At 38.5% G+C, this 72089-nt stretch overlaps 1 long non-coding RNA gene across 1 annotated transcript; it reads left to right on the forward strand.

Moving 5' to 3' along the window:
• The first annotated feature begins 23902 nt into the window (after positions 1-23902).
• LOC123330748 lies at positions 23903-57356 on the forward strand. Its single transcript, XR_006546844.2, has 2 exons — positions 23903-24587; positions 57092-57356. It is a non-coding gene; the product is annotated as an uncharacterized LOC123330748 (long non-coding RNA).
• The last annotated feature ends 14733 nt before the right edge of the window (positions 57357-72089 follow it).

Genomic DNA, 72089 nt, shown 5'->3' on the forward strand with positions numbered 1-72089 from the left:
CCATTTGTTTTTCCTCTTCTGAAAATCCCATTATTCCTTTACATGAAAAAGATTTTTAATGCTTCTCATTTCTGGCCTCCAAATCTCACATTCAAAGCATGTAAGAAGAGATGATATCTGTTGTCCCTGCTCCCACATCACCCATCTTTACTTCCTGTAACACAAATCTGACTCCTGGCCTCTCTTTTTTATTGAAACTGCTTATTTCATGAACCCTGGTGCAAGCCACTACAGTTTCTAGCCTGGAGGGCTTCAGAGTCCTAAAGTATCTCTCACTTCCCATCATGCATCTCTAAAATTCAGTCTCCATAAAGTTGTCAGAGTTATCCTTTTAAAACATAAACTTGATGATGTCACTCATGCTTTAACCCTCCACTGGCTTTACTTCACACTGAAAATAAAATCCCAATACCATACTCTGGTCTGCAATCTTATGGTCTCTGTAAATCTCATCTCCTACAGTTCTCAGGCTCATTCACCGCACTATAGCCACCCTCTGCATCTTTGAACTTAACCAAGTTGTTCCTGCAATAGAATCTTTGTCATAGCATGTCAGCTTTTTATGGCTGGCTCCTCCCAGTAAGTCGGATCACAGCCGTATTACCCCTTCTTCAGAGAGGCCAAACCAATCAAAAATAAAAATATTTTTTGAGTCACTTTCTAGTGGAGCATTCTCTTCAAATTCCTTGATAGCATCTATCATTTCTGATATTTCTTTTATTAGTAGTATTGTCATTTTATTATTTTTTTTTGTCTTTTCCAACTTAATGTAAGTTGTATGAGAGCAGGGATCTTGCTTGTCTCACTCACCTTTGAAACCCAAACTTTAAAAATCTCATGGCACACAGTGTACATTCAATAAAATGTTAGAAAAAACATCAATACATCTCCTACTAATTTTGTCTAATTGCTTTTTATTCATTTTTTCACTAATCAGTTTTCCATATCTTAATGCAAAACTGATACTGTTGACATATCCCTTCTTCAAATTCTCTTGGCCTTTAAATTCTGTTTTATATATTCTGCGTTTTCTTCCTACTTCTTCAGTTCCTTTTCTAGTCCTATAATTAAATGGTTGAGTTTCCCCAGTTTACATAACTGTCCTTCATTTTCTCATTGTCTTTCTTGGGTATTTCAGATACTCCCATGGCTCTGATGGATGTGACAAAGAAAAACTGCAAAACTGTACTGGATAAGTTAAACAGAAAAGGAAGACTTTATTCAAAACCTTTGCAATAGATGAGAGATATTGAACTCAGCTCTGCTGAGACAAAAGGCAAGAGAGCTTAAAGCAGTGGGGTGAGCTTGTGGAAAACTCATAGAAAAGAGTACTAGGGGGAGGTTGATCAATGTGTATAGACCATCTGTGTTTGCTAATTGGTGCTTATTGAAGTTAGGCTCATACCCTCCCATAGAGACTGAGGGATAAAAACACTATCTTTCTTGAAGATTACATTTCAAAGAGATGGCTCCCAGGTCCTTGAACAAGACTTTCCTGGGTTATAAAACTAGCAAGAGGCTGGGAGAAAATTTACCTCTTGATGGGCCAGACCAATAATTTACAATTACACATTTTCTAAAGTAAATGCTCTAAAAAAAATGAAGGCAGAGTATTTAGACTAAAGGAAATCTGTCTAAAGTTTAGTTTGGCTTAGGGGAACATTAAGGTCATCCTGGTTGAATTCACTTATCAGGTTTCCTTTCATATCTATATGTTCAGACCTGATGCCCTGACAAGCTGATATCCTGCATTTTTAGTTGCCTGTTGAATACCTCCAACTATCCCATTTTCACACCCAACTCTTTATGTTTAAAACCAAACCTAACCTTTCTTTTCTTTTTAAAAATTGAGATATAATTGACATATGCTATCATATACCAGTTTTATGTATACAAAGTAATGATTTAATATATGTATATATTGCAAAACGATTATCAAAATAGTTATCATCTATCCCCACACATAGTTAAAATTTTCTTCCTGGGGTTAAAACTTGTAAGATTTACTCTCTTAACAAAGTATACAGTGTACTATCACTAACTATAGTCACTGTGCTATACATTATTTATCCACAGCTTATTTACCTTATAACTGAAAGTTTGTACCTTCTGACCACCTTCATCCACTTTGCCGATTCCCTCATTCCCTTCCCCCATGCCTTTGAACCACTAATCTGTTTTCTGTATCTATTCATTTTTGCTTTTTTGTTCTCCAGTTTTATTGAGAAATAATCAACGCAGGTCACAGTAGAAATTTAAGGCATATAGCTGCTGCTGCTGCTGCTAAGTCGCTTCAGTCGTGTCCGACTCTGTGTGACCCCATAGATGGCAGCCCACCAGGCTCCCCGTCACTGGGATTCTCCAGGCAAGAACACTGGAGTGGGTAGGCATATAGCTAGATGGTCTGATTTACATGTATTCTGAGATGATTATTAGCTAACATCCATCTTTTAAATATAGAAACAGTTTTAAATAAAGCAAAAATGAGAAATTTTCTTGTGATGAGAACTCTTAGGAGTTACTCTCCTAACGTCTCTCGTATATGTCCTCCTGCAACATTAGCTATAATCACCACGTGTCCATTACATCCCTAGTATTTAAGTATCTTATAACTGCAAGTAACTTTTGACCACCTTCCTCCACCCTCTACCTCTAGTAGCCACAAGTCTGATCTCTTCCTATGAGTTAATTTTTTTTTTTATTATTCTTTTCTTTTTTAAGATTCCACACAGAAGTGAGATCGTACAGTATTTATCTTTGTCTGACCTATCACCTAGCATAATGCCTTCAAGGTCCATCCATATCGTTGCAAATAGTAGGATTTCTTTACTTTTTAATGGTTAAATCATATTCAGTTGTAGCTATAAATATACCACGAATTCTTTATTCATCCATTGGTGGATACTGAGAAAGTTTCCATGTCTTGCTCATTAAAAACAATGCTTCTGTGAGCATAGGATTGCAGATATGTTTTTGAGTTAATGTTTTCATTTCCTTCAGATATGCGCCTAGATGTGGAATTGCTAGGTCATATGGTATTTCTATTTTTAATTTTTTAAGGATCCTCCATACTGCTTTCTGTGTGTCTGTGTGCTAAGCTCACTTCAGTCATGTGCAACTCTTTGTGATCCCATGGTCCAACAGGCTCCTCTGTCCATGGGATTTTCCAGGCAAGAATACTGGAGTGGGTCACCATGCCCTCCTCCAGGGGATCTTCCTAACCCCGGAATTGAGCCCACAGTCTCTTGTGGTTCCTGTATTACAGGCAGATTTTGTATCACGGGGCCATCAGGGAAGCTTCTGCTTTCCATAGTGACTGCGCCAATTTATAATCCCACCAACCATATGCAAGGATCTTCTCTCTACTCCACTTCAACATTTGTTATCTTTAATCTTTTTGATAATTGCCATTCTAACAGGTGTGATGTAGCTTTTATTTTCCTTTTGCTTATGACTAGTGATGTTGATTGAGCATGTAACTATTGACCACTCATATATTTTTTTTGGAAAAATGTCTATTCAGCTCGGCTCATTTTTAAATTATTTGTTTATTTGCTATTAAACTGTATGTATATGTATATCAGATTTAAAGTTTACAAATATTTTTTTTCCCATTCCATAGGTTGTCTTTTCACCTTGAAGATGTTTTTCTCTGTTTTTAAGCTTTATAGCTTGATGCAGTTTCACTTTTTTTTTTTATTGTTTATGCTTTAGGTGTCATATCCAAAAGATCATTAACAATACTCATGTCAAGGAGTTTTATTCCAGTGTTTTATACTAAGGGTTTCATGGTTTCAGGTCTTACATTATAGTCTTTGATGCATTTTCAGTTAATTTTTGTGAGTAGTATAAGATGTGGGTCCGGTTTTATTCTTTTACATTTAAATATCCAATTTACTTAGTACCGTATATTAAAAAGTCTATATTTTCTCCACTGAGTGTTTCTTACTTCCCTTGTCAAATGTTAGTTGACCATGTATGCTTAGGTTTATTTCTGGGCTCTTGATTTTCTTCCATTGGTCTATTCGTTTTTATGTTAGCCCCATTCTGTTTTGATGACCGTACCTTTAGAGTATATCCTGAAATCAGGAAGTCTGATATCTCCTGCTCTTTTCTTCTTTCTCAGAATCTCTTTGGCTATTCAGGATCTTTTGTGGTTCCATATAAGTTTGAGGAGTGTTTTTTCTACTTCTATAATAAATATCATTGTAATATTGATATTGCATTGAATCTATAGGTGGCTTTTAGTAGTATTGACATTTTAAAAATATTAAGTGTTCCAATCCATGAATATGAAATACTTTCTCATTTCCTTGTGTCTTCTTTGATTACTTTTACTAATATATTGTAGTGTTTGGAGTAGAGATCGTTCACTTTCTTAGTTAAATTTATTTTTAAGTATTTTATTGTTTTTGATAATATTATAAATGAAATAGATTTCTTTATTTGTTTTTCACAAAATGTATAGTTAGTGTATCAGAAAATCATGAATTTTTATACGTTATTTTGTATCCTGTAAACTTTACTGAATTCATTGATTAAATATAACAGTTTTGGGGGGAGATAATCATTAGGGTTTTCTACATATAAAATTATGTCATCTGCAATAAAGACAGTTTTGCGTCCCTTTTCAATTCTGAATTTCACTTCTTTTTCTTGCCTGATTGCTCTAGCTAGGACTTTTATGTCAAATAGGAATGGTGAGAGTGAGAACCCTTGTCTATTCCTGATCTTAGAGGAAAAGTTTTAACCTTTCACCATTGAATAGGATGTTAACTGTGGCCTTGTAATATATAGTCTTTATTATGTTAATGTATTTTCCTTCTATGCCTAATTTGTAAGTGGTCTTTTTTAAAATTGTGAATGGATGTTAAGTTTTGTCAAATGCTTTTTCTGTATCTATTAAGATTACCATGATCCTTTTCTTTCATTCTGTTAAAGAGATGTGACGTGTCACATCTGTTGATTTGCATATGTTGAAATATGGGGCTTTCCAGGTAGCACTAGTGGTCAAGAACCCACCTGCCAATTCAGGAGACATAAGAGTTGTGGGTTCAATGCCTGGGTCGAAATAGTCCCCTGGAGGAGGCCATAGCAACCCACGTGGAGAGTGAGTTCTTACCTAGAGAATCCCATGGACAGAGGAACCTGGTGGGCTACAGTCCAAGCGGTTGCAACGAGCCAGACAGAACTGAACTGACTTAGCACACACATGTGTTGAAATATCCTTGCACCCCATAGATAGATCTTACTTGATCATGGTGGTTAATCCTTTTACTGTGCTTCAGAATTTGGTTTGCTAGATTTTTATTGAGAACTTTTGTATCTGTACTAATCAGCGGTATTGAGCCATGCTTTTCTTTTCTTGTATCATCCTTTTCTGGTTTTGGTATTAGTATGTGTGTTAGTTGCTCAGTCATGTCTGACTCTTTGTGACCACATGGACTGTGGCCCACCAGGCTCCTCTGTCCATGGGATTCTCCAGGCAAGAATACTGGAGTATGTTGCCATTTCCTTCTCCAGGGGATGTTCCCAATTCAGGCCTCAAACTGGGGTCTCCTGCATTGCAGGCAGATTCTTTACATCTGAGCCACCAGGGAGTCTCTGGTGAAATCAGTATGATCCTGGCCTTCTAAAATAGTTTTAGGAATGTCCCCTTCTCTTTGACATTTTAGAAGAGTTTGAGAAGGACTGGTTTAATTTTTCTTTAAATATTTGATTAAGTTCACCAGTGAAGCCATTTGATCTTGAGTTTTTCTTTGTTGGCAAAGTTTTGATTACTGGTTTAATTTCCTTCCTTGTGTTTAATCTATTCAGATTTACTATTTCTTCCTGATTTAATCTTAGTAAGTTGTATGTTTCTAATTTTTTTTTCCATTTCTTCTAGGTTTTACAGTTTGTTGGCATATAACTGTTCATAGTAGCCTTCTATAATCTTTGAATTTCCATGATATCTGTTGTAATGTCTCCTTTTTCATTTATAATTTTATTCATTTGAGTCCTTTCTCTTTTCTCCTTGGTTAGTTTAGCTTAAAGCTTTGACAATTTTGTTTATCTTTTCAAAGAACCAACCATTAATTTGATTAATTTTTTCTACTGATTTCCTATTCTCTGTTTCATTTATTCCTGTTCTAAACTTTATTTCCTTTCTTCTGGTAACTTTGGTCTCAGTTTCCTTTTTCATTTCATTTGACCCATTGGATGTTCAGCAGAGTGTTGATTAATTTTCATGTTTTTGTGAATGCTCCAATTTACCTCTTGTTATTGATTTCTAGTTTCATGCCATTATGATCAGAAAAGATACTTAGTACAATTTCAATCTTCTAGAATTTGTTAAGACTTGTTTTGTGGCCTACCACAAATGGTCTACCCTAGATTATGTTCCATGCGCACGTGAGAATAATTCTTTGTGGATGAGCTTCTGATATATCTATGAGTATTATATTTTTTTAAGATTCCACAAATAAATGAGATAATATAGTATTTGCCTTTCTCTACCTTATTTTACTTAGCATAATGCCCTCAGGGTTCATTCATGTTGTCTCAAATGGCAAAATTTCCTCCTTTTTATGGCTGAATGATATTCCATTGTGTATATGTAGAGAGACTATATTTTCTTTATCAATTTTTCATAAATGAATACAATGCTGTTTTCATGCCTTGTCTACTTATGTAAATGTGCAATAAACATGGCAGTGCTAGACATCTTTCAAATAGTGATTTTGTATTTTTCAGATAAATACCCAAAAGTGGAATTGTTACATCATATTATAACTCTATTTTTAACTTTTTAGAAAATTTCATACTGTTTTACATAGCTATTGTACCAACTTAAATTCCTACCAACAGTGCACAAGAATTTCCTCTTTTCTACATCCTCACGAACATTTGCTATTTCTTATCCTTTTAATAATAGCCCTTATAACTAGCTATTGAAGAAAGTAGGGAAAACTACTAGGTCATTCAGGTATGACCTAAATCAAGTCCCTTACAATTATAAAGTGGAAATGACAAGTAGATTCAAGGAATTAGATCTGATAGAAACAGTGCCTGAAGAAGTGTGAAGAGAGATTTGTAACATTGTACAGGAGGAAGTGGTCAAAACCATCCCCAATAAAAAGAAATGCAAAAAGGCATAATGGTCTGAGGAGGCCTTACAAATAGCTCAGAAAAGAAGAGAAGCAAAAGGCAAAAGAAAAAGGAAAGATATACCCATCTAAATTCAGAGTCCCAAGGAATAGCATGGAGAGACAAGAAAGCCATCCTAAGTGATCAATGCAAAGAAATAGAGGAAAACAACAGAATGGGAAAGACTAGAGATCTCTTCAAGAAAATTAAAGATACCAAGGGAACATTTCATGCAAAGATAGACCCAATAAAGGAGAGAAACAGTATGGACCTAACAGAAGCAGAAGCAGAAGAAGAGGTGGCAAGAATGCACAGACAAACTATACAAAAATGATGTTAATGACCCAGATAACCACAATGGAGTGATCAGTCACCTAGAGGAGACATCCTGGAGTCTGAAGTCAAGTGGGCCTTAGGAAGCATCACTATGGACACAGCTAGTGGAGGTGATGGAATACCAGTTGAGCAATTTCAAATCCTAAAAGATGATGCTGTGAAAGTGCTGCACTCAATATGCCAGCAAATTTGGAAAACTCAGCAGAGGCCACAGGACTGGAAATGGTCAGTTTTCATTCCAATCCCAAAGAAAGGCAATGCCAAAGAATGTCCAAACTACTGCACAATTGCACTCATCTCACATGCTAGCAAAGTAATGCTCAAAATTCTCCAAGCCAGGTTTCAACAGTACATGAACTGTGAACTCTCAGATGTTTAAGCTGAATTTAGAGAAGGCAGAGGAACCGAAGATCAAATTACCAACATCTGTTGGATCATCAAAAAAGTGAAAGAGTTCCAGAAAAACATCTATTTCTGCTTTATTGACTAGGCCAAAGCCTTAGACTGTGTAGATCACAACAAACTGTGGAACATTCTTCAAGAGATAGGGATACCAGACCACCTTATCTGCCTCCTGAGAAATCTGTATGCAGGTTAAGAAGCAACAGTTAGAACCAGACATGGAACAACAGACTGGTTACAGATTGGGAAAGGAGTGTGTTATGGCTGTATTTTGTCACCCTGCTTATTTAACCTATATACAGAGTACATCGAGTGAAGTCCTGGGCTGGATAAAGCACAAGCTGAAATCAAGATTGCCAGGAGAAATACCAATAACCTCAGATATGCAGATTACACTACCCTTATGGCTGAAAGCCAAGAGGAACTAAAGAGCCTCTTGATGAAAGTGAAAGAAGAGCGTGAAAAAGATGGCTTAAAACTCAACCTTCAAAAAACTAAGATCATGGCATCTGGTCCCATCACTTCATTGCAAATAGATGGGAAAACAGTGGAAACAGGGACAGACTTTATTTTCTTGGGCCCCAGTGTCACTGCAGATGGTGACTGCAGCCATGGAGTTAAAAGACACTTGCTCCTTAGAAGAAAAGCTATAACAAACTTAGACAGCATATTAAAAAGCAGAGACATTACTTTGCTGACAAATATCCATACAGTCAAAGCTGTGGTTTTTCCAGTAGTTGTGTATGGATGTGAGAGTTGTACCATAAAGGAAATGGAGTGCCAAAGAAGTGAAACTTTTGAACTGTGGTGTTGGAGAAGACTCTTGAGAGTCCCTTGGACTGCAAGGAAATCCAACCTGTCAATCCTAAAGGAAATCAATCCTGAATATTCATTGGAAGAACTGATGCTGAAGGTGAAGCTCCAGTACTTTGGCCACCTGATATGAAGAGCTGATTCATTAGAAAGGACCCTGATGCTGGGAAATATTGAAGGCAGGAGAAAGGGATGACAGAAGATGAAATGGTTGGATGGCATCACCAACTCAATGGACATGAGTTTGAGCAAGCTCCAGGAGATGATGAAGGACAGAGAAGCCTGGCTGCAGTCCATGGATGGCAAAGAGTCAGACAAGACTGAGCAACTGGACAACAGCAACAACATTCTAACTAGTGTGAAGTGATATCTTTTGTGGTTTTGATTTGCAGTTACCCTTCTTTTCTTTTGAAGTGTTTCTTACATTTATCATTTCCTTTTCATTTCTAATGTCACTGCTTTTATTAACTAAATGCCATTTTAACCCTTTTCCCAACTTCATTCTTTGGTACTCAGTGGTCCTCTGGTAAGTTCCCTAAAATACTACTCTAAGCACATCCCTGTTGTATAAAATCTTCAATGATTCTCCATTATCTGCCTGGTCCTAAAAGTATCCACTCTAGAACTGGAAATACTCTTTTAACACTCAAGATATCAAGATTTTTTAGTTTTATAAAAGACCCTACTGATTTTAACCACTTAGGGTTACTGGAGAATTCTTAAAATTGTAGTAAGTAAGAAAAATAGTAGTAGGAAGAGAGTGTGTCCCAGATTTATTGGAATGGTGCCTTGACAATGGTGTAAAAAGTGATAGTAAGAAAGACAATGAAAGAATTTAAGAGGGGAAGGCAGTATCTCCATTCATGGTCTTTAAAAATCTTCCATTAGGTCAGATCTTAATGTTTATCTTTTTGTGGTCCCCAGTCCATATGGGCTTATTCATCTTTTAGTGTTTTCTACTACCTAAACCAAAAGCAACTTCTATCAATTTATAGTCATGCAAACAAAACTGGAAGCCATCTTGCGAAGTGACTCCTGGAAATTTATTCATTGGTCAATCCAGTCATATGACTGTGAAATAAAATTACTCACAAACTTGGCTGCATTCCAGAAGAGGTGGTAAAATCAGATACTTAAGCTTCAGTGAAAAGAAAACACTGGGATTACTAATGTTCCTTGCAGGATCAGTTGGAATCACAGATAGCCATGGAAGAGAAAATGCAATTCAGAGAGAAATGTACTTATGTTTTTTAGGCAGAGCCAACTCCTCAGGTATCTTTGTACTTCATTTTCCAGGACACTTTTTCATTTCAATATTAATTTTTATGGTAAAAATCAGGATGAACATGCCATTCTAGGCACTTAGAACACAGATGCCAAGCTTCTCCGTAGGTGTTTATGTATATGCGTTAAGTATTCAAGATTGGCCTATGGATAGTCAGCAAAAGGAAAAGAATTCGCAGAAACTAAATTGGTCAATGTGTAACTAGGTAGCTTCATTTAAGGACTAGAAGGCCACTAGATCAAAAAATATCCCCAGTTCTCTCAGTATAGAAGAGTTATCTTTTCTGAAATACAGGCATAACTTACTTTATTGTGTTTCATTTCACTGCACTTCCCAGATCTTGAGTTTTTTTCAAGTTGAAAATTCATGGCAACTTTGCATTGGGCAAGCCTATCAGCACCATGTGTCCAATAGCATTTACTCATTTTGTGTCTCTGTGTCACATTTTGGTAATTATTATACTATTTCAAATTTTTTTCCTTATTATGGTATTACTGTGGTATTCTGTGATCAGTGATCTTTGATGTTATATGTTGCAAAATGATTATGACTTATTGAATACTCAGATGGCTCATTTTAAGCAATAAAGTATTTTTTATTTAAGGTATATACATTGGTTTTTAGGTGTAATGCTATTGTACACTTAATAAACTATCAGTTCAGTTCAGTTCTGTCGCTTAGTTGTGTCTGACTCTTTGCAACCCCATGAACCTCAGCATGCCACTCCCTGTCCATCACCAACTCCTGGGAGTCTACCCAAACCCATGTCCATTGTGTCAGTGATGCCATCCAACCGTCTCATCGACTGTCATCCCCTTCTCCTCCTGTCCTCAATCTTTCCCAGCATCAGGGTCTTTTCCAATGCGTCAGTTCTTTGTATCAGGTGGCCAAAGTATTGGAGTTTCAGCTTCAACATCAGTCCCTCCAATGAACACCCAGGACTAATCTCCTTTAGGATGGACTGGTTGGAACTCCTTGCAGTCCAAGGGACTCTCAAGAGTCTTCTCCAATACCACAGTTCCAAAGCATAAATTCTTCAGTGCTCAGCTTTCTTTATAGTCCAACTCTCACATCCATACATGACCACTGCAAAAACCATAGCCTTGACTAGATGGACCTTTGTTGGCAAAGTACTCTGCATATAAGTTAAATAAGCAGGGTGACAATATAGTTTAGTATAAACATAAGTTTTATATGCCCCGGGAAATAAAAAAAAATCATATGAATTGCTTTATTGAAGTGGGTGATCTAGAACAAAACCAGTTTCTCTGGGGAATGCCTATAGTGCTATTTTATTGAGTTTTTCTAGATATGGAGTCAACTATAATATCTAAACCATTATACATTTTTAAGCAGTGGTCTATTCTTAGATACATTTAATATAATATTAATTCAGTATTTTTAGTTTCTATGCATTGGTTTGGAGTTTCATTTTTATAACACTCCTCACATTTTCTGTCTAAACAAAAATTCATGCTGTATGACTCTACATCAATTATTAATAAGAGGTGAATTACATGGTAGAACAACATTCACTGCAAAGTCTAATGCTTGTAACAGTCACTTTCAGGATTTAAGTATTTCAAATAAAATATGCTACTTTTAAATACCAAAATACCAGGATGTATCACCAAAAATATCAGAAATGTTTTCCTTTTGTTGTTTAATATTTCACTAGTTAAGATAATGCTTACTACCCCAACAAATAAAGTCTGAGTCTTAGTGACTGAATTCAATAGAAGTTTATTTCTTAATCAAGAAAAGTCTATTTGGCAGAGTGTCTTCTAAGGCAAATCCAGTCATTGATATCTAGCTTGTTGGTGAGAAGAGAGAGAGTGGAGAAGGCACATGTGCTTCCTAAATGTCCTTACCTGGAACTAGCACAAAGCAGTGAGAACTAGACCCATGGTTGCACTGGGTGTCAAGGGATCTGGAAAATGTAGTCCCTGTCCAGGCAGCTGCTGCCCAGCAACAATGCTACAGCATGAAATAGGATCAGAGATCTTTGGTATCCAGTTAGCTATTTCTGCCACATATACCCTTATTTAGGTGTTTAAGCAAAATTTGAAAGCTCAGTTATTTACAGCTTAAAATCAAGATCCATGACTCACCATAACTGTGTAAACGGATACACATTTGCATAGATTAAAAGTTTAGACAGATATATATCTGTATAGCGGAGAAGGCAATGGCACCCCACTCCAGTACTCTTGCCTGGAAAATCCCATGGACAGAGGAGCCTGGTAGGCTGCAGTCCATGGGGTCGCTAGGAGTCAGATACAACTGAGTGACTTCACTTTCACTTTTCACTTTCATGCATTGGAGAAGGAAATGGCAACCCACTCCAGTGTTCTTGCCTGGAGAATCCCAGGGAAGGGGGAGCCTGGTGGGCTGCCGTCTATGGGGTCGCACAGAGTCGGACACAACTGAAGCGACTTAGCAGCAGCAGCAGCATATCTGTATAGCTGTATTACTAAAAGTTTGTTTTGGAAAAATACTTTTCCTGAATTTGAAGCCTTCCAAAACTAGTATGGAAATTGATACCGGTTATTCTGCAATAGAAGTTCCATCTACATGAGATAAAATTGAAGAAAATAAAGAAATCTAATTTTTAAAATAATATGTACAATCCATTATAAGTTTAAAAATATTTTTCAATAAATAGTTCATTCAGGCTCTAAAGTAAGTATAGTGAAGAAAGTGAAAGTGTTAGTTGCTCGATCGTGTCTGATTCTTTGTGACCCGATGGGCTGTAGCTCCCTGGTCTCATCTCTCCATGGAATTCTCCAGGCAAGAATACTGGAGTGGATAGCCATTCCCTTATCTAGGGAATTCCTTATCGAACCTAGGTCTCCTGCATTGCAGGCAGATTCTTTATCATCTGAGCCACCAGGGAAATCCCTGAACTCTAAATAGACACAGACATGAGACAAAAAAAGTTGGGCCAAAAAAATTGAGTCAAAAGAAAATATTTGAAACTAGAGAAAGGGTTGAGAAATTATAGGCAAAATTATAGGAGTCTGGCCCATAGGCTATAATGTAAATAACATTCTTGGAAGAAAGCCATGGCTATTTATTTACATACTGCCTATGGTTGCTTAGCAGAGTTAAGTAGTATGCCCTACAAAGTTGAAAGCATATTCTATCTAGCCCTTAATAGAAAAATTTTACTGCTCTCTGTACTACAGAAATAATTGTCTCTTCACCTTTCTACCAACGCATGTAAAGTCAGGAACAGGTTTATCAGTAGCTAGAAAAATTTGCACAAAAATACTTTTAATTGAATAATTACTTTTGACACAGTTTGTTTTTAATCTTACCATTAAAAAAATCACACATTATTTTATTTTCAGTTTTAATGACTGATCAAATTCCCTTCATTTTAGATAATAATTATCATATTATTAGGGGCTTCCCTGATGGCTAGGTGGTAAAGAATCCGCCTGCTGTGCTGGAGACCTGGGTTCAGTCCCTGGGTCAGGAAGATCCCCTGGAGAAGGAAATGGCAACCCACTCCAGTATTCTTGCCTGTGAAATCTCATGGACAGAGAAGCCTGGTGGACTACAGTCCATGGAGTCACAAAAGGTCGGAAATGACTGAGCAACTAAACCCCTACCACCACTAGTGAGGTACCTTGGAGGGCAGGTTTCAGTTTTTATCATATTATTTGGATAGTGTATTGTTTTATCTGTTAACAATTTGTACTAGAAAGATAATATACTTTAATGTATTATAAATTTATGTTTTAAAATGTGTAATATATATATCCATTTTGTGTTTAAATTGTATTAGATGTGTGGGTTGATAAAATATGTATAAATTCTAGTCAGAGTACATCCTCATTAAGCCTCAGTATTTCAATCACTGGAAAATTCCCACTATTCTATTGATATGGGTGTTCAAGTTAAAGGAAGAGTTAATCAAGCTATACTTTGAAATCACCTATCTATTCATGTACTGCGTCTCTGACAAACATAGAAACCTCCTTTTAAGAAACTTCTGGAAATGGTTAGTAAATAAAATCAGTGGGGACTGAATGAACAGCGAGTCTCTAAAGTCTGTGGATAGAAACTAGAACAGAATTGTCACTTTCCTTCTCAGAGGTGGATATGAGAAAAGCTGATCAGTGGTGGATATTACTCAGTGACTACAGGGACAATTGGAAGTTCAGATTCAGATTTTAATTAGCTTAATCACCTTGGAAAGGTGTTTCAACTCCTCTCAGTGAACTTTCATTGATTCAATTGTTGAAGGAGGAACAGACTAGTGATTTCTCATATACTTTAATATAAGTTTGTATATTTCAGGGCATGCTTGCTCTTATAGATAGATAACATAGATGATAGAGAGACAGATACATAGATAGATCTTCCTTCATAACAGATGACTTTGAGAAAAGGTAATCAGTAGTGAGTGTTATTCATTATTGCTGTAGGGAGAAGTGGAAAGAGAAATGGTGTGAAAGGCTGGGCTTTAGGTTTCCAGAGTACAGATTCTGACTTTGATTTTATGTTTAAATAAATAAGGGGAGAGAGTGAGAGAGAGTGAGAGAGAGCCTTAGAAACCCTTTCCACTCTACAATCTTACAGAACAGAACATAAAATATAAATCGAATGATTGAAGTGGAGGATGAGAGGGCTAGGTGCCCATTTTCTAGTCCATCCATTCTTTTCTGTTGCTCTTGAGACTCTTTTTAGGAATGTCTAATGGAAAGCAACATTTGAAAATGACTTTCAAAAGTAATATCTAACCTTTTACCTTCTACATTGTTTAAAGTCCCTCTTTGTTAGTGAAGCACTTCTTGACCCTTTTATTCTTTTCCATCTTCTTCCTCATCTCCCATTTCTGCAGTACTTCTGTTTAACTCTTTCATATCCTGCATTTTGAAAGCTTGTCTATGATTATACTGATTTCTTGAATTTTTATTTACTTTATTTTATTTTTTTAACATGAAAAACATTTTATATTGGGGTATAGCTGATGAGCAATATTGTGATAGTTTCAGGTGAACAGTGAAGGGACTCAAACATACATATACAGGTATCCATTCTCCCCAACCCCTTCCCATCCAGGCTGGCACATAACATTGAGCAGAGTTCCATGTGTTATGCCATAGGTTTTTGTTGGTTATCCATTTTTAATATAGCACTGTGTACATGACCTTCCCAAAGTCCTTAACTGTCCCACTCCCCTGGCAACCATGAGTTTGTTTTCTAAGTCTGTGAGTCACTTTCTGTTTTGTTAAATAAGTTCATTTGTATCATTTCTTTTAGATTCCACATATAAGGGACGCCATATGATATTTCTCCTTCTCTGTCTGACTTACTTCACTCTGTAGTCCATCCATGTTGCTGCAAATGGCCCTATTTCATTCTTTTTAATGGCTGAATAATATTCCATTATATATATATATATACACACCACATCTTCTTTATCCATTCCTCTGTCGATGGATTTTCACTTTCCATATTGCATTTTACTTTAGTCAGAAAAATGGAAAAATGGAGCTGGCTAATCAGATTGTTTAATACCATGGTACTCTGTACCATTTGCCTCTTGCCTGGTTTTTTCATTATTTTTTTGTGTAGTTATAAGGCTTATGAGAATATTTAACAGTATCCATTGCAGTCAGGCAAATAAAATTCTTGCATCCTGCTACTATAAAGAATTCTGATAATTATCACTCATCCCCGAAAAATGAATTACCCAAAATGGAGTATTCTAGATCTTGAAATTGTAATTTTGCATTACAATAGGATTGTGCTGGAAATGCACTCCAAGCTGATTGTTCAACTAGCATACTGTGTAGCAAAAAATGTTTCCTATTTGGGTATTTGAAATAAATTAACAAGATCACTAAATATAATGGCTACTCAAAACTTGGAAACAGAAACAAATGGGCATGCGTGTATGTGTGTGTTTGTGTGTGTGTGTGTGTTGAAATAATAAATCATATTTATGTCAGAGAAGATAAGTGAACTTCAATCTCAAGATGAACCCAGCTAAGTTACCTAGATACCGTGAAAGGTCTACTAAGCTATCCTGAGTCTTATTTGTACATTACTGTCAGGTAAAGCAAAGAAGAACATATTTCAGCATTTGAAATCCCTCTAGTGACTAAATTGCTTATCTGTAGCTATTTTTCAAAAGCCATAAAATCACTTGACATATTGAAAACAAAATGCTCCATTTTGGTAGTCTGGAAATATTTATAGGGACCTAAAAGTTAAACTGTTGTCTTTATATAAGGTTCTTATCGATGCATATTCAATAATGCAGTAGTACTCTGCATTTTATTTCAGTGATGAAGATACATGATCCATCCATAGCATCTTACTAGTTGTTCCTTAGTATGATAGCCTTTATTTATAAGATAAGTGATGGTGAAGAGAGCTATCATCATTGACTAGAGAATAGGATAAAGCTACCAGGCCCTAATGGTGATAAAATGAACCTTGGCTACTTTAAAAAAATTCTTGTAGTAAGAGTTTTATATTTCTGGCTATGGTGAATTAATTTGTAAAGACTAGCCTTTCTTCCTGTAAGAATAAGTAAGACTGGATAAGATGAAGAGAAGTCCATTTGAATGCACTGGAAATAGTACGAAGTCAGCAAGGACTACAGAGGCTGAGATCTTAGAGAAATACTGGAGAAAATGGAATAACAGAGAGGTGAGCTTAATATTCAGATTTGCTTTTTCCTCCTAGTGTTTATTCATTCATGGAAGTGGCCAAGGAAAAGCTAAGCAAAACTTTATTCAGTGTCCTAGAGCTTGGGAGACAAAAATTGGAGTTCAGTCAGTTCAGTTCAGTTCAGTCGCTCAGTCATGTCCGACTCTTTGTGACCCCATGAATCGCAGCACGCCAGGCCTCCCTGTCCATCACCAACTCCTGGAGTTTACTCAGACTCATGTCCATCGAGTCAGTGACGCCATCCAGCCATCTCATCCTCTGTTGTCCCCTTCTCCTCCTGCCCCCAATCCCTCCCAGCATCAGAGTTTAGGGACTGTCAAAGTGAGATGCCTGGGCTTCTAGTTGGGATTTCTAAAGATACATCTTGTGAGTGTGAGAGTGAGAGAGCTGTGGAATATCTTATGAGAAAGAGCAAATCAGAAAATTGATCAGCCTTCTTGAAACTGAAACCTAGCTTTAATCAGCTCAATCACAGATTGGATTAATATGTTTTCCTCATAGCCTAAAATTGTCAAAAATAAAAACAAAAACTATTGAATCCTTGATAAAAGAGGACAGAATCTTTCAGACTCTCAAAATATGACAGTTTTCACACACAGTGATTATTATTTAGTCAAAAGTTACCATACACAGCAAAAAACAGTGCCAAATGGCAAAAAATTATGGGAATGTAAGTGATAGTAGGAAGACACCCATGAGAGATACAGATTTTGCAATTATTAAACACAGACTTTTAAATAACCATGATAAATATGTCCAGGAATACAGATGACAAGATGGGGAATCTATTAAAAAGAATCAAAGTTATGGAATTGAAAATTATAATAATCGTAACTAAAAACTCAATATATGGATATAATAGAAGATCCAATAAATCTCTTCTTGTCTATTTTTCTATCTTCCACCACTAGCAATATAAGCAGTTTATAGAATATAAGTTTTGTGAGAACTGAGATTTTCTTTGTTTTTCTGCAACATCTTTAACAATACCTAAAAACTGATGGATATTCAACAAATATTTTTTAAATGAAGGAATTAATGATGGCTTGAGTGTGTGTGTGTGTGTGTGTGTGTGTGTGTCTGTGTTATTAGTTGCTCAGTCATGTCTGACTCCTTGCGACTCCATGGGCTGTAACCCACCAGGCTCCTCTGTCCATGGTATTCTCCAGGCAAGAATACTGGAATGGGTAGCCAGTCTCTTCTCCAGGGGATCTTCCTGACCCAAGGATCAAACCCAGGTCTCTGGCATTGCAGGCATATTCTTTTCCATCTGAACCACCAGGGAAGCCCAATGATAGCTTGTTACTGCTAAGTCGCTTCAGTTGTGTCCGACTCTGTGCAACCCCATAGACGGCAGCCCACCAGGATCCCCGTCCCTGGGATTCTCCAGGCAAGAACACTGGAGTGGGTTGCCATTTCCTTCTCCAATGCATGAGAGTGAAAATTGAAAGTGAAGTCGCTCAGTCGTGTCGGACTCTTAGCGACCCCATGGACTGCAGCCCACCAGGCTCCTCCGTCCATGGGATTTTGCAGGCAAGAGTACTGGAGTAGGGTGCCATTGCCTTCTCTGATGATAGCTTGGTAAGAGGCAAATAAAGTGGCCTACCCTTTTTTAAGGCCAGAGTTGTAAGCAAGGAGATGAGAAAGGAAAGACATGGGCATAAATATTTGTTGGCAGAATGGCAGCAAAAGATGAAGATAGGACAAAGTTGCAGATTCATAGACAAGCCTTCACTCAATTTGGTCTCTTATTTGCCACCCTCTAATTCTCTCAACTCCCCCATGATAATGAGACTTTGTTTGGGTATAGAGAGAAATGGTTAAAGACCATCTGTTATTACGCACCTAGTATGCAATCATGGGCTTCCCAGAAGAAACAGTGAGTTACTAACTTGGTTCAAATCTCAATAGGAGAAGATATTAATAGAACCAGTAAATGTCCAGATAAAACTTTCCTCATTCAGATGGTGCTCTTTTCCTAACCTCTCATAGAGGGGTTGCAGGGAAATCCTTAGAATCCTCTACAGCCCAGGGGAACAGGGTTTACATGAACTACTTTTGTTTCAAAGGACACAAGAGGTCTCAACTTAGGTGGCAGTTTGTAATATTTGTGGATTCAAAATTAGATGGTAATTAAAAGGAGCCATAATAATTGGAAAAGAAGGCAGGGGTTAAAAAAGGTGAAGAACACAGGCAGGAACCAAGTAGTCCAGGCAGTTTATAGGCAATGGTTCTAACTTCAGATCCTTCTATTATGGCTTCTCTAAATATCTTCAAATTAACAGTAAGAGGGAAAGAAAAGGATTAGCTTTAGCTACAAAGTAGTTAGACTATAGGAAATGTTGAAAGCAAAAAAATAAAAGGCTAAAGTTAAGTATCTCCAAAGAGCTTTTCCTATCTCCATAGCACACACAGTTTTCTGGGAACTTTCCCCATTGATGTATAGAGATTATTGTTAGATGAGCTCACCAGTCTAGCCTGTCATCAGGTTTCTTTGCTTTAATTTTCAGTTCAGTGTTAGTGGTGTCTCTGTGAGGCTGGTGCAAGCCATCTACTGTGGACCTTAGCTACGTCAAAATGGAGGAGTCTGAATGGGCGCAGTTGAATAACAAATCCAGGTCCAGTGGAAGGAGAAATGTTGGGGGCCAGGGCCAGGAAGCCACTCCTAGAAGAGCCAAGAAGACACACCAGAATCCCAGCAATCAAATACATGAGACACCCTCCCCTTGGCAATTTGGGGTAAAAGCTGACTAGAATGAAAGCTGGTCAGGGGCAGGCACTCAGGTCATACAAGGGCAGTTTAGAGTATTCTCTTTAATTTATAGGGACTAGCATTCTTTGTACGGAGAAGGCAATGGCACCCCACTCCAGTACTCTTGCCTGGAAAATCCCATGGACAGAGGAGCCTGGTGGGCTGCAGTCCATGGGGTCCCTAAGAGTCAGACACGACTGAGTGACTTCACTTTCACTTTTCACTTTCATGCATTGGAGAAGGAAATGGCAACCCACTCCAGTCTTCTTGCCTGGAGAATCCCAGGGACAGGGAGCCTGGTGGGCTGCCATTTATGGGGTCGCCCAGAGTCGGACACGACTGAAGCGACTTAGCAGCAGCAGCAGCAGCATTCTTTGTTAAGGTCTAAGAATGGCCTCTTCAAACTCTGCTTAAAGGAGCAACTTGCCCTTTCACTGTATCTTTTAAAATACAGAAGTCATATTGGGTAGTTGGATCTTCTCTCAATCAGTCCCATTCTCCAAAGCAAAATAGAGCAATTAAAAGAACACTGGAGGTGTGTGAAAATATTAATGCTTTCCAGAGTTTGAGTGATTATTTGTGCTTAGCTTATCTGTGCTTTTGCATAGTCCCAGTCATTAAGAGGTGTTGTTTTAATAGCCGAGAAGAGAGCTCTCTTCATTGAAACATGGCAAAGAAGGAGAGAGAAGTTATAATGACAGTGGCTAGAAGGATTCTGGACAACTCTCTATTAAAATTATGCAAAAGAATACACATACAATGCATACATATAAACACATACACACACAGTGAAATACAAATGATTCTACTGGAGCCCATTAGCGATTTATTTTATTCCTTTAAATCAGTGCCTTGCAATCCAATAACACACTATGAAACTGGGTAAGGGGGCTGTTTTTGTCACTCAGTGTGTCATGGTATAATTTTACCTATCATTATTTCAGCTGAAGGTGGCATTTAGGAGTTCATTAGCAATTAATAGAGCCCGCCATTGCTCAGAGATGATCTCAGATATTTAAGGAAAGCATTTAGTTTAGATTGACAGTTTTTCGACTCTTAGGATGGCTCTAAAACAAACAAACTAAAAAGTTATGTTGAATTCTATTAAGAAAAGTGTATTTCATGTAAATTTGCCATAAGATGAAAGCCTTCATGACAATGAAACATAGCTTTCTCTCTCTCTCTCTCCCAGCAAGCTTCATTTCCCTATCAAAAGAGAGCAGTGCTTGCAAGGTCTGAGTAGAAGACTCCTACCATTTTTCAGCACCGTCACTCTCTTTTTATGTTTTGTTCATAATGGCAACTGTCTGGCTTGATACATTGGTTCTGATGCTTTCACCTGCTTGTTGTCATTCAGGTGCTAAACGAGGAGGATGAATATGTATAATTCTTTCAAGAGTGCATGAGAATGACCCATCTTGGCATATTTTATGACATATCCCACCAGACCCTGATTATTTTGTGAAGTTGGCATTCCAGTTAAACTGGTTGGCTTTAATAGCTTTTGCCAACTTCCTCTGAGCATATGATTAATCAGTACAATAAAATGAGACACTCTAAAATGCAGGATTGATGCATGGGTAAGGATTTTAAAACTTTCATTCCTTTATCAGTCATTTGAGACAGTTTTAGTGGCTCGTTACCGGAAAGTATTTTAGGAAATCTCCCCCTATTTGATCACTGTTGCCAGTATTGTATAGCCTCTCTGGAGAGAGACGAATCTTTTGATTTTGATTAAGTCTCTTTCTTCCAGAATGAGGATGAAGTGTTTTCTTCTTTGGAGCCATGTCAGGTACCTTTGATAGGTAATAGAAACCAATAGCAGCTGGAGAAACTTAGGCCAAATTACTTTAAATGGCCTCCTGAGAAGAAAGTGTGGGCTTAAAATTGGAGAAGCCTCCTCTATATATGCCTATTGCAGGGTACCAGGAAAAACACACTTAAAGTTGGAAACTTGCAATCGCTTTCATTAATTCATTTATTTCATAAATTCTTAGTGAGCTCTGCATGTCAGGGACTAGGATAGAAATGATAACAAGTCAATAGTGAGTCCCTGTCCTTAAAATACTCATAGTTCAGTTGTAGAGGAAGATGAATATATGGAATCTTTCTGAGTTTAATGGGTGGAAGGAAAGTGTTCATAGAAATCAACTGGTAATCATTCAAACCTTAGAAGTGCACTTTCAGTAAATGCCTTAGCAAAGATCATGGCTTCGTATCGATGACTTCAAGAATCAACAAATGCAGACCAGATCAGTTAATACAGAAAGAAAAAAAAAAAAGCATATATTACAGAAAAGAAGAGTCAGGTTGGACTCTTATTCTCTTAGTCACATCATTTAGCTTGGGGCTAGTGCACTGGGACGACCCAGAGGGATGGTATGGGGAGGGAGGAGGGAGGAGGGTTCAGGGTGGGGAACACATGTATACCTGTGGTGGATTCATTTTGATATTTGGCAAAACTAATACAATTATGTAAAGTTTAAAAATAAAATAAAATTAAAAAAAAATTTATGGTCATTTCCTTACTGTGAAGGTTTGGAGTTTCATTTAAGGATACACTATGTATCTTTCATATTTAGTTTTATTTAAGTATGTCTATTGGAGTCTATACACTTTTCTTTAAGATTGTTAAGCCATCTTCATAAAATTATTTTTGTCATCTTCACACAATGCCAAGTTAAAGAATCTTTTGGCTATTGTACATACAATACTGGAACCTGGTGAACAACTTTAATTAGTAAGATCAAAATTGTGGTTCCCAGTGGCACCATTTGCAGAATCCCATCTCACCTGGCCAAATATTGCTAAGGCAGGGACAGAACCACCATGGTTTTCCACTCTTAACAAGGTCTCTTCATGGGAGATAAATGAAAGAGGATTCACAGTAGTGGAGGGAAAGCTAGGAGAAGATTCAAAAATTTCTAAAGTTTTAGGACCATTTATCGTGTTTTGCTGCTTCTCAGCAGAAGTAGAAATACTGATTCACCACAGTGTATGTTGTATGTCTCTTCCAAGATCTCTTTGTGTTCATCTTCATTCCTCCTACTGGCAACAGGAAGGAATTGATGAAATTTGTAGCTCCCTTTATATTCCATCTGTCCACAGAATCACCCCCAATAAGCCTACTATCTTAGTAAAATCAAGTTTGTAGGAAAGTTTCCATTCGTTTCCACTACCTGTCCCTCTCCCTAACTGAATTTGGTCCCTAAATGCCCCATGGATATCCCTGCTTATTACTTTTTTTTTTTTTTTAATCTCCAACCAAAACAATAAATGAGGACTGGATAGGATAAAACATGGGAGCTGGACAGTTACCTGCAAGTCATAGTCCCTCTGTGCTACCTCCCTAACCTCAATGGATTTCATAGGATAATAACAACACGGAGAGCAGCCTGTGAAGGAAAAACAAGTTTCAAAAGACAAAGTTTACAAAAAATAATAGTAGTTAGTGTTTAACACTTACTTGATGCCAGTTGCTGTTCTGTTTGCTTTAGAATATTATAGCACTGAGCCTTAGCTTATTTAATTCACACATGCATTCCCAGTATGTAAAAGAGCTAAGATTTAGGCCTGGGTAGTCTGACCCTTGGAGAAGGCAATGGCAACCCACTCCAGTACTCTTGCCTGGAAAATCCCATGGACAGAGGAGCCTGGTGGGCTGCTGTCTCTGGGGTCGCACAGAGTCAGACACGACTGAAGTGACTTAGCAGCAGCAGCAGCAGCAGTCTGACCCTAAAGTCATGTCCTTATACCTGGAGAGCAAGTTCTTTTTCATCCTACTGTCTACTTTCTCAAGCAACTCAAGGGGGGTGCAGAGTGGCAGCTTTAGTTTTAGATGAGGGGGTGCTTTTGAACCTCTTTCAGGGCTTTGAATCTGAATTAATTGATCATTTGATATTTATGAAGGAGTCAGTGCTGGTGAAAACAGGTTGTGTCTAGGAGATAGAAGGGGTTCTATTTTCTTAGTGCTGTGTTGACTAGATTACAGAGTTAACTATCTAATTGCCAATTTTAGAAAAACCAAAAACTCTGTGACAGTTATGAAGTAGGTTGAAAATATGGAATAAGTCTGTATCCATCTTCACCTTCCCTTCCAGATGCCACTGGATTTAGATGAGCAGCTCCTTGGAGACAGAGACTCACTCCCTGCTTGTCCAGGACCAGTTTATCAACACAAAATTAATTTTCTCTACACCTGTTCATTTCATGGGGAGACTGAGAATAAGAAGATAATCTCTGTAGACTTCCAAAGGTAAGATGCTGCTGAATGCTTGATTTTTTTTCACAGAAAGTAATAAATGGAAGTGCCTAAAATTAATACACAGTTTTCAAAACAGAACCTTGGAGACACCTTTGATAAGCAGACGCTGACTTAACTGAAAACAAATACATGGGGCTTCCAAAGCTGAGAAACAAAAGCCTGGGTTTCTCTGCCCAGTTAAACAGTTACATTTCAAAAGAGGCAACCACAAGTGGTAAAAAAAATTTTTTTCTTTAAATCTATAGGGAAAAGATGTCTGATACTATCCTCAGCTTTTTGGTCTTTTTAGTTCATTTTCCAAATCTATACAAAAAGACAGTGAGAATACAGTAGAAAAATGTGTCCAGGAAGGAAATAAGTGCATTGGGGAATTGAATGAAAATGATAAAAATCACTCACATTTCTTTATTGTAATAATTAAATATGAAGTGGAGTGGAGAGTGGCAGATGAATTCTAATAGTAATTGAATTAGCACTTAGGAGTTATCTTATCTGCATTGCCACAATTCAAAAGTTCCACAGTTGTTTTCTCTCAGTCCGTATTATACTAATTACGCCTCTCATGCATCCTGGTGTTGACCGAAGTAGTTAGTACGCATGGAGAGGCGCCCAGCTCTCCTAAAGAGGTCTGGTCAGTACTGACTCCACATCCTCCTTGAAAATGCCATCTGCTTCTTGCGTACACCGCCATGGGGGACCCTTCCCTCCCGCTTTTGGAAAAAAGAACATATGTTTCTATTTGATATGATAGATGGTCAGGGAGCAGGGGCAGGCCCGGAAGTGCATCAGCATCCCCTTCCGGGACGCGCTCGGCTGCCACCGTCTAACAAGTTTGTCTTGGTTTCTGTGTTTGAGAAAATCCTGAACTTCGGTTCTTGTCAACTCCATCTCCAAAAGTATCTGATTCTCTGAAAGTAAGTTCTCTCTCTTTTGTGTATCTTCGGGGATCCCAACTAGTGCATGTTGTTCGTGCAAGATACACTTGCTGATAACTTATTTGAACGTGGATGTTTGTTATAAAATTATTCCTCCTTTAATATTGTTTTAGTATGCAATATATTCATTTCATGGAGAGGAGAACATTATTAACCCATGTTTTCCAGTCAGTTTTAATTATTCTGCCTCTGATCATCATACTTTGTTTTGGTTGGGAAATATAATGAAAGGTGATTCTGACTATATAGAAGTTCATTCCAATTTGACTATATGGAGAAGTATTTGTTTTGTTTTAGCAGTATCTAGTTGGAAGGCTGAATTTGAGGAGTGGGAATTTTGCTTGCTAGAATCTTTCTCTCTTACTGTTCTGCTGTAATAGTTACAGCAAAAAAAAAAAAAAAAAAAAAAAGAGGGGGTATTAACTACATTTAACCTAAGGCTTCCTCTTAGTATCTTCTGCTTTTGTTAGGTCCATACCATTTCTGTCCTTTATTGTGCCCATCATTGCATGGAATGTTCCCTTGATATCTCTTAATTTCTTGAAGAGATCTCTAGTCTTTCCCATTCTATTGTTTTCCTCTATTTCTTTGCATTGATCACTTAGGAAGGCTTTCTTATCTCTCCTAGCTATTCTTTGGAACTCTGCATTCAAATGGGTATATCTTTCCTTTTCTCCTTTGCCTTTAGGTTCTTTTCTCAGCTATTTGTAAGGCTACCTCAGATGACCATTTTGCCTTTTTGCATTTGTTTTTTCTTGGGTATGGTCCTGATCACTGCCTCCTTTACAATGTTAGGAACCTCCATCCATAGTTCTTCAGGCACTCTGTCTTTGCCAGTGGACCACGTTTTGTCAGAACACTCCACCATTACCCACTGTCTTGGATGGCCCTACACAGCATGGCTCATAGTTTCATTGGATTAGACAAGGCTGTGGTCTAATCAGTTTGATTCAGTTCAGTTCAGTACAGTCACTAAGTCGTGTCTGACTCTTTGCGACCCCATGAACCACAGCACGCCAGGCCTCCCTGTCCATCACCAACTCCCAGAGTTTACCCAAACCCATGTCCATTGCGGAGAAGGCAATGGCAACCCACTTCAGTACTCTTGCCTGGAAAATCCCATGGATGGAGGAGCCTGGTAGGCTGCAGTCCATGGGGTCGCTAAGAGTTGGGCACAACTGAGCGACTTCACTTTGACTTTTCACTTTAATGCTTTGGAGAAGGAAATGGCAACCCACTCCAGTGTTCTTGCCTGGAGAATCCAGGGACGGGGGAGCCTGGTGGGCTGCCGTCTATGGGGTCGCACAGAGTCGGACATGACTGAAGCGACTTTGCAGCAGCAGCAGCATGTCAATTGAGTCGGTGATGCCATCCAACCACCTCATCCTCTGTCGTTCCCTTCTCCTCCTGCCCTCAATCTTTCCCAGCATCAGGGTCTTTTCTGGTTCTAACTGTTGCTTCCTGACCTGCATACAGGTTTCTCAAGAGGCAGGTAAAGTGGTCTTTTATCCCCATCTCTTTCAGAATTTTCCACAGTTTATTGTGATCCACACAGTCAAAGGCTTTGGCATAGTCAATAAAGCAGAAATACATGTTTTTCTGGAACTCTCTTGCTTTTTCCATGATCCAGCAGATGTTGACAATTTGATCTCTGTTCCTCTGCCTTTTCTAAAACCAGCTTGAATATCTGGAAGTTCCTGGTTCATGTATTGTTGAAGCCTGGCTTGGAGAATTTTGAGCATTACTTTACTAGCATGTGAGATGAGTGCAATTGTGCAGTAGTTTGAGCATTCTTTGGCATTGCCTTTCTTAGGAATTGGAATGAAAACTGACCTTTTCCAGTCCTGTGGCCACTGCTGAGTTTTCCAAATTTGCTGACGTATTGAGTGCAGCACTTTAACAGCATCATCTTCCAGGATTTGAAATAGCTTAACTGGAATTCCATCACCTCCACTAGCTTTGTTCGTAGTGATGCTTCCTAAGGCCCACTTGACTTCAGACTCCAGGATGTCTGGCTCTAGGTGAGTGTGAGTGATCACATCATTGTGATTATCTGGGTTGTGAAGATCTTTTTTGTACAGTTCTTCTGTGTATTCTTGCCACCTCTTCTTAGTATCTTCTGCTTCTGTTAGGTCCCTACTGTTTCTGTCCTTTATTGAGCTCATCTTTGCATGAAATGTTGCCTTGGTATCTCTTATTTTCTTGAAGAGATCTCTAATCTTTCCCATTCTATTGTTTTCCTCTCTTTCTTTGCATTGACCACTGAGGAAGGCTTTCTCATCTCTCCTTGCTATTCTTTGGAACTCTGCATTCAGATGGGTATATCTTTCCTTTTCTCCTTTGCTTTTCACTTCTCTTCTTTTCACAGCTATTTGTAAGGCCTCCTCAGACAGCCATTTTGCTTTTTTGCGTTTCTTTTTCTTGGGGATCGTCTTGATTCCTGTCTCCAGTAGAATGTCATGAACCTCTGTCCATAGTTCATCAGGCACTCTGTCTATCAGATCTAGTCCCTTAAATCTATTTCTCACTTCCACTGTATAGTCATAAGGGATTTAATTTAGGTCAGTTTGATTAGTTTTCTGTGATCGTGGTTTTCTTTCTCTCTGTCCTCTGATAAGGGATAAGGATAAGAGGCTTAAGGAGGCTTCCTGATGGCAGAGACTGACTGAGCAGGGAAACTGGGTCTTGTTCTGATGGGTGGGGCCATGCTCCCTAAATCTTTAATCCAAGTGTACTGGAGTGGGTTGCTATTTTCTACTCCAGGGGTTCTTCCAGACCCAGGGATTGAACCCTCATTTTCTGCAGTACTAGGCGGATTCTTTACCCCTGCTCCACTTGGGAAGCCCCGTCTATATCACTGCAACTAGTTTACTCCAAAAGTCATTCTCTGCCATTGTTATTTGACTCATAAATCGTTCTGTCTTGTCTATTACCCTTAGTTTCTGGCCAGACTGAGATTCAATCAAGAATAGATTTTCAGTCTCCATTGAGACCCCAAACTTAATTTTCACATCCTGATCTACCAAAATGTAGACCAGACTGAGAAACGATGCCTACAACCCTGCCATTCAATAAAATGGATATTGGAGATAACAAGACTTTTTAGAATGAGAAGCACTAATTTCAAAGTATACTTACATTTTAATCTTTAAAATATTTCTTGGTATTTTAAAATGGTTCCAAAATAAGATATAAGATGTCAGTTTTGGCAATCTTTGATAGAAGGGCTAACCTGCCATAAAATAAAAATACGATCCTGAATAACTTGATTAGATCATCTGTATTTATCAAATTCATTACTTACTAAATCTACCTTCTTGCCTAGACTTGATGGACGAGGCAGTAAGTGTACAGGCTTCAGAAAGAACAAAACTGTAAATGTTGTAACAGAATGAAAGATTTAACACCAAACAGTGTGATTAACTAATGGAGCTGCATTGCAAATGGCAGTGCAACAGGAAAATCTTTGCAATATTGTGAGAAAAAAAAATATTAAGATGGGTAAAATGTATTAAATTCTACAAATGAGAAGGAAAAAAGTTGCAAGGAAGAAAACTTAAATTCTAGTGCAGGAAAATCAGCTTAGTGAAAATTGAAAATGCATGTAATAAAACTAATTCAAGCAGGATAGTAATCTTGTGTAAAAAAGATAAAAGCATGTTAAAGCCTGATTGTAAAATATTAATGTGCTAAACCATCATAAAACTTCACATATGCCCTTTAGCGATAGTATTGTTCATGATGATAAAAACTTATTTGCAAATTCTTCTTTTATGAAGTCTGGAAACAGAAAATCTGAAAAACGACTAATGTAGACATCTACGGTGTGTAAAAGACAGGAAATGGTGAAGGTTAATGAGGTTCAGGGTAACTAGTCTCTTGACATTTAGTTATGTGACCATATCAAGGACCCTCTGCAGGCTGTGAGTGTGATGATTCCATGTAATAGAGTTTGCACCCTAATAAACTTGGGGTATTCTTAACTCTATTCCTGGTATACTGATGGCCCAGAATGCTCTTGGAATTACATTTACCTTGGTTCACTATAAACTATAAGGCACCTTCATCCCTAGACTTTATCTTTCCACTGAAGCTCTATTTATGGAAAGCAAAGAGAATATGTATCCATCCTTATTTTGCTTTTGTGTTATTTTATTACTGGTTTTAAATTGCAGGGCTAGATTTGCTGAAATTCTGTGATAGCTCAGGGCATTGTTTTTGTGTAATAGAGATAGCATTGTATAGCAGGAAGAACTGAACTAGATGGTGAAATTGGCTTGACCTGTATGTTTATACCACTTACAATAGGATATTGATTAGTTTATCAAACTTCTCTGGGTCATGCATGCTTCATAAGAAAAATGCATAAACACACAAATAGGAATAATAAGTAATAATTGAAGTCACTCAGTTGTGTCTGACTCTTTGTGACCCCATGGACTGTAGCTTGCCAGGCTCCTCTGTCCATGGGGTTTTCCAGGCAAGAGTACTAGAATGGGTTGCCATTTTCTTCTCCAGGGGATCTTCCAGACCCAGGGATTGAACCCAGGTTTCCTGCATTACAACGAGGCTCTTTGCCATCTGAGCTACCAGGGAAGCTGCCTCTAAAATTTCTGTCATGCTTCATGTGCTCAAATGTAATAAAATGTATTGAAATGTTTTCTATTACTAGGGTTTTCTCTGCTTAGAAAGTTCTACTGTCTGACCTCCCACACATTTCAAGATTCATTCATCCATTTTTATGTAACTGGAATATTTCCCTTCTTCCCCTATATTTAAGCAAATTCTGTTTATGTCTTGAGGTCCAGACTACATCCTACTTCCTCTATGAAGCATTTTCTAACTGCTCTATTACACAGTGATCAGTCTCTGGACTATGTTCCTTCTCTGAACTTTTGTTATAATTAATGCCTTTCCTTTTCTGGTTGAATCATGTTTTGTTTCCCCCTTGATAGTGGGAACAATGACTTGTACTTCTCTTGTATCTCACCTTCCTTACAACCCCCTAAAATATTTAGCATGTTACTACAGTCTATACTCTCTTATATATTAATAATTAAGAGATAATCCTTAATAAATCATGGTTAGCATGAATAAGCTTAAGACAAGCTCCTGTGGTCATGTCACACTGAATACTATTTGGATTAAACCACCAATAAATAGAAGCATTTGTAATATATTATTTCTAGATTAGGTGAAGAAGCACCTTGGACATGATAGATCAATAGATAGAAAAAACTCCAGACAATTAAATGAAGTTTACTTTTATCATTTTTAAGACTTTTCAAACACTGTTGACTTTGGGAAAACATAAGCATATATTGGCAGTGATTTAGTTCTCCATTTGACATCATAGATCCATATTCTGTTTCTTCTTATTTAGGATGTATGTTTTCAGATACCATGAAATTTAAATAATCTGATTATGTTTTGCAGACCTCTTTTTTTTTTTTTTTTTAAGGAGTGTTTATTAGCAGAAGGCATTAGGAGCTGCATTAGTGTTCTCCAGAGAAACAAAACCAATAGGATAGATCAGATAAATAATAGATAGGGGATGACAGATAGGCAGATAATTGGTGATAAGAAGAGATTTATTAGAGAATTGACTTACTCAGTTATGGAAGCATAGATGTCCCAAGATCTGCTCTCTGTAAGCTGGAGACCCTGAAAAATTGCTAGTGTAATTCAACCTGCGCCTTAAGGTCCGAGAACCAGAGCAGTCAATGTCCAAGGGCAGGAGCTGTCTCAACTCAGAAGGAGCACATTTACCCTTCTCACGTTTTGGTTCTATTCAAGCCCTTAGTGGATTGTATGATGCCTGCCCACATTGGTGAAGTCCATCTGCTTTATTCAGCCTCTACTACTCAATTTAAATGTTAATCTTTTCTGAAGAAACACTGGAAATAATATTTTACCAGCTATCTGGGTGTTCCTTAGCCCAGTGAAATTGATCCATAAAATTAACCATCACAGTAGCCATGTTGATCACAGGAAGAGACCTTGTAAGTCTGTGACACCAGTTAAAAACATCAGATTTTTGTAGAATGAAGTATATTTAGCACTTGATTGTATGTTGTTTGTATTGGCCGCTAATGTCTTACATGTCTGATCTTCCCAGCCCAGTTGTAAGCACCTCTAGGTGTTTCTTTCACTGTTTCTAACAATGTTTGATGCTTACTGTTGACATATAGTGGAAAATATCAGTTTAGTAATTAGGAGACTGAGTCCTAACCCAACTCTATCTCTTACTAAATCCAGTGAGGCGAGACAAACTACAAATAACACTTAACTTCAGTTTTGTTTTCTATTAAGTGACAATAATTATACTTGCCTTGATTAATTCATAGGCTCATTCTAAGGCTTGAATGAGATAGCAGATCTCAACAGTCCTGTTGAGTTTTAAAGTCCTATACAGAAATTAAGTGCTATTATTCTGATAGCTGACATCCAAAAGTAGTTTTTATTTTGTGTGGTATTATTAAAATGAGATTGGTAGCTAAATATTTGGTTCTCTGAAATAATTTTTTGTTCATGATATGAAAAATAAGCAGTTTCTATATCAGCACCATTTTTCTAGATTCCATATACATGCAGTAATATATGATATTTGTTTTTCTCTTGCTTACTTACTGCATTCTGTATTACAGGCTCTAAATTCATCCACATCAATACAAATGACTCAATTTCATTCCTTTTTAATGGCCAAGTAATATTCTATTGTATATATGTACCACATCTTCTTTATCTGTTCACTTAGTAGTAGACATCTAGGTTGCTTCCATGTAGACATCTAGGTTGCTTCCACGTCCTGGCTATTGTGAATAGAACTGCAGTCAACATTGGGGTACCTGTATCTTTTCGAGTTACAGTTTTCCCACTGTATATGCTCAGTTGTGGGAATGCTGGGTCATATGACAGTTCTATTTTTTAGTTTTTTAAGGGATCTTCATGCTGTTCTCCACAGTGGCTCTATCAGTTTACATTCCCAGGGTAGGAGGGTTGCCTTTTCTCCACACCATCTCCAGCATTTATTGTTTGTAGATCTTTTTGATGATGGCCATTCTGATCGGTGTGAGCAGAGCCAGACTAGAGATGCAGATGTGGAGAACAGATCTGTGGACACAGGAGGGGAAGACCAAAGGATGGGATGAATTGAGAGTGTAGCATTGACAATATACACTACCATGTGTAATATAGATAGCTAGTGGGAAGCAGCTAAATAACACAGGGAGCTCAGCTCAGTGCTCTGTTATGATCTAGGTGGGTGGGATGGGGGCTTGGGAGGAAGGTCCTAGAGGGAGAGGATATATGCATACATATGGCTGATTCATGTTGTACAGCAGAAACTAACATTGTAAAGCAATTATGTTCCAATAAAAATCAGTTTCTAAAATATTTCATGTAATTCTAATTGTAGTTTATAGACCATGAGAATTGAAAATATAATTTTATATATTTCCTCATATTGATGAGATAAAACCCACTTTATCTTCTGAAGAAAATGTTTCTTAAGCAGAATATTTTTCATAATTCCAATATCTAGATTCATGGAATTTCCCATAAAGGTGAGAGATGATATACTAGTTTTTCCCAAATCTCTTTCAACACATATTTTGAAAACCTGAAAAATTCTAATTAAAACCATTAAAATTTCCATTGCTAACATTTTTATTCTCTATTCTTATTTTCTGAGGATTAATAAAATATTATGACTCAATATGGAACTCTACTAAAGAACTTCTTCATTGCCTGTAGGTGAGTGGAGGCAAATTCCAGTGACTATATTGTTGAGTATAGTATAGCCAAAGGAAGGAATATATGTAAGTTTTGATTTTTTTTTTCTCCTAAGAAGTCAGCAGAAGGGTTAATGTAAAAACTTTCCTATTCTTGGTCACTGGATGCCTAATATAAAATTCCAGAACTAGAATTATGCCAAGGCAGTGTGTCAGGCATTTGTTAAAAAAAAAAAAAAGTTCTTCTTTGCCATTACAAGCCAACTCATTCCTATATTAGTGAATCATAAATAAAAGAACACAGAATATATCAGAAACAGAGGAAGGAAGAAATTTTAAAACTTTCTTCTATTTCATGTCTTTATCCTTCCCTTAACAGCCAGACTTCTTAATTACGGAAGAGTACGTTTAATAAGACATTTTTCTTTTCTTGTTTTCTGGTTCCAACGTGAGGCACATGGGATCTTAGTTCCCCAGCCAGAACCAGGGATAGAACCTGTGCCCCATACAATCCACGGAGTCCTAACCACTCTACTGCCAGGAATTCCCAGATGCTTTTCATTATACAAAAAGTTGTCCCAGTCCCATGACACTACTGGAACTTCTTCTACTGAAAGTCATATATGCTTTTTTTTTTTTTTTCCAGTAAAACAAATGGAAACTTCTTAGAACTCAACTTACTTGAAATCTCAGCACCATTGAGCACCATTGATGACCGCCTTCTTTTTGAAGTACTTTCTTCTTTTGACCTCAGTGACACCCAATTCCCCATGTCCCTGGTTGTTCCTTTTACAGGCATCCCTTTCTCTGCCTGAAGATCAAATGTTTATTTTATTGAGGGTTCTGTTCTCTTCTAGACTTACATAATTTTCCTGTGGGAAATCTCATTCAACATTTATATGCTGATGACTCTTAATACAACAGAAACTCCTTCCTGAGTTTTAAACTCAGAAAGCCTAACTGCCTTCAGCTCATGTGTATTTTCCTGCCCTACTTCAAACTTAAATTGTTCAAAAGTGAATTTAGTATCTTCATCAACTCCAGAGTCTACTCTCCCTTCTCTGTTCTCTGTCTCAATAAATAGTATAATCATCCATCTGCTTGCCCAAGCTGGCCACTTGGTGAAATCTTCATCTGCACTTTTTCCCTCCCTGCCTCATGTCCAACCTGTATCAGTTTTGTTTTTTTTTTTTTAATTTTTCTGCCTGAAAAGTCTTCAGTCTCTGCTTCTCTCTGTCTTTAATTTCAGGCCTGTATGAATAGTACTGTGACCCAGGGAAAGGAAGTGTGGAGAACTTGAGTCCCCTCAGTCTTTGATATATCCTGTCACTTCCATATTTCCCTGGGACCAGAAAAGCATTAAAATAATTCCAGATTAGATGTACATAATATTTTTAAGAGCCACTGATCTCCTGCACAGATTGGGAAGACTAACATAAAGCAGCAGCCTAAATTTCAGAGTCCTTTAGGTTTGAGGTTAAATTGTGTGGCCCAACTGTGTCATACTTTTGTCCCATTGACTGCCCTTCCACAGATCTGGCCACCATCACCTCTCACCTGGATCACCTTTGCAACCTCCTAACAAGTATTTCTGCCTATAGATTTACACCTCTGGTCTATGTTTCACACTGCAGTTAGAGTGACCCAGAAGTATTTGAGAATGAAAAGAAAACAAATAATTGTAAATATTTTAGAGGCTTTGGCATGTGAAAGCTCATCCCCAAATAAGAAGATTTAGTTGGTTGTAAAAAATTCCTGGATATATAAATGCCCATTAACTATCAGAAAGTTCTTTTTCTATCACACTGTAAAACAAAACTCTTATCCTAACTTAAAAAACAGTGCTAGATACTACTGTCTTATTTCTTAAACACTTTGTTTCATTAGGCCAATCGTTTGTCTTTCTGTGAGATGTATCACTTCTAAAGCTAAAAAAAAACCCCCAAAAACTAGCAATGACAATATTCTTTCAATGACCCTATATTGTATGTTTGTATATAACCACATATGGGGCTTCCCTGGTGGCTCATTTGGTAAAGAATCCTCCTGTAATGCCAGAGACCTGGGTTTGATCCCTGGGTCAGAAAGATCAGCTGGAGAAGGGATAGGCTAGTCACTCCAGTATTCTGGCCTGGAGAATCACAGGACTGAGTGACTTTCACTTTCAACCATATATGTAGTCATAAATAGTGTATAATTAATTTTCATATTAAATTGTGTATAACCAGTCCATCCTAAAGGAGATCAGTCCTGGGTGTTCATTGGAAGGACTGATGTTGAAGCTGAAGCACTAATACTTTGGCCACCTGATGCGAAGAGCTGACTCATTGGAAAAGACTGGGAAAGATTGGAGGCAAGAAGAGAAGGGGACAATGGAGGATGAGATGGTTGGGTGGCATCCCCAACTCAGTGGACATGGGTTTGGGTGTACTCCGGCAGTTGGTGATGGACAGGGAGGCCTGGCGTGCTGCGGTTCATGGGGTCGCAAAGAGTTGGACGCGACTGAGCAACTGAACTGATACTGATACTGATAAATACTGATAAATATTTATCAGTGTACTGATAAATACACGTTGTTTATAATTAGTGTTATATACTTATATGTGTGTGTGTGTGTATATATAGGCTGAGTCCCAGGTGGCTCAGTGGTAAAGAATCCACCTGCCAATGCAAGAGACATGGATTTGATCCCTGGGTAAGGAAGATCCCTTGGAGAAGGAAATGACAACCCACTCCAGTATTCTTGCCTGGAGAATTCCATGGAAACAGGAGCCTGGCAGGCTATATAGTCCATGGGTTCACAAAGAGTTGGACATGATTGTGTGTGTGCATACACACACAGGATTATATGTAGCTTACATGATCTTAAGAATGTCCTCATAAAATATTTCTATAGATATTTTATAATGTAACATAATTGCATATGATTTATATAATTATATAAAATTATTATTAAGAATGTTCTCATAGTTCCTCCACAGAGAGGGTTGCAATTACATCATCTAATCTCCTCCATAAATCTTTATGACATCCCATTTCTTTTCAGTCCAACAGAGTTTATTTGTGATGTTTGAGACTTATCCCAGTTTAGTTTGGGTGCAGTCAGCTTTACAACCTTTGTGTTTACCACTACATGTTCTCCATGGTTGGGCACAGCCTGGATACATAAAAGCAGACCCAGTGATACAAGAAATACAACATACAATTTTCTAGCCCTGCTCCATTTTTATAGGCTACAATGCTATAGAAATGCTTGATTTCCTGGGCTATATTAATTGCATTTAAGCTTTCTTAAATTTCTTACACCACCAAATTTTAATTAAGAAGCTGTAATTGGAAAATTCATAAACTAAGCCTACTGTTTTTCTTATTCTGAAACTGAAGAGAAGTCTATTCCATGACATCACTACCAAGGGATACTGTGTGCTGTGCTCAGTCACTTAGCCGCTCAGTAGTGCCTGGCTCTTTGTGACCCCATGGACTGTAGCCTGCCAGTCTCCTCTGTCCATGGAATTTTCTGGGCAAGAATACTGGAGTGGTTGCCATTTCCTACTCCAGGGGACTAAGGGAAATTAGGGAATTGTAATTCATCAGTATGGATATTGTCCATAATTCTCCAATGTTGAGGTAGGTGTACAATGAAGGTGATGCTCATCACTAACAGACTTTTTCTTTTGTATCAAGACCTGTATGATACAAAGATGAAAAATAAAAATAGCAATTATGGTCTCAGCCTTCCTGAAAGCAGACAGTGTACAGACATTTACACAACATGTACAGACATAATCACAGTGTAAAGCAGAATCTAAAAATAAGAGCAGCCATTTATTGCTAATTCTTAATATACGCTGAGAATTACAAAAGGTATTTGTATGGATAATCACTGCTGCTGCTGCTGCTAAGTCACTTCAGTCGTGTCCGACTCTGTGTGACCCCATAGACGGCAGCCCACCAGGCTCCCCCGTCCTTGGGATTCTCCAGGCAAGAACATTGGAGTGGGTTGCCATTTCCTTCTCCAATGTGAAAGTGAAAAGTGAAAGTGAAGTCGCTCAGTCGTGTCCGACTCTTAGCGACCCCATGGACTACAGCCTACCCGGCTCCTCCATCCATGGGATTTTCCAGGCAAGGGTACTGGAGTGGGGTGCCATTGCCTTCTCCGGGATAATCACTAATATTTACCAAAAACCAGGTAACAAAATGGATGCTTGGAGAAGTTAAATTATTTGCCCAGTTTAACCAGTTCAGGATTTAAACCTAATTCCATATGCTTGTCTGTCCATAAAATACTTGCTACTTTATAAGTTTCAGGGAAGAGATTCTGAGGAAGTTTTGTGTGGGTTCAAAGGAAGTTGTGATTATCCCTAGCTGATACTGCAAGGGAGAGCTTACAATAAAGACTTCAGTGGTATTTATATTGAAAGAGTTAGTAAAGTTTCCAGAAGAAGGTGAGTGTTCCTGGTAGAAAGAATAACAGGAAAGGCACAAAAATAAGAGATGAGTGTGTACAGAAAGCAGCAAATTATATAGATTTATGTAGATTTTATGTAGATTGAGTGAAGGATGGAAAGATGAGTTGTGCTTAGTTAATGGAGGAGCTAAGCAGTTAGGACTTAACCCAGTAGGCTACAGCAAGCCATGTATGTTTTCTGAGGAGCATTATGACTGAAATACAATTGTACTCCAAATTTACCTGGCAACAGCATGTAAATGGACAGGTGTGTGGGAGGGGAGACTGAAAGATAATAATTGTGACAGGCTGTTGATGTAATAGGATAATGATCTGAACTGGGACAATGGAAGTAGGAAGGGGAAGGAGGGACTGTATACCATAGCTGTCTTCCAAACTCCACAAACTCAAAGGATTCTTATCACTCATCCTCAAATAATAGATTGTGGTTTGAAACATGACAGGTCTAGGAACTGCAAGCCGTAGGAACTAAATGGTTCCATTTAGATCCATAGTACTTTTAATTATTGACCTGCCTTAAATTCTGTAAGGTAGAAACATTCAGAAGAAATACTCTTATGCAGCCTGAGAGGCAATTTACCACTGAAAATGGATGGTTCTCTCTGGAGTAGAAAGGAAGAGTTATTAAATGGTATAATCAAACCCTTAGGTATTTTCTTGAGGTCCCAGCATAACTGGTAGGTGACTTAGACTTCTAGACTGCAGATTTCTCATTTGGAAAATGTGTATAGTAATAATTATCCTCCTTGCCTCTCTTGGCTTTTGTAGAAAATCAAATGAGATAATTAATATGGAAATACTCTAGAAAATGCAAAATTCTGTTTTTAAGTGTAGGTACTATTTGGTTTATGCCTCCTCATGGTTCACATTGCACTGTATTAAGCCCACAGTAGGGGCTGGAAATTTTTGCTGAGAGAGTGGGTGTACACAGAAGTTTTGTCAGGAGAATGACTCTTGTACCAATGTGTAGTAAATGTGTACTCCAAAGTATACCCATGCTTTGATACTATGTGCTGGGTAGTAAATGTGTTCCATTCAGTTCAATCACTCAGTCGTGTCCAAATCTTTGAAACCCCATGGACTGTAGTATGCCAGGCTTCCCAGTCCATCACCATCTCCTGTAGCCTACTCAAACTCATGTCCATTGAGTCAATGATGCCATCCAACCATCTCATCGACTGTCATCCCCTTCTGCTCCTGCCTTCAATCTTGCCCAGCATCAGGGTCTTTTCCAGTGAGTCACTTCTTCACATCAGGTGGCCAGAATATTGGAGTTTCAGCTTCAGCATCAGTCCTTCCAATGAATATTCAAGACTGATTTCCTTTAGGATTGACTGTTTGGATCTCCTTGCAGTCCAAGGATTCTCAAGAGTCTTCTTCAACACCACAGTTCAAAAGCATCAATTCTTTAGCACTCAGCTTTCTTTATAGTCCAGCACTCACATCCATACATGACTACTGGAAAAACCATAGCTTTGACTAGATGTACCTTTGTTGGTAAAGTAATGTCTCTGCTTTTTAATATGCTGGCTAGGTTGGTCATAGCTTTTCTTCCAAGAAGCAAGCATCTTTTAATTTCATGGCTGCGGTCACCATCTGCAGTAATTTTGGAGCCCAGAAAAATAAAGTCTCTCACTGTTTCCATTGTTTCCCCATCTATTTCCCATGAAGTGATGGGACTGGATGCCATAATCTTCGTTTTCTGAATGTTGAGCTTTAAGCCAACTTTTGTACTCTCCTCTTTCACTTTCATCAAGAGGCTTTTTAGTTCCTCTTCACTTTCTGCCATAAGGGTGGTGTCATCTGCACATCTAAGGTTATTGATATTTCTCCCGGCAGTCTTGATTCCAGCTTGTGTTTCTTCCAGTCCAGCGTTTCTCATGATGTACTCTGCATATTAGTTAAATAAGCAGGGTGACAATATACAGCCTTGATAGACTTCTTTCCCGATTTGGAACTAGTCTGTTGTTCCATGTTCAGTTCTAATTGTTGCTTCTTGACCTGCATAAATTTCTCAGGAGTCAGGTAAGGTGGTCTGGTATTCCCATCTCTTGAAGAATTTCCCACAATTTGTAGTGATCCACACAGTCAAAGGCTTTGGTGTAGTCAATAAAGCAAAAGTAGATGTTTTTCTGGAACTCTCTTGCTTTTTCGATGATCCAGCAGATGTTGGCAATTTGGTCTCTGGTTCTTCTGTCTTTTCTATACCCAGCTTGAACATCTGGAAGTTCATGGTTCATGTTGAAACCTGGCTTGGAGAATTTTGAGCATTACTTTGCTAGCGTGTAAGCTGAGTACAATTGTGCAATAGTCTGAGCATTCTTTTGCATTGCCTTTCTTTGGGATTGGAATGAAAACTGACCTTTTCCAGTCCTGTGGCCACTGCTGAGTTTTCCACATGTGCTGAGTGCAGAACTTTCACAGCATCATCTTTTAGGATTTGAACTAGTTCAACTGGAATTCCATCACCTCTACTAGCTTTGTTCGTAGTGATGCCTCCTAAGACCCACTTGACTTCACATTCCAGGATGTCTGGCTCTAGGTGAATGATCATACTATTGTAATTATCTGCATCATGAAGATCTTTTTTGTAGTTCCTCTGTGTATTCTTGCCACTTTTTCTTAATATCTTCTGTTTCTGTTAGGTTCATACTGATTCTGTCCTTTATAGAGCCCGTCTTTGCATGAAATGTTTCCATGGTATCTCTAATTTTCTTGAAAAGATCTCTAGTCTTTCCCATTCTATTATTTTCCTCTATTTCTTTGCACTGATCATTGAGGAAGGCTTTATCTCTCCTCACTATTCTTATAGAACTTTGCATTCAAATAGGTATATTTTTCCTTTACTCCTTTGCCTTTAGCTTCTCTTCTTTTCTCAGCTATTTGTAAGACCTTGTCAGACAACCATTTTGCCTTTTTGCATTTCTTTATCTTGGGGATGGTCTTGATTACTGCCTCCTGTATAGTGTCACGAACCTCTGTCTGTAGTTCTGCAGGCACTCTGTCTATCAGATCTAATCCCTTGAATCTATTTGTCACTTCCACAAATAGATTCAAGAGTCTTCTCCAACACCACAGTTCAAAAGCTCAATTCTTCGGTGCTCAGCTTTCTTTATAGTCCAACAAATCATAGGTCATACCAGCATGGTCTAGTGGTTTTCCCTACTTTCTTCAATTTAAGTCTGAATTTGCCAGTAAGGAGTCCCATGAGCCACAGTCAGCTCCTGGTCTTGTTTTTCCCGACTGTATAGAATTTCTCCATCTTTGGCTGCAAAGAATATAACCAGTCTGGTTTCTGTATTGATCATTTGGTGATGTCCACGTGTAGAGTCTTCTCTTGTGTTGTTGGCAGTGGGTGTTTGCTATGACCAATAAATGTGTACTACAAAGTATATGCATGCTTTGATACTGTGTGCTGTGTAGTAAATGTGTACTATAAAGTGTACCCATGCTCTGATCCCAAGTCATAAGCCTTTATAGAAAGAGAAGAAGGATGCAAGGCATAGTGATGACCAGCTTCATTGTAGAGACATGAAATACAATGCAATACTATTGGTTCACTTTCTGCTGCTGCTGCTGCTACTGCTGCTAAGTCGCTTCAGTCGTGTCCGACTCTGTGCGACCCCATGGACTGCAACCACCAGGCTCCTCCGTCCATGGAATTTTCCAGGCAAGAGTACTGGAGTGGGTTGCCATTGCCTTCTCCGTCATTTTCTGCTAGAGATCCTTTAATGCCTATTCTAAAGATGTAGAACTACAAAGGAAAAAACTATAGTAAAGTAAGCATGTAGGCTGTAGACATTCTCCCAGAGATAGCAAAAGACTGGATCTCCTACAGCAGGTGCTTCATTGAACTAGACCTGGGGGAAGATGGGGCAGAAAGAGGACTGTCTAACTGGTGTGTGAACTGTGAAGGAGGAAACACCACTTCTTCCTGTGACATGACTTTAGTACCCTGGACGTTGTTAAAGGGAAAGACCAAAAAGTGATGTTCAAGGGAATGAGGGAAAGCCACATACTTTCATTCACTCAACAAATACTTACTGAGTATATAAACAGGCATTGAAGGAAATAAAGCATGTGTGAGGTAAAGATGCTGTTCTCCAGAATTCACTGCCTTCAACTCATGAACTTTGAAGGTATAATGATGAGGAATTAATTTATAAATAAGCACATAATAAATTGTGTTTCTGACAAATAATGAACACAAATAACATTCAGCTTTTAAGCTATAAGAGGAATGTTTCAGTTCTGAATTTGTTTTCACTAAATTGAAACACATTTACTCTATAACAGATGGAGCACAAAGGAAATAAAAATTAAAAGAGGGATGAAAACGAGTAAGTGTGCTTTTCATTTAGTTATTTCTACCCTAAGACAATTCTCCTTTGATTATCAGGACATTGGTTGAGTTTTGATTTTAAAAAGAAAGTAGCTACTGTCCAAAAGTTTCAAACAGTAGGTCTTCGTTTTTGAAGGTCATGGTGAACACTGTATTTAATAGCTATTACATTTTGCATAAAGGGTGTGGATATGTGGAACAGTCTTCCACAGAGATACAAATAGAATGAAAACAAAATCAGAGGAATCCAGCTGAATCCACATTTGGACACAGAACAAATAAAAAGGCACTGACAGTGTAGTTCCAAATGGAAAACATTCACAAAGAAGGAAGCTAGGGAATATAAATTTTTGAGGCAAATTTGGCAAAAGCCAAGATCATCTGTTTCCCATGATCTAACAGATAAGATAAAATTTTGCTCGTCCTTTTCATTTTCAAATGCTTTCTCATTTTTAATCATGCATCTATTTCCAATATATGGGATTTATATATAAACATGTAGCGAATCGCACAGGTAAGATTGAACAAGGAGAGCTGACATGGAAATAGAAAAAGACCAAAGAGGCAAGGAAATAGGAGACAAGATGCATTAAAGGGGAGGATTACCCTTGGGTTTGTTTTTCATTACTTTCTTTTTTCCATTGACTAAAATATCATTTTTCTATCTTGAACATAAATCCTTGTCTAGGGTCACAGCTATATTTCCTTCCAGTTTAGATGACATATTCACTCGTATTTTGTATTTTATTTTGTGTTGATCTGTAATCTTGTAGCATTCTTATTTACAGGAAGTCATAACTTCAGATAGCAAAGCCCTCTTGTTTGCTACAGATACAGACTTATCTAAAGCATTTATTTGGTGGCATTTAAAAAAGTCAATTGTGAATTTTAATATTTATAAACATGCTACTTTAAAAATAGGTGCTGATTTTTTTTTTCCAAATTTGGAAGCAGGCAAGGTATTTACTTGGAACACCTTTGAGGGGTATGTGTCGGTTTTCAGTGTGATAACACCCAACATCATACAGCGCACCTGCATGTTCCTAACAAAGGAAAACATTGGAGAGTGCTCACTTCAGCGTCATTCAGACTGTTGCCCTCCACCAACGTTTTGGAAACAGAATAATGGTATCTAATAATTTCAGCCAAGCTAGGTATTTATCACAGCTTCAAACAGACAGTAATTCACTTATATTTATTTTCTCAGAATGTAACACTAGTTTGAATTAAACATTATGATACATACCTACACTAGTATAAACTATTTTTTAAAAATTTTCTAGTCAAGATTTCTTTCTCCAAGAAGAAAATTAGACAGGTGCAGCACACCAAATGAGATGAACTTTGTCCTCAAAGAAAATTGGTTTTTCCTTTTCAATTTCATTTCAAAGAGATCTGACAAGTGTGGCTTTGAACAAACTTTAACAGCACAATATCCTTTGTGTAAGTTTTCCCTTGTCAGCTTTTCCATTCCAGCAGGAACTTAGAACAAAGTGGATGTTGCCCTTTGAGTTGAGAACTTCATCAGTTGAATGAACACCAGTATAGTGCAGTGAAATTGAGGGCATACTCTCTCCTCGAATCTCAGCAGTACAACGTCTCAACAAACATAATTTCTCTATCTGGTGTAAGGAGACACCAGCTATACATTTAGTTTCATACATTCGCCTTCCTTTTTTCATAGTAAAAGCCAAACTATTCGGCAATATAGCCACTTGAAACTTTTACACATCATGCAAAAGAACCATCCACTGTGTGTGGAACACAAACACAATATTTTGTGATGTTGTTTGGAGCCACACCATTTTATACCAACGTCACAGGGAGCCTGAGGTTAGAGGTGCAAAATCAGACTTTCAGGTACACACTCTTTCTTTATATGCAAAAGAAAAAAAATAGGTTTTTCTATTTGTTTTGCTTTGTTTCATTTTTAACATGTAGTTTTGTGACCATTTGAAAGTAAAATTCAAAAGCAGAGAAACAAATACAGGAAGCTGCTTCATAGAGATTCTAATCTGTATTGCACAAAAGCTTGTTATGGCTACTCATTCCTTAGAGTTTTAGATTGTGTATAAATTGGCTATTTTATACTGGTTACAATCCTCTTTGACAAGTGTATTTTTTTTCAGGTACTCTCCTAACTTTCTAAAGGTTTTTTTTATTACAGTTGCCCCTTGCTATGTTTTTCTTTCTCTTGACTCCAACTGTTTCTTTCATCTTCTTTTTTTCCCTGTGCATTAATATTTAAAGACTGTACTAGTGTCAAACAGTCATGTAGAGACAACTTAAATGCAAAGTGGATAAGGTTACAGAATAAGTCCATGCCCAATTTAATTACAGCATTTTGATTAACACAGATTGTAAGTAGTTTGAACTAAGAATTTTAAGTTGTTCAGCTTGAATATTACAAAGGCTAACCAGAGATGAAGTGTAACTTTGACTCAGAAACTGCCAGAAAACACTCTGATTAACCAATTTAGATGTACTATCTAATTAAGGATCTAAATATCTTTGGATCACAGAAATTCATGTTTATTGATAAGATAAAATATTTATTACCCAGAGAGCTGAATTAGCAAAAAGAACAGCTCTAATCAGGTGCTAACTCCCAGAGAAAAGAACATTGGTTGAAACTTGAAAATATAATACTTGGGAGCAAACCTGGCTTGTTTATTCAAAGGCCGTGCTTCTTGCCAGCAAACTCAGTATCCTTGAAAGGTTAGAGTTGATGAAGTCCGTGGCCAAGTTTCTAAATGGGTTAGATAGATAATGACCGCCCATAGCAATTGCTAATGGAGAATAATGACTGGCAAGGAAGAAAGGGCACAGATCAGATCGGGGTGGAAGAAAACTGCTCTGAAGCAGGGGCCAGAAAACTGTTCAAGGCAAAGGGGAGAGAAACTCAAGCCTTTCATATTTACTAAATAAACTGCCATTGCTATTGCTACTGCTAAGTCACTTCAGTCGTGTCTGACTCTGTGTGACCCCCATAGACGGCAGCCCACCAGGCTCCACCATCCCTGGGATTCTCCAGGCAAGAACACTGGAGTGGGTTGCCATTTCCTTCTCCAATGCATGAAAGTGAAAAGTGAAAGTGAAGTCGCTCAGTCGTGTCCGAGTCTTACCGACCCCGTGGACTGCAGCCCACCAGGCTCCTCCATCCATGGGATTTTCCAGGCAAGAGTACTGGAGTGGGGTGCCATTGCCTTCTCCAAAACTGCCATTAGTTGACCCCAAATTTTTTTTATAAATACAATATTTTTCTAAAAAATTATAAGTGTAAAGAAGGTGAGGATATATTATAAGCTCCTATAATATAATTCCTAGTTCTTGCTGAATGCCTACACAGAGAAATCACTACATTTACAACTTTTTTGTCTTGAGAAACATGAAAATAGAGGTTCTCTGATTTCTCTGTTATATTTCATTTTGTGTTAACTTGTTTTTGTTGTTCTTCAATGCATCCCAAATAGAGATGAAATCAGGTGTGAGTTATGCAAAGAATGAAAGCAATATTAAGTAAGGTGATTGTTCTTTAAGTTCTAAAATTTTAAAAGCACCGTGAACGCAGAGTTTTGTACTCATGGATTTTATAGGTAGAATATGGTTTCTGATAGAGTAAAATCACATGAAAGAGCATGCCATATTTTATGTATTTAATCATATTAAAGACAAACTAAGTTCCAATACCTTTTTAAAGCCAATACCTTTCCAAAATGGGATAATTATCCAGGTAGAACCATTTGCTTGTTGGTAATTCTATTCAAATTATAATTAAAACGTAAAACATACATGACTCACACAGACATACACAAGCCCCATTCTAGTTTTGCAAACTCTTAACATACAAAGGATGAAGTCTAAGATTAGAGTAATGACAAATATTTCTTGTTTGGATGACCTTTACCTGGTGAGACTTTACTAGAAAATGTTTAGAAGGGGAGATGCTAGAACATTTATACATCTCATGATTATAGTTCTTGGCACATATGACACCTTTGTTTACTTTAAAAAGGAGATTTTCTAACTACAGAGAAGGTATATTCTGCATGTCAGATCCTGTAGTTAGAATCACTACTGTTCTGGGCCCTTACAGTTGGCCAAAAATGTCAATTTAAATGCCAGTAAATGCAATATTAAGAGAATCAGGAATGAAAAGTAGGCAGCTATTCAATATAAACGTGATAATCCAACTATTTCTTAACCACTTTTTCATAATTGACATTTACACATATATTTAGTGAGCCCTCTTTCTGGTTTCCTCTCCCTTTGTTTGGGCACAGTATAGTAATTGCTGCCAAGGCTGAATAATATACTTATTCCCTAGAAATTAGAGTTCAATATATTATCCTATTAAAATAATATATTACAGCATTACCAGCATCATTATTACAAAAATGGATTCAGAGCAATAAGCCAAATTTGACCAGGGGACTGTGCTGCTATAAATCTACAGGAATCACATGAGGCATGGTGTTGCTGACCAGAAATTTTCTGTGCCCAGGCCTCTTGAGACATGTTAGTTAGATTCGGGGGAAAAGGACACAAACTTGTTAAGCAATTCTGTTTGAGTGCTATAGAGAAACCATTTAAGTAGAGAATGTCCTTCAAGAGCAAAAAAAGAAAAAAGTTCTGTTGAGATCAATATCCACTGATTTTTATATTTGGAGGAATATCAAATAGACATTAAAGTAAGACTTCTAAAATGACTACATGTAAATAGTGACAAGCTTTGCAATTAAATTTAGTGCCCATTGTGATTACAAATTATTATAATTTATTGCCTGTAACTGAGGTCTGGTTCTATGCAAAATTATAACTCAAATTCAAAAAGTAAAAGTAAAGTCGCTCAGTCGTGTCCGACTGTTTGCGACCCCATGACTGTAGCCTACCAGGCTCCTCTGTCCATGGGATTTTCCAGGCAAGAGTACTGGAGTGGGGTGCCAGGGCCTTCTCCAAATTCAAAATTATAACTCAAATAAAATTTATCTCTGTTTTCTCCATGACTTGCATTTCTACTGTACTTTTCAACTGGCTACTTTCCCCACTAGCTACTTGATCTCTTTTATCCTAGGCCCAGTTATCTAGGGTACTCACTTTCTTTATAAGAAAAAAAGTAACAGACTGTTGGACTTGGAAATGTTCTTATTTAACTTACTCAACACACTACTTTTAAAAGTAAGGAAAGACATTCTGACATGTTATCTGAATCACTCAACATCACTCAGATGCTTCATAGCTGATTCTCAAACAGAACACCTCCTTTTTTGATTGATAAGATTCAGTATGTTCCCCTGGCATTGTTTTCATTAATAGGTAAATCGTTAAGCCAAAAGTATATATTACTGATTGTGAAAATGTGGGTCACATCAGTGCAGTGATTCTGTGTATGTATTCAGTGTCCGACGGGGCTTAAAGTGGAAGCCTAGCAAAGATAACTTTGTATTTTGGAAAACCTCTACCAGTAATTCCTGTATATAGAAAGGAACATGTTTCTCATGGACCCATCAACATTTTGAAGAGTAGACAGAGCTCTTGGTTAATGCCTATGTTTTCTTGAAGAAAATAGACCAGTTGATGGATGTCATGGAATTCTTTGTAACCTCGATTTCCTTCTTTAAAGAAAAATTAAAAATTTGGTTCCTTTAAAGTTCCATCAGTAGTTTACAAATTACTTGACAAATACACAAATTAGTAATTCCCTTCCTCCTTGTGTAATTTATCTGTGAAGTCTGTCCACATTTGAGTGCATATGTGCTTTTAGCATGATCCAGAGCAGCACTTCACAGACATCAGTTTGTGTAGATAGCTCCTGGGCCAGAGATACTGTAACTCTAAAAAGCTCCCAAGCGATGCCCATGCTGTGCCTCTAGGGGCCAGGTGTTGCTATAGACTGAAGAAAGAATGCCAGCCTAAGGATCATGATGTTTGAATTTGAGTCTGTGTCCTAGTTCTGTGCTTTTAGGAATATACAAATGTCCTTATGTGGCTCTTCTAACTACCTGGGCAACCTAACATTTGTGTCTTTACCTATAAATGAGAATTATCTTGCCTTTTCAGCTCCTGGAATTGTTGAAAGATCAAATGATGTAATGTATTGAAATGCTTCATAAATTACAAAGTTCTGTGTTATCAATGTTAGTTATTAACATGTTATATCAAGCTCCTCACCTAATTCAACATAGCACTAGTCTGTGAGAACCAAAATTCCCTGGCAGGAAAAAAAAAAAAATGGGCTTTGTCTACCCTTTATTAAAATCATACAATAATTTTTTTAGGAAATATATGGCATTTGGAAAGGACTCCATCCCTGATTACTAAAAATGCAAAGTTAAATAAGAATAATAAAACCTGTCATATTGGCAGTTATTTTCTCACTATGATCCTTAGTGATGGGTAAGGTGCAGTGAGACGGCCACTATGATATACTGCTGAGGAGAGTGTAAATTGGTACTCAGTTTCTATAAAGCATTTGAAAAATATGTGTTAAGAGCCTTAAAAAGTGTTGTTAAACTCAGTAACTTCACTTCTAGGAATCTATTTTAGGGAAATAAAAAGAGATATGGTAAAAATAATTTATATCTCAAAGTACAGAATTATTATCATAATCAACTTTTGCATGATCTTGAATGACCAAGAATAGGAATACTGCTAAATAAATCTGGTGTATCAAATATAATGAAATATAAAGGCAAAACTTCATTCAGAAACACTTGGACTTTCAGATTTTCAATTCGCTGGATAAAAACAAAGTGGCTATCCACCAGAGCAAATTTTGTGAAATAGGAGAGCCTTAGTATGCAGTAAAATCTCAAATATTTTAAATATTTATTAATATTTTTGACCTTGGTAATATCACTTCTAGGAATCTACTTGTTCCCCTTCTCACAACTGAAGTAATCTGTTTCATAAAAACATGCCTAGTTCTAGGATTCTGTTAAGTCTGCACCAACTTGTGAGAAAATGTAGTTCAACTACCATTCTTTAAAATTCACAAGGTGGCATGTTTTAGGGCCTTTGCACTGCCCCTGCTTGATATTTTTTGCTGGTTTTAAAAGAGTGCTTTATTCAAGAGATATTTATTGATACTTACTACAAATCCAATATCACTCTGGGTATGATGGATAGGAATTTAATGATAAATACAGATACAACTTTAACTTGGTTCTCGTAAAAGGAGATAATACAATTTAGTCATATGTAATACAGGATGACTGCAATAATGTAGCCGTAAGGGAAACACAGAAAACCTGATGAAAGACCAGAGTGGGTGACTTGTGGTGAAGCAAGAATAAAATGGTTCTGGTGGAAAGTAGCCTGAAGAATGAGTAGGACAGGTAAAATGGGCAAGAATGCAAGGAGATTTTCTGATATAGAAATTTATAAAAAACAAATGTAACAAACAAAATTATGTTATATCCAGGAATATTGGAATCTCCTAGATTAGATTACAACAGTGGACAGTTTGAGGAAAAAACTCAAGGAAGTTGAATGAGATCAGATCAAATCATCAAGTACCCTGAGTTTAAGGCCAAGTATTTAACTAATCTTAGAGGGAATGTGAAGTCATTAAAGGTCTTTAAGAGCAAAATAGTGCAAAGTCAGACTTCAGGAAGATGATTCTGATAATACTGTGCCAAAGAGTTTTGTGGGAAACTGTATCTAGGAAGTTTATACAAGAGACAGACAAAATTCCAAACCTATCTCAATAAACTATTTATGTTGCTCTGAAAAAGTTTCTTCCTCTCCTTTGTGGGATTTAGCCTACCACCAACATAAATAGACCTTTGTGTGAATTAGAAAAGGAGCCGTGTGGGTCAGGCAGCACCCAGAAGCACACTGCAGAACCAGACAGCACATTTGTACAAAGAAAACACTTCCTCCAGATCACTAAGTAGATTTTGGCAGTGTGATGTGTGTGGGGAATATGTTGAGTGTAACCCAGGTTGAGTTTTATCCCTCACTCTCCACACGCTAGTAAAGTAATGCTCAAAATTCTCCAAGCCAGGCCTCAGCAATATGTGAACCGTGAACTTCCTGATGTTCAAGCTGGTTTTAGAAAAGGCAGAGGAACCAGAGATCATATTGCCAACATCCACTGGATCATAGGAAAAGCAAGAGAGTTCCATAAAAACATCTATTTCTGCTTTATTGACTATGCCAAAGCCTTTGACTGTGTGGATCACAATAAAGTGTGGAGAATTCTGAAAGAGATGGGAATACCAGACCACCTGATCTGCCTCTTGAGAAATTTGTATGCAGGTCAGGAAGCAACAGTTAGAACTGGACGTGGAACAACAGACTGGTTCCAAATAGGAAAAGGAGTCCGTCAAGGCTGTATATTGTCACCCTGTTTATTTAACTTATATGCAGAGTACATCATGAGAAACGCTGGACTGGAAGAAACACAAGCTGGAATCAAGATTGCCAGGAGAAATATCAATAACCTCAGAAATGCAGATGACACCACCCTTATGGCAGAAAGTGAAGAGGAACTCAAAGCCTCTTGATGAAAGTGAAAGTGGAGAGTGAAAAAGTTGGCTTAAAGCTCAACATTCAGAAAACGAAGATCATGGCATCCGGTCCCATCACTTCATGGGAAATAGATGGGGAAACAGTGAAAACAGTGTCAGACTTTATTTTTCTGGGCTCCAAAATCACTACAGATGGTGACTGCAGCCATGAAATTAAAAGACACTTACTCCTTGGAAGGAAAGTTATGACCAACCTAGATAGCATATTGAAAAGCAGAGACATTACTTTGTCAACAAAGGTTCATCTAGTCAAGGCTATGGTTTTTCCAGTGGTCATGTATGGATGTGAGAGTTGGACTGTGAAGAAGGCTGAGTGCCGAAGAATTGATGCTTTTGAACTGTGGTGTTGGAGAAGACTCTTGAGAGTCCCTTGGACTGCAAGGAGATCCAACCAGTCCATTCTGAAGGAGATCAGCCCTGTGATTTCTTTGGAAGGACTGATGATAAAGGTGAAACTCCAGTACTTTGCCCACCTCATGCAAAGAGTTGACTCATTGGAAAAGACTCTGATGCTGGGAGGGATCAGAGGCAGGAGCAGAAAGGGACGACAGAGGATGAGATGGCTGGATGGCATCACTGAAGTCAATGTGAAGATGTAGACACACTGAGATCCAGGTGCATAATGAAGCTTAAAAATGGATGTGATCACTGAAGGGATGGTACATAAAGACAGGAGAACATGGACAGAAGATTCCTCTGTGCATTTATTACACATTATCTACTGCAAGTTTTAGGTGTTGCCATTCAGAGCATATTTGATATGATAAAACTCTCACGTAGAAGGACAGTGCCCCTCTGTAGAATCATACAAGACAGTCCTGTTTGAGGATTTCCCATGTTTAGGAGATGATAGAGGAATAAGCACGATCCACTTTGTCAACATTCAGAAAACTAAGATCATGGCATCTAGTCCCATCACTTCATGGCAAATAGATGGGGAAAAAGTGGAAGCAGTGAGAGATTTTATTTTCTTGGGCTCTAAAATCTCTGCAGAGAATGACTGCAGCCATGAAATTAAAAGACACTTGCTCCTTGGAAGAAAAGCTATGACAAACTTAGCATATTAAAAAGCAGAGACATAACTTGACTGACAATGGTCTGTCTAGTCAAAGCTATGATTTTTCCAGTCATGTATAGATGTGAGAGTTGGACCATAAAGAAGGATGAGCACCAATGCTTTCAAATTGTGGTGCTGGAGAAGACTCTTAAAAGTCCCTTGGACAGCAAGGAGATCAAATCAGTCATTCCTAAAGGAAATCAACACTGAATATTCATTGGAAGGACTGATGCTGAATCTGAAGTTCCAATACTTTGGTCTTTGGCCACCTGATTCAAAGAGCTGACTCATTGAAAAAGAGCCTGATGCTGGGAAAGATTGAGGTCAAGAGGAGAAGAGGGCAACAGAAGATGAAATGGTTGGACAATATCACTGACACTATTTCCACTGTTTCCCCATCCATTTCCCATGAAGTGATGGGACCAGATGCCATGATCTTCATTTTCTGAATGTAGAGCTTTAAGCCAACTTTTTCACTCTCCACTTTCACTTTCAAGAGGCTTTTTAGTTTCTCTTCACTTTCTGCCATAAGGGTGGTGTCATCTGCATATCTGAGGTTATTGATATTTCTCCCAGCAATCTTGATTCCAGCTTGTGCTTCCTTCAGCCCAGCGTTTTTCTCATGATGTACTCTGCATAGAAGTTAAATAAGCAGGGTGACAATATACAGCCTTGATGTACTCCTTTCATGATTTGGAACTAGTTTGTTGTTCCATGTCCAGTTCTAACTTTTGCTTCCTGACCTGCATACAGATTTCTCAAGAAGCAGGTCAGGTGGTCTGGTATTCCCATATATATAAGTGCTTCAATAAATAATGACAGACAATCTGAATGGAGAAATAGAAAGTTTTAGCAAAGAAGTGGGCTTCCTCAGTAGCTCAGCTTGTAAAGAATCTGCTTGCAATGCAAGAGACCCAGTTGGATTCCTGGGTCAGGAAGTTCCCCTGGAGAAGGGATAGGCAACCCACTCCAGTATTCTTGCCTGGAGAATCTCCATGGACAGAAGAGCCTGGTGGTCTACAGTCCATGGGGTTGCAACGAGTTGGACACAACTGAGTGACTAAGCACAGCAAAGTGTAAGATATGTACTAGACTCAAATGTTATGTATAGAACTGAAATACAATAAATGAAATAAAAATCTCACTTGATGGACTCAATAGCAGATTGGAGACTAACTTAAATCTGAAGAGTGAGCTTAAATGATTAATAAAAATTATCCAGTCTGAGATGTAGAAATAAAAAGAGATTTAAATATAAGCCAAGCCTTACACCTATGGGACAATATAAAAGACCTAATATTTGTGTCATGAAGAGTCCTAGAAGAAGAGGGGAAAGAGTGTGATGTTTTAAGCAATAGTTGAATAAATAATGAGTGAAAGCTTCACATTTTTGGTTAAAGATAAATATCTCCAGTTTGGGGGAACATGACAAACATCAATCGTAAACCCCAGTGTAAACCTCCAAAAATCTGTGCTTATACATGGCATAATCAAACAGTTGCAAACTAAAGAAGATAAATACAGCCTTGAATGCAACTGAAGTAAAATGGTGGATTTCCTGGAGGGGAACAGTATTCACATGAAGATGAATTTCTCATCAGAAACCATGGAAATGAGAAGGAACTGCCAAAATAGCTTTAAAGTGCTAGCAGAAAGCAACTGTCAACTCAGAATTCTACATCAGGAATGAAGGTGAATAAAGATACAACATGGAGAAATTTTTTTTTGGATGATGGAGCTGTTCTGTATCCTGATTCTGATGGTGATTGCACAAATATATGTGTAGTGTGTCACTTAAATGGTGTCTGACTCTTTGTGACCCTATGGAATGTAGCCTGCCAGGCTCCTCTGTCCATGGGATTCACTAGGCAGGATTACTGGAATGGGTTGCCTTTTCTTCTTCCAGGGAATCTTCCTGACTCAGGGGTCAAACTTGCCTCTCCTGCATTGGCAGGCAGGTTCTTTACCACTAGTGCCATCTCAGAGCAAATGTATACATATGTTAAAAATTTGTAACACTTCTTTTACATCGGGAGTAATTTTGCTGTATGATAATTAAAGATAAAATTAATAAAGAAAAATAATGAGTAAGAATCTAAATCCAGAAAATAAATGTATCTATAGATGATTTGATTTTAACATACTGTTTCCCTCTCACCACTATATTCTTGACCTTTCACCAAGTTTAGAAAGAGTGACATCATAGAGAATATTTAGTGAAGAGGTGATATTATGATTATTTTTGTAATTAAGTAGGATAGCTTTTCCAAAAACAATAAATTCCTAGCGGCAATTTGGAAATGATATTCAGTATTTCAGGTTTAACAGTAACTTAAAAGCTGACAACCAGTGGCTGATGAACCATACAAGGCTTGTAAGAGGGATCTCATTGATCAGTAACTTGGAAGCCATCTTGTGCTACTCACCATGGAATGAGTGGTGAGAGTGTCACGATCAGAGCTGCTAAAAACAGTGTCAGCAAGAGTGAGTTAGGAGCAACTGGTAGAATTGTTTATGTAACCCTACACTTTGACTAATAACATACTTGACTCATCCATGGTCATTTTATGGGTCACGGCAACATTTTTAAAACATTGTTCTGGAAGACCTAGGGTTTAGTATGGGTGCCGAGTAGCCTTGCTGGTGAGGCTGTGACAAGGCCAGGTAGTTGTTTCCAGCCACCACCCCAGCCTCAGCAACGCAGGCTCCAGTATTTGGTTTCTGTAAAATATTTTCTTGAAAATAGGGTTGTATTTCTAGAGGGGGAACAAGCATTGTATGGGTCATATTAAACTCTGGCCCACATAGAGGCATTCAGCCAAAAACAGGTGTACAAGTAAAAGAACCACATTCGTGAATTGCTTCTTAGAAGAACATGTGAGAGACTTTAGGAGCAGCTGGCTTCTTCAGGAAGTTCACGGACTGCTTTAAGAGAAGCCACTAAAACAGGAATAAAGAAAGAAAAGAAAATGCTGAGGAAGCCTATTGGAGAATAGTATATCCAGTGTTGAAAATCAGAGAGAAACATACAACAAAATTTTAGATTTCCTACTTGACCCGCATGCAGATGAACCCAGAGTGCAGTGTTACCTTCTGGATTCTCAGCACAAGTGCTTTGGAGCCACTTCACTGAGAATGTGAAAGAGGTTACCAAAAATGTGGGAAAAGAGAACAGAAGGGGCATGTAATGACAAGGAGAGAATAATGCGGGCCTGTGGAGGTGAACAGTTTTAAAATCACTAAAGAATACAAAGAAAAACCAGAGAAGATTTTAAAAGGTATGATTTGAGAGCTTAAAAAGGGGGAGGATGACTAAAGAGCAATGGTTCTCATGCAGCCAAAAGTGAGAGTCAGCCATGACAAGTGGGGTCTGGGCCAAAGTTTTAGACTTATCCCATCCTCACAGGAACAGGTCCATATGCCTGCCACAGGGTTAATAGATACTGCCGCAGGACCACAGTTGGTCTAAGAGACTCCCACAAAATCGGGGCTATGACCTCAGTCTCACTTCTTCTAAGTGCTTTAAAACACGAGGGCCAGGTGTGTAGCTGGGGTTTAGGGGCAGCGTCGACTCACAATAAAAAAGTCCTTTGGTCTTGCTTTTAGTAGCAGAGATAAAACATTATTTTAAGAATCTAAAAATAAGAGGTTAGCAAGGAAAAGAAGTTGTTTCTCAGGTCATGTTAACTCATGGCAAGAGGAATAGCAGGAAGTGCCAGAGAAGGCATTGACTATTTGAAGACAGACCACTATAGATTTCTCCCATCTCCAGCAAAAAAAATTCATTCAGCAAGTCAAAAGGTAACATGTCTTCAGTGTTGTGAAAGTTGAAAACTTCTAAAGCTGCTTTTCCAAGAGCTGCTGGTTACGGAGAATTTGTATTAGGGTTTACTTTCTTTGTTTGTTTATGTTTAAAAGCAAGTTTTCTGAACCCAGTAATTTTCCTTGTGGTCTAGCAGGTCAATACATGCTTTGGAAATTTTAGCAAGCATGCTTTATTTATTTTCTCAACCAACCAAAAAGCCCCTTAGGAACCATTGTAGTCTGTTGGTTAAGTATGGTTTCATTCATATGCTTCTTAAAGGTCTGTTATTTACAGACAGACAGTAATGACTTTATCTGAGCTCATCTAGTTCATTATGTCATTATATATTTAGGGCATGTCCTGCATTCAGAAAAAAATCCCTGTGAGAACCCTGTAAAGAGTGCCAAGAACCACAATAGTATTCATCAAATTTCCTGATTGCGGTGTTACATGCATTGTTTGTTTTTTTTTTTTTTTTCCTTCTTCTAAGCAAAGATTAGCAATTCATTTCTTGCTCCAGGAGTACTCAAGCAAAAACAGTTCAGATACTTGGTTTCAATTACTTTTCAGGAAACCGTCCAGAACTTGTCCTCAGCTGAACAGGTAACAGTAGAGACTTTTGGACATTGAGCAGTGTCGAGGGAGAACACAGACACAAATTTGTCACTACAAAGTAACTATCAGCTATTTGGTATCTGTGAAGTGCATTGCTTTTGGTGTCCCCAGACAGAGAAGAGATTTTAGGAACTGGGTAGTGCTCATTTCCACTTAATCTCAGCTGGGCTTCTTATAAGAGATTCTTTAAGTTTTATTTCCTTCATAACCACCATATGACCCAGCAATTCCACTCTTAGGCGTATACCCTGAGGAAACCAAAATTGAAAGAGACACATGTATCCCATTGTTCATTGCAGCACTGTTTACAATAGATAGAACATGGAAGCAACCTAGATGTCCATCGACAGGTGAATGGATAAAGAAGTTGTGGTACATATACTAAATGGAATATACTCAGCCATAAAAAGGAACATATTTGAGTCAGTTCTAATGAGGTGGATGAACCTAGAACCTATTATACTGAGTAAAGTGAGTCAGAAAGAGAAAGAAACATACCATATTCTAACGCATATATATGGAATCTAAAAAAATGGTACTGAAGAATTTATTTATAGGGCAACAGTGGAGAAATAGACATAGAGAATAGACTTATGGACATGGGGAGAAGGGAGGAGAGGGTGAGATGTATGGAAAGAGTAACATGGGAACTTACATTACCATATGTAATATAGATAGCCGAATATAGGGAATTTGCTGTATGGCTCAGGAAACTCAAACAGGTGATCTGTATCAACCTAGAGGTGTGGGATGGGGAGGCAGATGGGAGGGAGTTTCACAAGAGAGGGGATATATGTATACCTGTGGCTGATTCATGTTGAGGTTTGACAGAAAACAGCAAAATTCTGTAAAGCAATTATCCTTCAATTAAAAAAAAGAAAAAAAGAGAAAAAGGTTTTTTAAAAAAAGTTCTGGCTTATTTTTTAAAACACTGATATTCCTTATTGAACTTTTTTCCTTGTAGCTGAAGGAACGAGACTTTGGTAAAATATTTATTTTATTGGCTGTATGTTAATCTTTTGTGTATATACATCCCCAAGATACCACCCTGTGGGAAGTGAAATCTAAGGCAAACTCAGAAAAAGTGGTTATGAATGGATATGAAGGAGCCTTAAAACAGATATATGTAGATGATGGGGCAGTAAGTAAGATACACGATGCAGCCCTTTAAACCCTTGCCTATCAGGGATGTCCCCAGTGAGGGGCTCCTTAGGTTTTGGCTGCTTGCTGGGCTCCATGCCTTGCTTTGTGACACTCTTCTTTAAATGCTGTGTCACATCACCTATTATTTGTTGAATGGGGGGCATTGTCATTGACCCTTTAAAGTGAATGAACTGAAGGAGTAAATAGAAAATAGATCTTTGTCTGTTCACCACACTTCAGATTAAGATCTATTTTCTATTATTCCTTCTGTTTGGGCTTCACTCAGTTGGTAAAGAATCCACCTGCAATGCAGGAGACTCTGGTTCAATTCCTGGGTAGGGAAGATCCCCTGGAAAAGGGATAGGCTACCCACTCCAGTATTCTTGGGCTTCCCTTGTGGCTCAGCTGGTAAAGAATCTGCCTGCAATGTGGGAGACCTGGGTTTGATCCCTGGCTTGGGAAGATCCCCTGGAGAAGGGAAAATAGATCTTAATCTGAAGTCTGGTGAACAGACAAAAGCTGGTCAACAAAACTGGTGAGAATGCCTTGTAGGAGGGAGTCATAATGGCATTGACCAAAACAAAGACAGCAATGACTTCCGATTTGCAGAGGGGAGGTGTAATGCTCTAATCTTTTAGGTCCTGACCCAGCTCCTCAAAGCTATGCTAACATGTGTTCAAATACATATTTTAAATAACAAACGTGAAGGGGGCATGAGCAAGTGTGAGGGTCTTGAGGACGATAGATGCTTAATTTTCCATTTTCTACATTTTTCTTTTGTTTCAGACAATTCCAGACTCCATTCCCAATTTTTTTTCTCTCTATGTGCAAAAACGAAGGCTTTGTGCACTCTGTTGCTATGGAAACAGGAGAGAGAGAAACAGTTTATGTATTTCAAAAGCTGTCAGCCTATATGCTGTGGATTTTGATAACTAAACCTACATGTGAACCATCTTTTCTCTACTCCCAACGCCCAACACTATAACGTTTATTTTATTTTATACATGTGTGTATATGTTGCTTGAGAAAATTAAAGATCTATTTATTTATCTGTGGTGCAATCCATTTTATATTTAATTTAATGTCCAGGGGACAGAGAGAGGCTTTGGTGATGCAGTTAGAGAAATATAAAACTGTTCTTAATAAATGCTTACTAAATCAGAATGAAGACAGAGTTAGCAGGCATCACAACTCAATCTATTGGCAAAATAAAAAAGATTGAAGCTCTATTAATTTTAAAACAGATCTGAACCTTGCTTGGCTTATATTTCATATAAATGTAATGTCTGCTATACCCTCTTCAGCTCTCTAATAAAAGAGCTATTTTGAAATTACAAAATACACTGTGTTCTCCCCAAGAGAACCCAGTTCAATAGCTTATTGATTTTCCCTGGCATCCTTACTCCGGTGTGAAGGGGTTTCTGGGCTCCTGGACCTGGAAGGCGAGAGTTTGTTTGTAATTGATTCAGATTCTGTTCAGCAGAGCACTCCCCACCACCCCTAACCAATGAATAGTCTTTATGATGGTCCAGCCCATTAAGTGCTGGCCTTCCTACTATTCTCAGTTGCTTTCCAGCACTTCCTAATATTTTCAAGAAAATGACTGCCATTGTAAGGTCATTTTTATCAAGTTTAGATGATGCAGTTAAGTGGACCAGGAAAAATACTTAAGAACTTCGACCTTCAAATCTAGAGTACACTCCAGTAGCTAAAGGGTCTGTTGGGCTCTCTGCTCTAAGGCCCGCTTTCCTAGTCTTTAGAACTAGATGATTCACTTGAGTCTGAAAATCAGGTCCTTGTCTAAAAGTGTCTGTTTTTTCCCCTTCATGAAGACATACTAGCAATAATTGATCTAAGTGTGTATAAAGGATAAGTGAAAGATGAATGGGAAAATGAAGTTAGTGATGCTCCCTGCTGTCTTTTTTTTTTTTTTTAACAAGAAAATGGAATGTCTTTGATCTTAACACACACATGCACACACACACACACACACACAGACACATACACACACACACACCTCCTAAGTTCAAAATCTTTTCATCACAGTGTTTCAGAGTTGTAGTAACTTAGTCTCCTTGTCCAGTGTAGTTACTTCCCCAGTAAATGATAATGGTTACAGAAAGATTAGTAGGACTCTCCAAAGTAAATTATTTTGTTATTCTTAATAACCATAGACATATAGTCCTTTCTCCTCTAAGAAACTTGAAGTATCCAATTGACCTTATCTCAAAAATACCGTTTCTGAGACGTGATACACTTTAAATTTCCATTAAATTGCTGGGGGTAAATAAAACCCAGAGATATAAAATAGCCCCAGCAAGACATTTGTCAAATTGTCTGTAATTATTTACAGGTAAAATAGAAAAACAAAATCTGACTGATTAAATCTTAAGTATGTAAATTATAGTATCTCCATTAATTTGGAGAAAGGTTTTTACAAAGTGTCAAGAGATTCTGTCTCTGTGGCTTTGTCCTGCTCACAGATTTTGCCAGCTACTTAGATCAGAGTATTAAATGCATGATTATCAAATTTTCAAATGGTATATTTTATGCTATAAGAAATTGAAAATATACTGTAGCATCTGATTTCAAAAAGATACTATCTTGGGACAGTGGCTAGAGCCAACAAAGTTAAGTTTAGTAATAATGCACGTGCCTAATCTTTGATTTTTTTTAAAAATAGAAACGTCTGTGAAAGAACATCTAGGGAAAGATGTAAATATTATTTTTATAGATTTTAATAACAATAAAAGTATGAATTTGTCTTGTGTTCAGTTCAGTCACTCAGTCATGTCTGACTCTTTGTGACCCCATAAATCGCAGCACGCCAGGCCTCCCTGTCCATCACCAACTCCTGGAGTTCACTCAAACTCATGTCCATCGAGTCGGTGATACCACACAGCCATCTCATCCTCTGTCGTCCCCTTCTCCTCCTGCCTTCTAAAAAGAGGAAAATGGCTTGGGCATAATTATGATATTCTGAATAAAGAAAGTGTTAGTTTCTCTGTAATCTAGCTGGTCAAACATTCTCTAATAGGCTCACCCCACTGATCTTGAGAATCACCTACAGATACAGAATCTCCTGGGGAAGAGACTCAGGCGGTGCACTAAGCGCAGGCGGCTGCGACTAAGCGTGGCCGAGAGGAGCTACCCCACGTCTGAGGTCAGGGGCAGAAGTCGGGAGGACCCCATGCCCGAAGGGCGGTGGCCAAGAGGAGCTACCCCGTGTCCGAGGTCAGGGGCAGTGACGAGAGGAGTTACCCAGCATCTGAGGTCAGGGGCGGCAGCAGGGAGGAGCAACCCCACGCCCGAGGCCAGGGGCGGCAGCCTGGAGGACCAACCAAGGATCGTGGCTGCGCGGGCAGGCGCAGGAGGGCCTAGAGGAGCTGTCCCACGGTGAAGGTCAGGAAGGGCGGCGGTGAGGGGATAAGCCTTGTCCAAGCTAAGGAGCGGTGGCTGCGCTTTGCTGGGGTAGCCGTGAAGAGATACCCCACGCCCAAGGTAAGAGAAACCCGAGTAAGACGGTAGGTGTTGCAAGAGGGCATCAGAGGGCAAACACACTGAAACCATACTCACAGAAAACTAGTCAATCTAATCACACTAGGACCACAGCCTTGTCTAACTCAATGAAACTAAGCCATGCCCGTGGGGCAACCCAAGATGGTCGGGTCATGGTGGAGAGATCTGACAGAATGTGGTCCACTGGAGAAGGGAATGGCAAACCACTTCAGTATTCTTGCCTTGAGAACCCCATGAACAGTACAAAAAGACAAAATGATAGGATACTGAAAGAGGAACTCCCCAGGTCAGTAGGTGCCCAATATGCTACTGGAGATCAGTGGAGAAATAACTCCAGAAAGAATGAAGGGATGGAGCCAAAGCAAAAACAATACCCAGCTGTGGATGTGACTGGTGATAGAAGCAAGGTCTGATGCTGTAAAGAGCAATATTGCACAGGAACCTGGAATGTCAGGTCCATGAATCAAGGCAAATTGGAAGTGGTCAAACAAGAGATGGCAAGAGTGAATGTCGACATTCTAGGAATCAGCGAACTGAAATGGACTGGAATGGGTGAATTTAACTCAGATGATGATTATATCTACTACTGCAGGTAGGAGCCCCTCAGAAGAAATGGAGTGGCCATCATGGTCAACAAAAGAGTCTGAAATGCAGTACTTGCATGCAGTCTCAAAAACGACAGAATGATCTCTGTTTATTTCCAAGGCAAAACCATTCAATATCACAGCAATCCAAGTCTATGCCCCAACCAGTAACGCTGAAGAAGCTGAAGTTTAACGGTTCTATGAAGACCTACAAGACCTTTTAGAACTAACACCCAAAAAAGATGTCCTTTTCATTATAGGGGACTGGAATGCAAAAGTAGGAAGTCAAGAAACACCTGGAGTAACAGGCAAATTTGGCCTTGGAATATGGAATGAAGCAGGGCAAAGACTAATAGAGTTTTGCCAAGAAAATGCACTGATCATAACAAACACCCTTTTCCAACAACACAAGAGAAGACTCTACACATGGACATCACCAAATGGTCAACACCGAAATCAGATTGATTATATTCTTTGCAGCCAAAGATGGAGAAGCTCTATACAGTCAGCAAAACAAGACCAGGAGCTGACTGTGGCTCAGATCATGAACTCCTTATTGCCAAATTCAGACTTAAATTGAAGAAAGTAGGGAAAACCACTAGACCATACAGGTATGACCTAAATCAAATCCCTTATGATTATACAGTGGAAGTGAGAAATAGATTTAAGGGCCTAGATCTGATACATAGAGTGCCTGATGAACTATGGACTGAGGTTCGTGACATTGTACAGGAGACAGGGATCAAGATCATCCCCTTGGAAAAAAAAATGCAAAAAAGCAAAATGGCTGTCTGGGGAGGCCTTACAAATACTGTGAAAAGAAGAGAAGCGAAAAGCAAAGGAAAGATATAAGCATCTGAATGCAGAGTTTCAAAGAAGAGCAAGAAGAGATAAGAAAGCCTTCTTCAGTGATCAATGCAAAGAAATAGAGAACAACAACAGAATGGGAAAGACTAGAGATCTCTTCAAGAAAATTAGAGATACCAAGGGAACATTTCCTGCAAAGATGGGCTCGATAAAGGACAGAAATGGTATGGACCTAACAGAAGCAGAAGATATTAAGAAGAGATGGCAAGAATACACAGAAGAACTGTACAAAAAAGATCTTCACAACCCAGATAATCACGATGGTGTGATCACTGACCTAGAGCAGACATCCTGGAATGTGAAGTCAAGTGGGCCTTAGGAAGCATCACTACGAACAAAGCTAGTGGGGGTGATGGAATTCCAGTTGAGCTATTTCAAATCCTGAAAGATGCTGCTGTGAAAGTGCTGCACTCAATATGCCAGCAAATTTGGAAAACTCAGCAGTGGCCACAGGACTGGAAAAGGTCAGTTTTCATTCCAATCCCAAAGAAAGGCAATGCCAAAGAATGCTCAAACTACCACACAATTGCACTCGTCTCACACGCTAGTAAAGTAATGCTCAAAATTCTCCAAGCCAGGCTTCAGCAATATGTGAACCGTGAACTTCCTGATGTTCAAGCTGGTTTTAGAAAAGGCAGAGGAACCAGAGATCATATTGCCAACATCTGCTGGATCATGGAAAAAGCAAGAGAGTTCCAGAAAAACATCTATTTCTGCTTTATTGACTATGCCAAAGCCTTTGACTGTGTGGATCACAATAAACTGTGGAAAATTCTGAAAGAGATGGGAATACCAGACCACTTGCTCTGCCTCTTAAGAAATTTGTATGCAGGTCAGGAAGCAACAGTTAGAATTGGACATGGAATAATAGACTGGTTCCAAATAGGAAAAGGAGTTCGTCAAGGCTGTATATTGTCACCCTGCTTATTTAACTTCTATGCAGAGTACATCATGAGAAACAATGGACTGGAAGAAACACAAGCTGGAATCAAGATTGCCGGGAGAAATATCAATAACCTCAGATATGCAGATGACACCACCCTTATGGCAGAAAGTGAAGAGAAACTAAAAAGCCTCTTGAAAGTGAAAGTGGAGAGTGAAAAAGTTGGCTTAAAGCTCTACATTCAGAAAATGAAGATCATGGCATCTGGTCCCATCACTTCATGGGAAATAGATGGGCAAACAGTGGAAACAGTGTCAGACTTTATTTTTCTGGGCTCCAAAATCACTACAGATGGTGACTGCAGCCATGAAAGTAAAAGATGCTTACTCCTTGGAAGGAAAGTTATGACCAACCTACATAGCATATTCAAAAGCAGAGACATTACTTTGCCCACAAAGGTCCATCTAGTCAAGGCTATGGTTTTTCCAGTAGTCATGTATGGATGTGATAGTTGGACTGTGAAGAAGGCTGAGCACCGAAGAATTGATGCTTTTGAACTGTGGTGTTGGAGAAGACTCTTGAGAGTCCCTTGGACTGCAAGGAGATCCAACCAGTCCATTCTGAAGGAGATCAGCCCTGGGATTTCTTTGGAAGGAATGATGCTAAAGCTGAAACTCCAGTACTATGGCCACCTGATGTGAAGAGTTGACTCATTGGAAAAGACTCTGATGCTGGGAGGGATTGGGGGCAGGAGGAGAAGGGGACGACAGAGGATGAGATGGCTGGATGGCATCACTGACTCGATGGATGTGAGTCTGAGTGTACTCCGGGAGTTGGTGATGGACAGGGAGGCCTAGCGTGCTGCGATTCATGGGGTCGCAAAGAGTGGGACATGACTGAGTGACTGAACTGAACTGATACCAGAAATGGGAGGAGAGTTCAGGAGGAATTAAAGCCTGTTCCATGGTGAATATCTGATAGAGCTGGTGATGCTCACCCTAGACAAAGGAGACCAAGGGAAGACTGATAGTTGTCCTCACTGTTTCCTCAGAGACAAAATTAGGACTGATGTTTTGAAGTTACAGAGGCCAGATTTTTGTGTGACATAACTTTAAAAAAAATATTTATGTGTTTTTATCTGTATTTGGCTGTGCCTGGTCTTAGTTGCCGCATGTGGGATCTTTTTTTTTTCCTTTTTAGTTGTGTCTTGCAGGATCTTTAGTTGCAGCATCTGAACACTTGCTTATAGCTTGTAGCATCTAGTTCCCTATGAGGGATCAAACCTGGACCACCTGCATTGGGCATGTGGAGTCTTAACCACTGGACTACCAGGGAAGTCCCTGTGGAATACATTAAAAACTTTTTAAACAATCTTAGTACTCCAAAGAGAAATGTTATGCTTCTGTGGATAGTGAGTGCTCCATGGCTGGATCCAATTTTCAAATGGGTAATTAAATTATTTAGCCTTTGATGTCAATTCTGAATTTCATCTATAACACTGTGATTATAGAATTTGCTCCAGAACACATGATAGTTATCCCTGGCACAAAATAATTAAATATATAATGGAATGATACATTAAAACATAAATCCATAATGCACCTGGACAGTTGAATGTCTGGAGCTTCAAGTTTGTCTGCCTAGCATGTGTGACAGGAGTTTTTGTTAAACTCTTCTTCACTTCTAATAAGTTGTAAATATGGTGACTGCAGTCATGAAATTAAAACATGCTTGCTCCTTGGAAGAAAAGCTATGACCAACCTAGACAACATATTAAAAAGCAGAGACATTACTTTGCCAACAAAGGTCCGTCTAGCCAAAGCTTTGGTTTTTCCAGTAGTCATGTATGAATGTGAGAGTTGGACCATAAAGAAAGATGAGCACCAAAGAATTGATGCTTTTGAACTGTGGTGTTAGGGAAGACTCTTGAGAGTCCCTTGGACTACAAGGAGATCCAAACAGTCCATCCTAAAGTAAATCAGTCCTGAATATTCATTGGAAGAACTGATGCTGAAGCTGAAATGCTAATACTTCAGCCACCTTGATGCAAAGAACTGGCTCATTGGAAAAGACCCTGATGCTGGGAAAGATTGAAGGTGAGAAGAGAAGGGAATGATAGAGGATGAGATGATTGGATGGCATCACTGACTCGAGGGATATGAGTTTGAGCAAGCTCCAGGAGTTGGTGATGGACAGGGAAGTCTGGTGTGCTGCAGTCCATGGGGTCACAAAGAGTCAGACACAACTGAGTGACTGAACTGAACTTAACCAAAATATGTATCTACTAAGGCAGGGTGGTCCTCATATCTATCACTTTGATGTAGGTGTTCTCTTGTAGATTCATCCCAGTTGCTATCTGCCACAATTGTCCTGCGCATTGAATGGTAGACAAAAGAAATTCAGAATGGTTACCAGGGCCTGGGAGAAGCTGTAATGGGAGTTAATGTTCAATGAGTGTAGGGTTTCAATTCAGGAAGATGAAAATATTCTGGTAATGGATGGTGGTGATGGTGATACAACAGTGTGAATGTACTTAATGCCACAGAACTGTATCCTTTAAAAAGTTAAAATGGGAATTTTTGTTTTATCTTACCACAATAAAAAAAATCAAAAAGAAAACCTCAGATATTCTCACTCTGAGTGGCTGCGTTTGCCCCCCAAGGCAGTATCAATAATTTGGTCAGGATATCCAAAGTAAAATCATCATTCTAAAACTTGATTGCCAGATTATCCTGGGTCTTCCCCTTTTCATTCAAGATTATGTCTCCTTTTGAAAGTATATGTAAACACAGGGACCCAGTATGCAGGTGCACCTAGAGTATACATGAGTGAAGGAGAAAGGACCAGAATCTAGCTCTTTTAAACTCAGTTTTTCGTATTCCATCTATGATGAGATAGAATATGCAGATGACAGCACCCTTACGGCAGAAAGTGAAGAGGAACTAAAAAGCTTCTTGAAAGTGAAAGAGGAGAGTGAAAAAGTTGGCTTAAAGCTCAACATTCAGAAAACGAAGATCATGGCATCTGGTCCCATCACTTCATGGGAAATAGATGGGGCAACAGTGAAAACAGTGTCAGACTTTATTTTTCTGGGCTCCAAAATCACTGCAGATGGTGACTGCAGCCATGAAATTAAAAGACATTTACTCCTTGGAAGGAAAGTTATGACCAGCCTAGATAGCATATTGAAAAGCAGAGACATTACTTTGCCCACAAAGGTCCGTCTAGTCAAGGCTATGGTTTTTCCAGTAGTCATGTATGGATATGAGAGTTGGACTATACGGAAAGCCGAGTGCCGAAGAATTGATGCTTTTGAACTGGGGCGTTGGAGAAGACTTTTGAGAGTCCCTTGGACTGCAAGGAGATCCAACCAGTCCATTCCAAAGGAGATCGGTCCTGGGTGTTCTATGGAAGGAATGATGCTAAAGCTGAAACTCCAGTACTTTGGCCACCTCATGTGAAGAGTTGACTCACTGGTAAAGACACTGATTCTGGGAAGGATTGGGGTCAGGAGGAGAAGAGGACAACAGAGGATGAGATGGCTGGATGGCATCACTGACTCGATGGACGTGAGTCTGAGTGAACTCCGGGAGTTGGTGATGGACAGGGAGGCCTGGCGTGCTGTGATTCATGGGGTTGCAAAGAGTCGCACAGGACTGAGTGACTGAACTGAACTGAACTGAACTATGATGAGATAACATTTACCTTTTATCTGTGGAAAAGAAGCGGGGTTACAGAGTAGGGATGTTGAGTGAAGAGTACTCACAATGAGCTGTGATTGCTGTTAGATTAATTTACATATGTTGGATAGTATGGACTTACTCCTGTTTATAGTATAAATCATCATACTTTATTATGCAAGAGATTCACCCAGCAGAGCTTAATTGAAATTCAGATTTATAGGCCCCACCTAGTGATTCTAATCCAGTTGACCTTGGACTGGGGAAATTAACTTTTTAAAAAGAAATGTAGATGTTTATGAAGAAGTTAGCTGAAGAAGACATTTGAGAAACACTAACCTAGCGTGTAGCCCAAAAGTCTTCAAATCTCTCTCAGGATCCCTTTTTATTTTTAAAAATCATTGAGGACTCCAAAGAACTCTTGTCCATGAGAGTTATATATATCACTATTTACTGAATCGGAGAAGGCAATGGCACCCCACTCCAGTACTCTTGCCTAGAAAATCCCATGGATGGAGAAGGCTGGTGGGCTGCAGTCCATGGGGTTTCGAAGAGTCGGACATGACTGAGCGACTTCACTTTCACTTTTCACTTTCATGCATTGGAGAAGGAAATGGCAACACACTCCAGTGTTCTTACCTGGAGAATCCCAGGGACTGGGGAGCCTGGTGGGCTGCCGTCTATGGGGTCGCCCAGAGTCGGACATGATGACTGAAGCGACTTAGCAGCAGTAGCAGCATTTACTGAATTAGAAATACTTAGAAAATTTTATTTAAAATAACAGTAATAAATCATTACAGGTTATAGTCAACATTAATTTGAAAAAGCTGTTTTTTAAACAAAAAGAATTAGGGGGAAGATGAACCTTGTTTTGCATTTTTGCACATCCTAATGTCTGCCTTCCCTGGTGGCTCGATAGTAAAGAAACCACCTGCCAATGCAGGAGCTGCAGGAGACATGGGTTCAATACCTATGTTGGGAAAATCCCCTGGAGGAGGGAATGGCAACCCACTCCAGTATTCTTGCCTGGGAAATCACATGGACAGAGGAGCCCGGCAGAGTATAGTCTATGGGGTTGCAGAAGAGTCACACATGACTTATAGACTAAACAACAACAAATGTCTATCTTAATAGAAGACTTCTGTTTTTTCACGTATATTTCTGTATTGAATTTAATGAAATAATTGTTTCTATTGAAATACATGAAGAAGATTGGCCTCAAACAAATATTTAATTGGAAAAAAGAAGAATATTTTAATAACATTTTCAAATATTTGTACATATTGCTCTTTGGTGTTACACTGAAACTCAGAAAGTGGTCATTTCTAAAAGTTTAGCTGCAGTGAGAAATCTGAAACCATGTCAAATTTTTTGTGTTCTCCTTAGCTTAGAATACATTCAGTTCAGTTCAGTCGCTAAGTTGTGTCCGACTCTTTGTGACCCCATGAACCGCAGCATGCCAGGCCTCCCTGTCTATCACCAACTCCCAGAGTTTACCCAAACCCATTTCCATTGAGTTGGTGATGCCATCCAACCATCTCATCCTCTGTCGTCCCCTTCTCCTGCCCTCAGTCTTTCCCAGCATCAGGGTCTTTTCAAATGAGTCAGCTGTTCACATCAGGTGGCCAGAGTATTGGAGTTTCAGCTTCAGCATCAATCCTTCCAGTGAATACCCAGGACTGATCTCCTTTAGGATGGACTGGTTGGATCTCCTTGCAGTCCAAGGGACTCTCAAGAGTCATCTCCAACACCACAGTTCAAAAGCATCAATTCTTCGGTGCTCAGCTTTCTTTATAGTCCAACTCTCACATCCATACATGACCACTGGAAAAACCATAGGCTTGACTAGACGGACCTTTGTTGACAAAGTAATGTCTCTGCTTTTGCATATGCTGTCTAGGTTGGTCATAACTTTCCTTCCAAAGAGTATGCATCTTTTAATTTCATGGCTGCAATCACCATCCACAGTGATTTTGGAGCCCCCAAAAATAAAGTCAGCCACTGTTTCCACCGTTTCCCCATCTATTTGCCGTGAAGTGATGGGACCAGATGCCATGATCTTCGTTTTCTGAATGTTGAGCTTTAAGCTAACTTTTTCACTCCTCTTTCACTTTCATCAAGAGGCTTTTTTGTTCTTCTTCACTTTCTGCCATAAGGGTGGTGTCATCTGCGTATCTAAGGTAATACATTAGTTTGTTTTACACTTTGTATGTATCTTTACCCATGCATATTGTTGTAATGGCAGGCATTAATTTGTGAAATCTTACTTTTTAGTTATACAAACCTTCTAAAAATGATATATTTTTATCATGTGACAGCAAAGAGTCATACCACATTTATTAATTTCACCACTGTTCTTAGGAGAAAAGTCTTAACATATAGAGAAACTTCCAAGTTTGTAATAATGGATAAACTTTTCCCACAGTTCTAATCATTATGTGAAAGCTTGAATGTTATAGCTTGCAACAAATGCTGAAAGTTATTTTCCTTGAAGAAACAAACACACTTAATTTTAGAAAAATGAATGGCAAATACATATATCTGTCAGTCATTCTTTCAAGTGTTTTAAAAATAAATTTTCCATGAAAATGGTAGCTAGTTCAGTTTGCAACTCAAAAACAGGTACTTTTTCTTGAGACAGCCATTTTACTTTCATGTACAGTAAATGGGCTTTATTCCTATTTCTCATTTCATGATAGAAATATTCATCAGATGTGTATTCATAGATTGAGATTTAATGAAATGACTAACTTTTACAAACTTTTCTAACTTTGAGGATATGTTGGTAAAGAATGTAATAACTACTAGTATATTTTGCAGTGCTATGTTGATCCGTCATAAATTATAGCAGTTTTTCCCACCACTGCTTTGGTGACACTATGCCTGTGGACTGTGAATTTCGCAAGTGTTTCTCAGTCTTTTCCTCTCCCCTTTAGGTGGGATAGGATGGTTAGAATGTGCTGGAAGTGGGTATTCCCTGCCCCTAGATCAGTCATGCTCTCATGACCTAACCCCATCAGATTGGGTCCTGGTTAACTAGCTTCTCTTGAGGCCTTGTTAAGCAAAGAGTGTTCTATTTCAAAATGATTCCTCTTCCCCACCCCTACCCTGTAAGAATTGTAAAAAGATTTTTATTTACTGCGGCAACCTGGTTAAGGTAGAACTTACAAAACTGTGAAGTTGCCCCTGTGACTTGGTCCTCCTGGAGTTTTAGCTCTCAGAACTTGTTCACCCTCAGCCTCCAGCAGTTCATCAATTACAGTCCAGGTTTTTCTACTTTAGCACTGCTTTCCACTGCATTTTCTGCTCTGAGTCTCTGCTCTGTGACTCCCTGTATTTGCCTCTGTCTCCAGTCTTGGGACTTGTGTTGTCTTTGAGATCCAAGAAGAGTTGATATTTCAGTCTGTTCATCTTTTTTGGTGGTTTTAGAATGAGCGGTGATGTGGAAACAAAGCGGAAGTTCCCCATCACTGCCTTTGTGTTATCTGTGCAAAACCAATAAAGTGAAAAAGGCAAATAACACCTTAGTATTACTTTGAAAAAATTTTGACCTCACAGACCTGAAAGGGCATCGGAAATCTAGGGGTCTTGAGAACCTCTGATGAACCCCATCCAGTGTTCATGTATTGAGGTGTTCAGGTTGAAGTTAATGCTATTATTACCATGAAGACTCATTGAAAAAGACCCTGATGCAGGGAAAGATTGAAGGCAGGAGGACAAGGGAATGACAGAGGATGAGATGGTTGGATGGCATCACCGACTCAGTGGACATGGACATGCGTTTGAGCAAGCTTTGGCAGTTGGTGGACAGGGAAGCCTGGCATGCTGCATCCATGGGTCTCAAAGAATCGGACACGACTGAGCACCTGAACTGAACATGAAGAGAGAAGCTAACATTTTTGTGCTGCAAATTTTTTGAGTTTCAAATATATTTCTTTCAAGCCTCACCAGAAAATGAGAGTGATAATACTTATTATTATTTCCATTTTACAAGTGAGGATATGAGGTAGAAAGAAGTTAAGACACTCACCCAAGATCACAAAGTTGATAAGTGTCAAAGCAAGAATTGTCCTTCAGACCTTTTTCTGGAAGTGAGAGATGTGTGCAGTGGGAAGAGGCATCACCTGGGAACTTAGGCCCAGGACATCGGAGATGGTCCACCAGCAGGAATAGTGGATGGAAAGTTATCTATCAAGGTTATGCTTGCCTGGATAAACACTATCAGCCTGTCTTGACAGCACTTAGGTTTTAGTTATTCTTAATGGAGAAAATACCTGTTCTATAAACATCTGTTTCCTTACTTTCATCATTTTCATTTTATCTCACTTTGGTTGAAGAAACTTAACCAAATCCATTGCTTTAGCTTTCTTAGTTTTCTTTACAAATGATCTTTTACAATGAACTTTATCAACAGTCACTGCCTACTCACTCAGATATGTAAAAATATATAGGTACATTTATGTGTCTATTCAGTATAAACTAGAAGAGAGGCTTTGCCTCTAGACATTAAAAGAAAAGATATACCATATAAGAAACTCTATGTGACTCCAGAGAGTCACATATTTATTCACAAATATTAGAGAATAAACCATTTATGTGCATCTGTTCCCCTCATTAGAGGGACCTAGTCCACACATAAATGCCCATATTCTTTCCAAATATTTAACACCCATCCTGCAACTAAAATCGTTTGCTTTTCCATATATTTTGATGTTTCCATTTCATAAGGAGACTAGTAGGATTCAAATAAAACTGCCATTTACTCAGTATCTATGTTACGCTCAAGCTAAGTCCATCCTGGTTTTCTCCTTTCCCATCTCACAAGTCTTTTGAGACAATTCATGTCTAGTGACTTCTACTGTGACTTTATTGACATATCTGTCCTTTCCATCTGCCTTCAAAAGAAGAAATTGAAGCTTAGAGATGTTGAAGGACTAGCCCACAGTCATGCAGTTTTAGCCTGAGATTTCTAACACCAAATCCAGAGAAATATGAGAACAGAACAAAAAAGGAAAACTGCATAGTTTTGTTCAAACAGTACAGTATAGTTAGAACAGGCTGGTAACATTTATCCAGGCAAGCTGCTTTGGTCTATCCAGTAGACCCTGTATCTTTTTTTTTTTTTCCCCAGTAACCCTGTATCTTGAAATAATAAAACACCTATGAGTTGATCAGAGCTAGCTATCTCTCAGCAGTTGGCGATTTTCTTTTTCTTCCAAACAGTAATGAATTAAGAGTTAGAATATGTATGAATGGTATAGAGAAAGGATGAGGTACAATGATGCCGTTCCCTTCTATGTAATTTACCATAGTTTTCTTTTCCATGAGCCCTGAGGTTGCTTCAATATTCTTCTCAACACAGAACTCCAAGTACCACTACCAATTGATCACAGTTAGCAATTCAAGATGAAAGCAGTTTTCTTCTCTGGTTTAAAGTAAGTCTTCATCATTGTAAAGGACTCAAGAGCTATTTTCTCTTTTAGAATTACATATTGAAAGGTCACATTTCTGAGCTGTGTATGTTTAAGATTAGATGGATGCTCATTATCATAAAAGAAATAGTCCGACACTGCTTAACAGGTTAACTCTGTACCTAATCACACAGACAGGGTAAATTGTCCATTGCCAGACAGCATCTGTGCCCTCTTCTCAGAACTTGAATGCAGCCACTTGCCACTTGTTTTTCTCCTGTGCCCTTCAGTAAGTCAAGGAAGGTTAGCGTCAGAGCTCTATACCACCGGGATCCAAAGAAAATGAGTCATACACACCTGAGCACTGTGAGCTCCGGCCCAGACATCCTCTCTTGCTCACTCATCCGCCCTTGCCTGCATACTCAAAAAAAGAAAAGGACAGAGTTGAAATTTTGGATGAGCTTCCCAGAAGAAATCCCTCAGCTATACTAACAGGACTCTTAAATCAACTGGCAAATTCCCTCAGGCTTTTCAGAAAAGTTAGGCAAGGTCTGCAGATAAGCCTCTAATAAAAATTAAGGTGATTATTCATTGCAGTACAATAGGAGAACCACAGTTCCCTGGTAGGCAGCAGGGAATGGTACAACCCAACAGCTGTGCACTAGCATCGAAACTCTCCCTCGGGTGCTTTCAAGCCTCAGTCAGGACAGTGATGAGGGAACTACATTGGAAATATGGAGCTTCTGATGGCTCAGGTGAGTCGGTCAAAATAAAAGAAAAAAAGAAAAAAAATCACACTTCAAAGGGTTGTCTGCATTAAGAAAAGCACAACGAACGAGG

This window comes from Bubalus bubalis, chromosome 20, assembly GCF_019923935.1.
Source record: "Bubalus bubalis isolate 160015118507 breed Murrah chromosome 20, NDDB_SH_1, whole genome shotgun sequence".
Taxonomy (NCBI): Eukaryota; Metazoa; Chordata; class Mammalia; order Artiodactyla; family Bovidae; genus Bubalus; species Bubalus bubalis.